This window comes from Convolutriloba macropyga, chromosome 3 (assembly GCF_964194025.1).
Source record: "Convolutriloba macropyga chromosome 3, txConMacr16.3, whole genome shotgun sequence".
Lineage (NCBI taxonomy): Eukaryota > Metazoa > Xenacoelomorpha > Acoela > Convolutidae > Convolutriloba > Convolutriloba macropyga.
In genome coordinates, this window is record NC_134470.1 from 35,009,803 (window position 1) to 35,080,989 (window position 71,187).

At 35.8% G+C, this 71,187-nt stretch overlaps 2 protein-coding genes across 2 annotated transcripts; both read right to left on the bottom strand.

Moving 5' to 3' along the window:
* Positions 1–704: 704 nt before the first annotated feature.
* Positions 705–30,716, bottom strand: LOC142336619 (tyrosine-protein phosphatase non-receptor type 3-like). The gene is made up of 8 exons (XM_075385528.1): positions 30,700–30,716; positions 29,888–30,005; positions 22,648–22,738; positions 22,094–22,344; positions 20,205–20,336; positions 14,902–15,156; positions 2,294–2,373; positions 705–882 (listed from the first exon to the last, which is right to left on the bottom strand). The coding sequence occupies exons 1-8, from the start codon at positions 30,714–30,716 to the stop codon at positions 801–803; spliced, it is 1,026 nt and encodes a 341-aa protein (XP_075241643.1). The 3' UTR covers positions 705–800.
* A 12,463-nt stretch (positions 30,717–43,179) lies between these two features.
* On the bottom strand, positions 43,180–53,382 carry LOC142337034 (uncharacterized). The gene is made up of 2 exons (XM_075386071.1): positions 53,130–53,382; positions 43,180–43,359 (listed from the first exon to the last, which is right to left on the bottom strand). The coding sequence occupies exons 1-2, from the start codon at positions 53,316–53,318 to the stop codon at positions 43,204–43,206; spliced, it is 345 nt and encodes a 114-aa protein (XP_075242186.1). The 5' UTR covers positions 53,319–53,382; the 3' UTR covers positions 43,180–43,203.
* Between the last annotated feature and the right edge of the window lie 17,805 nt (positions 53,383–71,187).

Sequence of the window (71,187 nt, forward strand, 5' to 3'; positions counted from 1 at the left end):
TTTGGGCGGAAATCACAACTAGCTTTGAAGATGGATTAGTACCGCTTTACAAAAATGAACACCAAACAGTAATTTTAATTAACCAAAACATGTTCACATTCATAATTGTGGAATATGGAGACAAATTTTGTCACAATTTTCTACAGTCTTCAATTTGGGTTCTAGCAAAGAACAAAATGTTGAAAATAGGGACTTGAGTTGCTGAATTTTTTTTCATCTGACAACTGTTGTAGTTTTTAGTTGTTATCCGAGTTTTTTGAGGAGAAACATATTGTTTCTGGCACACAATTTTGTCCTTGCCATATTTCATCCAAGCCTCTCGAAAGCTGGCGCATTTGCTTCGCAAAACTGTTCACAATTTGCTTCTATATAGTGTATGGACGTCGTTATCACCAACAATAACAAATACATGAGTTGAAATTGTTAGCCTTCTTGAAGAGGTCCATCAAGTGACGGGAACGCGTACCACCTTGTTTATCATATTATAGGCTATAAAAATGAGGAAAAACAACAAACGAGCTATAGGATTTTGAAAAGTTATGTCATTTACCTAAATTGAGTTACGCAAGTTGAGTCTTTTACTATTAACCATTATTTTAGTTTTAAATAATTATTAATCATTATTTAAAAGTTTCAGAACTCGATGATTTCAAAAATAAAGATAATAATTTAAAACTGATTTGAAGAACTTTTAGATCTGAATTTTTCAATCGTTAACAATAAATTGCTAGAAGTTAATGTAAACTAATGAAGTTTCGCCTGTGTTTTTGGATATCCTTCAGATGCTCTTCCCTTTTTTGCTAGTCAGTGTTGTTTCCCTGTTCAATTTTTGAGTGATTGCAGAAGCTCGAGTGCACAGACAGCCACAAACTCATAATGTGTCTAAAATAATTTTCCTTTTCACTGATCCGATTTTTCAAAAATGCCAGTTTTAATTTAAACTTTGAAATCGGTACGGCTAACCAGCATACTTAATTATCAAAAATTCCGGCCGTTCCATTATAGCCCCCAGCTTAGTGGCCATATAAACCTATAGCCTCACCCATTAACCTAAATATACCACCGGGGGCTATAATGGGAAAGATCTGAGTTTCCGGAATTTTTAATATACGAATTTAGTTTGTTCTTGTCAGGCTTCGACCAAGTTTGATTTTGAAATTATCAGACTAAAGTGAACTCTTTTTTCAAGGACAAAAGCAAGACTGCACCGGATTCGCAATCGAGAACTGAGATCTCTAGGTTTAAAGATATATGGGTTATTTGTATGTTGGCATAGAAACGTTTGAGCCAGAATTATATGTTTGAAGATAGCGATCGAGTTTTAGGCACAAAATTGAAGAAAAATATAACGCAAAAAAAATTGTAATCGCAACTGTAGAGTATGATTTACACATGGAGTTCGGTATGTGCAAAAAAGTGCTATCCTTTTAGTTATTCCCTTAGGTGCCTTCGTATTCTATTTCTAGAACCTCCAACCCTAGTGTAACTCGACCGGCTACCTGAGAACCCGTAATGATACTCCAGATTTATTAACCTTGCACAAAAATCTCCAAAGCAAAAACCACTCAGTGCATGACCACAAAAATTTCATAGCTGCAGAGAACAATCGTCCGTCAAAAGACAATTAGTTTCAGAGAACTGGTACTCTGCAGCTGATTTGCGCATACTAACTACAGGGCAGACATTTGATTAAAGTCAAGTAGTACACTGATCTCAACTTCATTTACTTTATCAGATCAACTATCTTGGCAATGACAAAAGGTACCCTGCAATTTTTGTTTTTCGCGGAATCTTCACTGGAATCGTTTTTTGTTTACTTAAATCGATCTCCAATATTTTAGGGAAAGATTTCAATTGTCTTCATTTTTTGCCCAGAAAAAGCTACGCCGTCAACGTTAAAAATCACCTGAACATTTTCCGAAGTTATTGTGTTCCATTTCTGTTCTGCTTTGGATCTTGGTTTTGGGAACATAACTCAAAATCCCGGCAATATTTTTTACCAAAAAGTTTTGCAATAATCTTGTACTTCTTAAAAATCGGCAAGTTTTTATGTACTTATGTATTGTATTGTATCAACTATGGCTGTATGCAGGATCGGTTGCAAAAAATGTACCGAGACCGCGGAAGGCGTAATGATTATTATGTGTATTAAATTATTATTATTATTAACTTAATAAGCACAGAAATTGTCATTAGACAAGTGATTAGATCAATCACTAGCATTATTTTTGTCAGCGTCAGAATAGTTGAAACTAATTCCTACGATTAGTAAATTTATCCCACTAAAACTTACCCTAGAGCCGGACATACCTGTTCATGCAGCATATTGGGTCTCCATTCTCTCATCTGCCGAACAATTCTTTCCAGCTGGAACTAAAATGGTTTCAAGTTTGGACTTTATAAAATTCAAAAACTGCTTTGATCGGCGCGAAAATGGCATTCAAGAAAAAGTTCAGAAGATTTTGCGACAATTTGGGTAACATTGTTTTTAATGAACTTTGATTATTGCAGTGATAAGCTAAGCCAATTCATTACTACTTGAAATTAAAACTTGACAAATTTGGCCTCTGGTGAGCAAATGTATTTTGTTAGAGCACAAATATTTTGGTGGCAAATAAAATGGTAGTGCGCTTCTAAATTAACAACACGAAATTACCTTTATTATGGCTCTTTTTTTGTTCATGATTGGGTCTATAGTTTTATCGCCTAATTTTTGTCCTTTTATTAAATAACGTTCAGACAAAAGGGATGTTCTAGGAGAACCAGGCATATAATTTTGCATAAGCGTGCTAGCATGTCGGTGTTTTCTTCCCATTTAGTTCCGTTTCATGTGATTTTTTCGACAAGCCTTTCAATACGACATCTGACTTTGGATATCTATTGTGTAATTTTGATGCATTGGCTTATTGTTCCAATCATTCGGTGGTCAGAAACTTTTCTCTACCGTGGTTTCTTTTGTTAAGTCAAATTTGTCTGAAAAAAATTTGGGAAGAGATACAAAAAGGTAACATTGAAAAGCCCGTAAAAAATTGAATTGTTTTACTACAATTAATCTCAATTTTTCCATTATGTCGAGAATAAAATGAGGCTAAACATTTTCTAATGTTTTATTTAGCTTGAGTTTCTTTATCCGAACGCTTAATTTTACTCCAACTTTTTCCAGCTTTTTTAGAATGCAAAGAATTTTTTTGCATTGAGACACTGGCTTTTTCTTACAATTTAGTCAAATTGGATTGATAAACATCAATGAAATTTAAGTGGTGATTCTAATTGAGCCAAGTTGTAAAAAAGCAGAAAAAAATATTTAAAATTGAGGCTTGAAGTCTCACTTGAAACTAATTGTGTCTAAACTAATTGCATTTTTCCGTTAAATATTCTGATTTCTGTTTTGGACTGTCACTTTGTCTGTATGTTCTCTCTTTTTTAAAAAAAAACAACTTACAGAATTTTTGATTTTTATCGTTTCGTTTGGTTATTTTATTGTCGAATTAAGTGGTCTCATGAACAAAAGTTTTGTCTATCTCAGTGATAAGGCGGAAAATGATTTTTTTTTCAAAACAGCCAGGTGATTGCTCGCTGTTATAATGGCTTTTTGTCCATGCGGTTTTTATAAAAGCTCATTCAATATTCAAACCTTGACTATATTTTTTGATCTTCTTGCAGTCTTGTGGTGTTAGTAGTTAAATAGATTTAAGCGAGAGATTATTAGCCAATCAGAATTGAGTATTTAAATGCATATAAAACGTTCTAAAATGCATAGAAAGTTCGGAAAAAGTTCGTATAACCTAATTTTAAGTAAATATAACCACGATATGTACGGATTATGGTGGTTTTCGGCTTAATATTTTTAGGTTCTTCAGACGATTGTTGATCGATTATGAACTGATTCTGACGTCAATGACATCAGACAAAAAACCTGTAAAAAGAGCATCGAAAAAACCTTGCCGCCTAAACGCTCACTGGTTGCTATGTACGTTACAATCTTAATACGTTGCTATCATCGATGAGTTATAGACTGACTATAATACGTTGTCTTATATGTTGCTTTAAAAATTGAATGTCGCAATTGAAGCTATACGAAAGAGTGGTTTTATCACCTTTATTTTGGTGCCGCAACCCGGGTATACGAACACCCATTTCCATAGTCTAATTTTAGCCTAATTGTTGTGATGAAATTATAAAATAGAGACTGAGATGTCGACGCTCGAGGAGCGTAGCCGGTGGGACGAAGTGTTCACACAGTACGATGTGCACAGACAGAACTTTATCACAATTGACACGTTTAAACGACTGTTGCACGAAGGAGGTCTCAGGGAAGAACTCACTCAGGAGAGACTGAAACACCTGCTAGAATTTGCAGACAGGATGGATACCTCACTAGGCAGGAGTTCCTTGATTTCTGTCATTAATGCTGTCAAGTCAGACCAAAGATGAGGTGAACAATGCGGCTATGGAAAGACTGCTTGAGCATGGATTGACTCCTACAGAAATTTGCAAGATATCAGAGCCTGATCTGGGAAATTGATCATTCCTGTTGGTTTTTGGCGTACAAAGGCGAAGCACATCAATGGCGAAGGCGGCCAAAAAAAAACTGTAAGAACAGAACAATTATTTTGTGGCAGTAAATTAAAGTAAATATTGGTTTAGACGGCAAGATACCAACCCGTTTTTTTTCGATAATTCAGGGGTAATAATATCAAGCAATTACTGTGAAAAATATTCGTAACCGGTAACCATTAACCTCACTAATATAATTTTTGAGACGCAAAAACATCGATTTTGAAAATTTTTGGTCGAATTTTTGAAAACTTGTAAAAAAGATCAAGTCGGTTCGTATATCAAAAAATTACCTCTGATATAGAGAAAACCGAGAAAACATTATGCTAAATTGTTCAATTTTGAAAAATTTTGGTCAATTTTGATACAATTCTGAAAACTTTAGAAAATCAATACCGAATATTGATAAAGCGTATATCCAAGCTTAAAACCGTCCATTTTACTGGATTACCGTTCCGTAATCAAGAATTTGCAAAAAAAATTGACCAAAATTTGAAAAAATTGGACAAATGCATGAAATTTTGACAAATTTGTCAAAAAAAAATTCCAGCAAGAAGGTTCGTTAATTGAGTGAAACTTATTACACAGAAAAAGTTGTGAAAATTTTCACAACCTCCGGCCTACAAAAACTATCGAATTCCCATAATTTTTCTCTTCGCTCGTTTATATACCGTTTTTCGACCGCGTTCTTTTCGTTCTTTATCTTTCCAATTCTCCGTGTTCCGTTTTTTTCTCAATAACGTCGCTCTCCCAAAACTTTGCTTTTTGTTTTATTCGCTACTTTTCCGATTTTCGATGTAGTATGTCATATGTGATGAAGTATGTTGTTGTTTTTGCTGTAGTATGTCGAGTATGCTAGTATGCTGGTTTGTTGTTTAGGTCTTATAGCTTTCTAGGGTGTGACTTAAGTTTATTCTCGAGTTACGGCTGGATTGTCCTTTGACTTTTCAACTTTACTAATTTACTAGCCTTCCTGCTGTAGTATATTAATTTTTGCTGCTCTATGTTTGAGTGTAACTATATGATTGTTAGTTGGTTTGGTTTTTGCCTTCTGGGGTGTGACTTAAGTTTATTCTGGAGTTACGGCTAGATTGTTTCTTAACTTTTTCCAGCTTTCATAGACTACAGAAGCACTGCGTATTACTTAACTTTTGCTGTAGTTCGTTTAATATTGCTGGTATGTTGATCGGTTGTTTAGTTTTGAATATTGCTATGGTGTGACTTAAGTTTATTCTAGAGTTACGGCTAGTAAATTTTTTGCTCTTTTCTTCCATTTAGTATACTACTTCTTTGCCGTAAATTAGTTCGTTATTTGTATATATTAAGCCCCATAATGACTTGTGCTAGTTTGTCTCTTGCAGTAGCATCTCTCCTCCTTCCTAGGGTGTGACTTAATTTTGTTCTGGAGTTACGGCTAGTTTGTTTGGTTGAGTTTGTTGCTGCGGTCTGCTAGCATAGTGGTTCCCGACCTCCCCGCTCGCTGCGTAATCGTTTCCCACCCGTTCCGATCCGCCTTTCTGTTTCGTTGCGCGCTACACGCTCAACGCCTCGTTCCGTCAGTCTCGTCTCGTTTCTTCGTGCGTCGTTCGTTCAGCGTTTCCGTCCCGTCCGTTGCGTCGCCCGTTTACTACCCGCGTTTTTGCCAGTTCCGTTCCGTTCCCTGTTGCGTTGCGCGCCGTTCGCCCGTCCTTCCCGCCCCGTCCGCTTCGTTTCCCGTTTCGTCGTGCTTCGCCCACCCAGTCCTCTTTCCCCGTTTGCCTGTGTTCCTGTTTAGTCTCACGTTGCTTTCAAGCACGTTAGACGCACTCTATAATTTCTTACTCACTTCCGCCGAGTAATTCATTACTCAGTAACTTCTATTCTGCTCTTCGACGTCTTCATTATCAAGTCGTCGTCATTTGGGTTCGGTATAACCCGCATTCCACGTGTTTGGTTGAAAGTTACGCTACATTTATAAACTAGCCATTTCAATATCATGGCCGAACAGCAGGATAAATTGAAAAAGCTCTTTAATGCAAGATCTAATTTGGAATCTGAAATACGTAACATCCATAAGGACATCACAGATGCCATAGATCGTCAAGACAGGAGGGTTAAGGTTGAACGCTTGGTTTCTAAGTTGAAGGATGTTTTCAGTAAACTGGTGGAGAAGAATGAAGAACTATTTGACCTGGCCAGCAAAGCGGAAAACCCAGATTCAATTTACCCTGTCCTTGAGCAATGGTTGGATGATAAAACCAAGAACAATGATAAATTCTTGCTTGCGGCTAGAAGCTATATTGACTCAGTTGCTGACCGAGACACCGTATGTGAGGGCGTTAATCCTCAAGGCCAATCTAAGAGAAGTTCACGCCGAACAACATCATCAATGTCTAGCCAGCGTAAACATGAATTTCTCATGGCAAAACTAAAACGCGAAGAGGCCGAGAAACAAGAACAAGCTGCCATGCGCCTCGCTAAACAAAAACACGAAAATGCCATGAGAAAAAAGGAGCTTGAAGTACAAATGGAACAGATGGCACTTCAAGAATTGGAGGAAGACCACCGCCAGCGTGTTGCAGCAGCTAAATTAGATGAGGCTGATTTAATGGATAATCATTCATTGTTTAGTCACCACTCAAGTGAACTGAATTTGTTTAAAGATAGGGGATCAGATAGAAGTCAGGGACTTGTTCAGGATTGGGTAAATTTGTTTCCAGCAGGTAATTCAAGTGAGTTAAACTTTTCTCGTCCTGGTTCAGCAACCGCCGACCCTCCTGTTAAAGATACTTCCCCTAGTAATCCTCCAGAAAACCCAAGTAATGTTGCCGATAACTTACATCATCTTGAAATGCTTTCTCAGTACACACGGCCAGGAGTTGCAATTTCTGTTGCCCAGCAGGAAGCTTTGTATCGGGAATATCTCCAGGCTCAACTGCAGCAATCACTCATTGATCAAAGGGCACATAGTCCCTCAGGCAGTGGTGAAGGTAACCAAGTACCAGTCGACGTACAAAATGTCGCACTCCCACCACCTCAACCACCTATGCAACCTCCCCGGCCACCGACACCCGTTATGGCACCAACGAACTCCATTTTTATACCTGATTTTTCAACAAACCCACAAGTAAATCAGTTCTTGGGTCCGAAAAGCTCCAGTGTGCCTTGCCAATTACATATGTCAATGCCTCATGTTCAACAACAACAGAATCTAACTCGAAGTAACATTCCACACCGAACACAAGTCCCTATTGCCCATTCCCCGCATAAGGTCCCTCCACTTCTAAACCCACTCGTGAACCCACCTCCTGTATTCCCGCCTCAACCATTATATAATCCTCAGTCTCCCATGGTTCCGTCGCCCATTCCAGCGAGCGCAACAGCATACTTACCCGTCCCCAACATTCCACAACAAAACAATGTCCATTCACCTCAAACCCGCCTGGTACCATGCCCTACCGCACCCAAACTTCCCCTGAACCGTAACCCCGATTTAAATTTGTGGCGTTTTCCTCAGAATACTCCCCCAAATTTGAACGAGGCTTAAAATAATGCAACCGTCTTCAACAACGTTCAACCGAACCTACCCCCAAGAACTGCTGACCCCACCGTCATCCATCCCATCTTGCAATTGAATGCACAACAAAATCCTAATGGCAACCACGCAGCAACCTGTAGCATCCCTGTTAACCCCTTTAGTACAACTACTAACATAGCGCCACCTTTTGTCACGCCGGTTATACAGCCCACATATGGGCATACTGCCCCGATACCATTGTGTTGGGGTGGTCCACCGCATCCCACGCCTCCAGCGCCAGCATCTGAAAATGCAAGCTTGATTAAGGCATTCACTGACGCCTTATCTAGCAAGAGGAATGACCCACTACACGAATGGAAGTTGTCACAATACAGTGGGGATCCTCTACAGTGGCACGAATGGTATGGTCAGTTTAAAAGCGCAATTGACTCTCAGTCCTTAACTGATGATGTAAAATTGACATACCTTAAGACCCTCGTTACAGGTAAAGCTAAAACAGCTATAGCTGAGTTCGCCTACTGCGGCGCAATGTACAAAGACGCACTGAGGACCTTAGAACGTAAATTTGGCCAGCCACAGGCGGTCGTAAGTGCACATTTGTGCACATTTGGACAAACTCAACAGCTTTCCACCATTGAAGATGCACAATAGCGATAACATCATTAACTACTCGGGGTGCATTTCAAGTCTTGTCGGAGTATTTAAATCGCTGTCATACGATTCGGATTTAAAGAGTGCTGCGCTTCTCAACACTGCCGTACAGAAGCTACCACCCAACATGAAGGAGTCATGGTCACTCTTCACGGTCAAAAAGTATTGGGTGAAACCTACTCTTCTTGATTTCAACGATTGGTTAAAAGAGAAGGCCGAAGCGCACGATTTAATGAAGAATACCGCATTTAAAGCAAGGACTGAGGATACCATCAACTCAGTAACAAGATCAAAAGTTGCTTCGAAAGCATTCGCTGCAAATACACAACACAAGAGTAACCTTAAGCCGCCACAGAGATCTCCGTTAACATCAATCTCTATTTGCATTGTTTGCAAAGGCAGCCACCGGTTGTGGGAATGCCGTGTCTTTAAGGAAAAGACCCCCACGCAGAGAGCCAAGGTCGTGGCTGAGGCAAAGCTCTGTTTCTCTTGTTTGCGTGATAAACACATGTTTAGGCAATGCCCAAGTCCCCGTAAGTGTAGGAAAGATGGTTGCAACAGCTCTTATAACACCTTACTTCATGGAGCTGAAAGGGTTTTTCCAGCTAAACCATCAACAAACAACAACATCGATACTTCGAAGTCGAACGCAGGTACAAGTAGGCCATCTACTGGTCAACAGCAACCAAGCAAAACAATCACTTTGTCTTCCGTGACGGATGTCAAAGGCCTCCTACAGGTCACGGAACTGAAACTTACTAACTCTTCTGGTACCAATACTACGGCGTTGGTTTTATGCGATACCGCTTGCAGTAACTCTTGGGTGTCCGATAGTCTCGCAGCTAGACTCGGTTTGCAGGGTACCGCATTAAAACTGACCGTCAAGGGTATAAACACGGAAGAACTCATAGAGACAAAGGTGGTTCAATTGACTGTGACACCTCATAAAGACCAAGACTTCGAAGCATTTACTGTGCGTCCCTACGTGAGGGAAACATTAAACGTAGGTTCTGACATCATTGACATCAAGTCCATGCAAGAAACTTACCCACATTTGGCAGTTCTAGATCCAGTAAAATATAGCTATGGAGAAATTGAGATGATACTTGGACAGGATGTCTACCATGCCATCCGCCCGTTGGAGTATTTTTCAGCCGACGAAAAGTGCTCACCGTTCGCTGTCCGCTTGCCCATAGGTTGGGTTTTAAGTGGCCCACTCCCGTCAATTTCAAGTTTAGTCTCGGTGTGTTTCAAATCCAATATTGAACAGGATTTTGAATTAGCTTGTCAGGTTAAATCTTGGTATGATATGGAATCGTACGGCGCGTTCAAGCAAGTTGACCCACGATCCGCAGCGGATGCTCGCGCGCAGGAAATACTTGAAACAACAACTTTCCATAACGGCCAAAGATACGATGTTGGTATGTTATGGGCTGATGACAACATCCAACTCCCGAATAACTACTTTTCGTCACTGGTACAGCTCAAGTCTCTCGAAAAGTGGCTCTCGAGAAATACATCTTTGAAAGAAACTTATGCTGATACCATCCGTGAAGACTTGGAAAAAGGTTACTTGATTACAGTCCCTGATGCTCACAAGGTAGAGCAGCGGTCGGATAGAGAGTGGTACCTACCACATCATCCCGTAAGCAATCCGAACAAACCGGGAAAAGTGCGTAGGGTATTAAATGGTGCAGCAAAATTCCACGGTACTTCTTTGAATAAATCTTTGCTCACTGGCCCCGACCTGCTCCAAAACCTAATCCATGTACTACTTAGGTTCCGTTAACATCAATTTGCCGTGTCCGCAGATATCGAGGGTATGTTCCTCCAAGTGGGTGTCCCTGATTGGGACCAGCCATCACTGCGTTTTTTCTGGCGGGAGGACCCCACAACAAATGTTGTAGTGTATCAATACACGCGCCATATATTCGGGGCTAAAGACTCGCCCACATGCGCTAACTATGCATTGCAGCGCACGGCCCGAGACAATGTTAATCAGTACCCGGAAGCAACCAAAGCCGTCCTAGAAAACTTCTACATGGACGATTACTTGGATTCGGTGGAGTCACCTGAGAGGGCTCTCAAAAGATCGAAGGAGTTGGTACACCTTCTCCATCTAGGTGGGTTCAAGCTTACTAAGTTTGTAAGCAATGTACCAAATCTGGCTGATCGAATTGATGGGTCAACTCAGTCTACCGAACCAAAAGTAATTGCCTCATCTAAGGAGGATTCTTCGCACGTGCTTGGGTTGAAATGGGATCACAACAATGATACTCTAGTTGTGAGTCGGGGTACCTCAAGTACAGTAACTGAGTCTTTAACACAACGCTTGGTGTTGAGCCTAGTGTCTAAGGTATTTGATCCCATCGGCCTAGTGGCACCATTTACTGTTGGTGCCCGATTGTTACTAAAGGACATCTGGCGTGTCAGCGGGCAGCATTGGGATGAAGAATTACCAAAGGACACTGTTGAAAGGTTCCTCGAATGGAGTGTGGAACTACCCAAGCTTGCCGAAATCACTATACCGAGAAGCTACTTTTCGGGAAACTTTAAACACCTGGAACTACACATGTTTGGCGATAGTTCCCAAGAGGTCTTCAGCGCTGTCGCATTTTTCCGAGCTCAAGTGAACACTTCTAGTGGGCCAAAAACAGAGCTTGCATTTGTCCTGGGTAAAGCACGCGTAGCACCTATGAAGGTGATGACACTTCCAAAGTTAGAGCTGCAAGCTGTTTTACTGGCCGCTCGGTTGAAACAAGACATCTGTCGAGCCTTTACCGTGCATGTCAACAAAGTTTATATGTGGACCGACAGCACTACTGTCTTGCAATGGCTCAACTCCAAAAGCAAGCAGCCAATATTTGTTGCAAACCGCGTATGCGAGATTTTAGAACACACTAGCGTTGACGAATGGAACTACGTTGCCTCCAGCGATAATCCAGCAGATGCCGGTACTCGTGGTATGTCCGCTGAGGTTTTGCAATCAAGTAGCTGGGTGAGGGGTCCGGGTTTCTTAAGAACCAAGGAATTCCCGTTCGAACCAAGCATCGAAGTAGTTAAAAACATCAAACTTGGTATAGTAACTAAGGAAACTGACGAAACCAATGCATCATTGGCCGCATCCGTAACCAAGTCAACTAAGGAACCGCCCCCGCAACTAATTCCCTTCGATAAGTACAGTTCTTATCAGAAGTTGCTTCGAGTAACAGCATACATACTCCGGCTGTTACCCTCACATGAATGCTACCGCAATATCGATGGTAGAATAATAGATCCCACTGAGCTTGACGAAGCCGAGCGTCATCTTCAGTATCTTGTTCAAGGAGAATCTTTTACTTCCGAACGAAAAGATCTCTTCGAAAACAAATTCGTTAAACGGAGTAGCCGTATTGCACCGTTTTCACCCTTCATCGGACCAAATGGTCTAATTCGTTCGGCTGGCCGCATCAAACGGTTGGTCGAAGTCGATTTTGATGTAAAACATCCTATCGTTCTCGACGCGCGCCATTCCTTCGTAAATTTGTTCCTTAGGCACTACCACGTTAAACATCATCATCAAGGTATTGATTACCTGCGAGCAAAAGTACAAGAACGTTATACCATCCTCAAATTACGTTCCTCACTACGTTCCATTAAATCTAACTGCCTGACGTGCAGGATGTTCCGCGCTGCCACTATTCAACCCATCATGGCTGATCTGCCAGTAGAAAGACTCGCATACAAGTCTCCTCCCTTTACGAATGCCGGGGTCGACTACTTCGGCCCGTTTTACGTTACTGTACGTAGGACTACCGAGAAGAGGTCGGGTTTCCTCTTCACATGCTTAACTACTCGTGCCGTTCATGTTGAAATTGTTCCGTCCATGGACGCCAGTTCGTGTGTAATGGGAGTGGAGCGTTTTGTCTCCCGTCGAGGTACACCTGCCATTATTTGGTCCGACAATGGCACTAACTTTGTTGGCGCGGAGAAAGAACTACGCGAGAGCATCGAAAAGTGGAATACTTTCAATATTGCACTGGAACTTGCCCATAAAGGCATTATGTGGAGGTTCAACCCGCCCAGTGCGCCACACCAAGGTGGCATCTGGGAGAGGCTGGTACGTAGTTTTAAGAGATTACTTTACACAATCCTTGGAACACGTCGCCTCACAGATGAGGTTTTAAGTACCACTTTTTGTCTGGTCGAACATGCACTTAATTCGCGTCCCTTAACGCCCGTAAGCGCCGACCCGGCCGACCTAGGCGCATTAACACCTAATCACTTTCTCCTCGGTAACCAAGCACGTAGTCTCCCTTCCATCATTGGCGTAGATGAGTTTGATCACCGTAAACGTTACGCCCGCGCGCAGTCCTACGCTAAAGCTATTTGGTCTCGTTGGATCAAAGAATACGTACCGGCGCTGAACCGACGTTCCAAGTGGCAGACGCCTGCCGACCATCACCTTAAGACCGGTGATTTGGTTTAGGTAGTTGAAGAAACCAACCCGATGGGTTACTACCCCACTGCTCGGATCACTGAACTCCGTTACGGTTCAGACAGCGTCGCACGCTCCGCCGTATTGCGCACGTCCTCTGGATTGCTCGTTCGCCCGCTTGTAAAATTAGTACCCATTCTCCCAGCATCTTCTTCTGGGCCGGAGGATTTTAGTAACTAAATAGATTTAAGCGAGAGATTATTAGCCAATCAGAATTGAGTATTTAAATGCATATAAAACGTTCTAAAATGCATAGAAAGTTCGGAAAAAGTTCGTATAAACTAATTTTAAGTAAATATAACCACGATATGTACGGATTATGGTGGTTTTCGGCTTAATATTTTTAGGTTCTTCAGACGATTGTTGATCGATTATGAACTGATTCTGACGTCAATGACATCAGACAAAAAACCTGTAAAAAGAGCATCGAAAAAACCTTGTCGCCTAAACGCTCACTGGTTGCTATGTACGTTACAATCTTAATACGTTGCTATCATCGATGAGTTATAGACTGACTATAATACGTTGTCTTATATGTTGCTTTAAAAATTGAATGTCGCAATTGAAGCTATACGAAAGAGTGGTTTTATCACCTTTATGTGGTTTCTTCTCAGTAATGATAGGGTTGGTTTTCTATGGATTAGGAAGGGAACTAGATTACTTAAAGATTTCAACTTTTTTATTGTCATTTTATTTTCATTTGATTTATTCTCGCAAATAGTGCTCATGAGTTTTGCTGATTTTTTAAGTTGTCTTGCCACTTAGTCTCTTAAATGTTAGTTAGCATCAACCGTCTGATAAACATCAACAAAATTGATTCTTGGCATTACCTTCCAGCCATGTATTCTCTAAGTTTAACTGTATAAGCTTCAACAAAAACATCATTTGATTTCTGAGTTTCTTCCGTATGTTTCTTTGTTGTGCTGTATCTTAATCTGACAGGTCTAAGGGGGCCATTTAGCGAGGCATATAATCAGTTTTGGTAGTTTCAGCTCATAGCTAATGCCTTTTTATAATTCGAAAACATCTTTTTTTGAACAATTGTAGTGCATTTTGAATCATGCCTTCTTTTGTTTTTACTTTTTGTCATTTATCCTATTTCCTTTTCAGTAATGGATGGGATATATTTCCTACCCTTGATTGATTTGATTTATTTCGATCTTTTTTAAATTACTTTTGAGTTTAATTGTCTTTGACGCTGCTTTTTTTGAAAAAAAAAACCACGGTGATAAGAAAGAAGAGCCGGATGACAAAACAAAAACAAAAGCAAGAGAACTAAACATAGCTATGCTCAGGGTACAGCTTTGCGTTTGTAAAAAAAGAATTACACACTTCAATAGTAACGTTCTGAAGTTATTTTTAAAGTTTTCATTTTTGCGGTTCAATTTTTTATTTTTTTTGCGATACTTACAATTCGAAGTTATTTATCCATCTTTTTTGTAATGTTGTTTTCTTTAAAAACCAAGGAAAGCAAAGCATTTAAGACCGTACTAGTGAATTTACTATAATGTTTTTTTTTCTGTTCCCACTTGAAATTATAACTCATTGTCCATTCTTCTTCTTCCATCATATGAAAAAAGGCTATTTAATAGGTTGGAACACTTCAAGTGCAAAGCACAGCCGATTTTCTGCTTTATGCCAATTGGACATGATTGAGTTGTATATACATTCAAATTATTTGCAATCAATAATTTCTCACCTCTTTTCCTTTTTCTATGCTTTTGACAACTTGAACAAGGGCAATGAAGACACCTGTTCGCCCTATCGCATCTTCGCACGTCACCAAAAAAGGACTTGTGTCCTGGTTGTTAATCAATACGTAATTACAAAAACGAATAAACTCGTGGGTTGATGAACTCGTAGGCTCTAAGTCAACCGAATCACGTGAGGCGATAGCTGAGTCGAATTTCCAGTCGGAGTAAAAAAGAAGTGTTAGGTTACGAGAAGATCCAATCTAAAACATAGCTGCCGATCAGTCCAGAATGGTCCACTGAAAAGCTTTAAAATGGAATCCTGACTTTCCCAACTTCCAAATGATAAGTTTTTCTGTTGACTGCTTGAGTGAAAAGTGAGGATGACGTTTTCTATTTATTTTTAAAAAGGAAATTGTTGCAAAAATCTAGCACTGAGAGTCATTGTTTAATGCTTTGCAATAATGTCGAAATAGAGAACACATATTTCGATAATCGTCAATCTATGAGCATTTTTTAGTCAAATTTATTCGCAAGTTAGATTTTTAGTCAATTCCAAAAAACATTTGAAAATTAAATATATAACAGACACTTATTATTTAATTTTGTTTTTGAGTCTCAAAAACTATTATGCGCGTCAGCTTGCGTGCTATTTTCTAAAATTTTCATAGGATTCAATAGAAACAAATTGAAACTTTTAGATCTGTCGCTTCTAAATGTGGCCCATTCAGTTGCTTTTTTGATTTAAGTTTCTGCAAAACATGGCCCAGGCCACAAAGCTTAACCAACCCATGAGATCGATATCTTACACAACTGCCAGAAAACGAAGAAAATGGATGCCTAATAAATTGAAACTTTTTTCCGACCCACTTGTTGTTCAGTCAATTTTGGCCGATCGATATTTTCATCGTAGAAGAGTTAAGACCGCTATCATTAGAAAGCCCATCATCCGTAGAACGTGGAATTAGAACATTTTTTCATTATCGTTTTACTTGGAGTTTTAAATTTTGTGAATAGTAGACGAAATTCCGTTGGAAAAAGTTGTTAGGTTTGTTAAAAAAAACGTGATAATTTTCACCTTTAAGGATAGAGAAGGCTTGCCGATTGGTTCTATCCGAGTCGTTTGGTTGATATTTTTTCTAGTTTTTTTTTTCAATTTGGACTTTTTAATCAAAAATGGCGCCAATCACGCATTTTTCTATCACAATTAGTGTAACAAAGCCAGAAATATACAGCTAACATCTGCTGTCACAATCTTTGAAAACTCAAAATCAGCTAGTTGTACTTTTGCTTCCTATAGTATTCCTCTGGAATTAAAATTTTGCAAAAATTTTTGGAAAGTTAACTCAAAAAATATTTAAAATGGTCAAATATTTCCGGTTTATTGAAATATTTCTTCCTCTAATTAATTTTTTTGCAAACATGTGCAGTATTTTATTCTTTTGTTAGACAGTAAACTCAGGGCTAGGTTAAGACACATCATATAGATTCTTACAATCAATAAATATTCGCATTATATTTGGGCGCGGCCTTTTCTTAAAATTTTTCGCATTTTTGTTTTTTACGTTAATTTCTGACTATAATGAATTTAAATCAAGTTTCAGTTAATGACACAACCTCTTAACAACAAAGGAGGCCAAATAATTGTACATTTTGTTTTCAGAGAAAACATAATTTTTTTAATGGCTTTGACAATCTGTTTTTGCAGGTTAAATTTTTTTTTGTTTTGCCTTCAATTGCATTCTGCATTCTTTTTGCAGCCTCATGACTTCGTTATAGAGTTCGTTATGAGCTAAAGAAGAATCTAAACTTTGCTCTCAGTTTTAATCCAATGTCTATAATATATATATTTTAGAGAAACCATCAGTGAAATCTTGAAGTTTGACAACTTTTTATGATATTCAAGTCCACTTGTTGATAGGTCCCAATATAGGCAGGGCAAAAGCTATTAGAAGTGGAGTAAATGAAAATGTTCATATTGAGTTTTACTCTTTATAGTGGTTTTATGTTTAACTAATAGTTTTTCTCTTTCAAACTACAAAAGCTTTGGGATTTTCGCAATTTTGCCCATATCTGAGGTTGTTATTTCCTCCGTGTTTGAAATATCCTATTGACGAAACATTAATTGGCAATGAAAGAATGCGCAGAGAACATTTTTAAAGACTTCAGTGAACAGGCTATACTTTCAACGGCTGCGAAACCGTTCTATCGACTTGTTTCAGATTTTTTTGCCTCTAATTGTCGTTTTTTGTTATCGTACGGCATGTAGTTGACAATCGAAAATCTGAACTGCTTCTACGGAAATTTAAGATTCTTTTTAGTGATCTCATTTTGGTGCTAGTTTTTATATGTTTTTTATAGAAAATATTTCTGTGCTCGCCGTTTTTTTTTTCGTCAATAAGTCACCTAGTCTCGTTAACGACAGACCTGACCAACTTTCTGTTGCTCCAAAAACTTTTTATGCTGCTATTTATGTTCCGACAAATGTCTCCCGAGATTAAGAAAGCGTTTTTGTAACAATTTTGAGAGTTGTTGTTACTTGTCAATATTTGAGGCTTGTCAATCAATTGTTGTCTTTCTCGCAAAGAATCGTTATTGAAGGCGCACTAAGCAGAAACTAAAACCTGTGTTTTTCAATTTATAGATTTCATTGGTTATCAATGTGTTTTGATGCGATCTCACTAAAAGAAGAACAACTGGCCTTTTGAGCAGCTGCAAGTTAATCATTTTTTCTGCTAAGTTAAAAAACTCATAGTTTGTTTGAATTTTTGAGAAATTCATTTCAATATTCAGTTGATTTCTGTGCCTCATAATTTTTGTACTTTAAATGTTAATTTGTTAAATCTCTGTAACAACAGGTGAGGTGACATCCTCATTCTAGTGAACAAGGTATATTTATTTTATTGGTTTTATAATCAACTAAAGGTTTCTAGGCTTTGGACTGTGCGCGTTTTCGTAAGAGAATTGCAATTTTCGGATTTATTCCCAATGCTGTCTTTTTCCCTTGCCAGTTTTAAAAAATATTGCATTGGTCCAACTGACGTTGCGAAACGCGATATAGGATATATTCAACGTTTTCCTTGAATAGCTTATGGTTTTAACGGTTGCAACACTGCTTTCTTGTTAAATTTATTTATTTTTTTTCGTTTTTGCCTTTCTTTTGTTAGTCGCCTGACAAATTATGGATAATGACAGGTCTCAATTGCTTCCTAAAGGTATAAATTAACTTTTTTATTGAGCTCAGTTGAAAGCCATTGGATTTAACTAATTTGTATTTGGTTGTTTTCAATATTAGAAGTGTATATTTGAACTTTGTCCTTTTTGCTCGTTCACGAGTCTCATATTATATCTAATGAAATAATAATTATTTTGTTTAGTTCAGGATCTTTCTGCTTCCATTTTTATATTGTTTTTTTGTTTCTTTTCTAAACAATGGACATCGAGTTTTGATCGTAACTTTCAGTTGCATTTATTTGATTTTTTATTTTTGTCTTGTCCAGTCATCTCAATAATGACAAGTCTCATCGGCCCCTAACCCAACATTGTTTTTTCACTTAGTTGTTTGCTTAATGATGTGTGAATTTTTGAAAATTTTCGATCTCTTCATCTCGCAGACAATTAAATCAAAACGTGAATGAGCGGCGTCCGAACATTATGTGCGAACGCACATTAACCAGCCTCCTTTTGTTATTAGAAATAAAATTCGAGCAATTCAATTTTGTAGTTAAAAAGCTAATCTACCTGCAACTTTAGCTGATTATTATCAATTTGGTATTTGTAATTTTGCTAACGTGGTCCACTTTTGACTGTTCTTTTTCTTTTTGTTGACCTCTATAAATTTTTTTTTACAACATTTTGTTTAATCAAACTTTTATTATCCACTGCAGTCGCTTGCTTTATTTCAATTGCACGAATATTGCAGTTTTTGGACAAAACTAGAGGGAGTTTAAATTAAAAAATTTCTTTTATAGGCAATTTCTCAGATCAGGTGTGCAGATTCTCCGGTTCTGACAAACAAAATAGAGTTGCTTTTACCAGTCATCGTTTTTTTAATCGCATTTGTTTTCTCAGATCTCATAATTCATAAAATCGAACATGATAAAGCATAATCTCGAAGAATTTTAACAGGAACTTGAAACACATATTTCTTGGATCACTCGTGTTAATATCTTGGCAAAATGTTATCACAGGAAAAACCAGAACAATTTCCTGTCAGAATTTGAAAATTTATGTTAGAGGACAAGGTGGGTAAGTAGCTTTTTGTGGCCTCATTCCGCTGTATTTCCGTTAATTATTATATGGAATGCAAAAAATGCTGCCATCGGGCACCAGGGGCGCGCAAGTTAAACTTTATGTGTGTTTGCTATTGGTATCATTTGGTTTCAAATCGATTTCATCTTTTCTTTTTAAAGAATGTGATAATAACCGGCCCGCATATATTTATTCTTTTTTATTTTTCACTTTTTTCTGCGTTGACTACATGTTGTGTACTGTGTTTTTCTTTGTTGACTATATTTATTACAAAAGTTTAATCAGAATTGAAAATTGGAAAGAGGTTCTTTCAATTAAAAAATACAATTGTTTTTTTTTCTTGTTTGTAGCGTGACGGTATGAAACATTAGTTTTTTCATCAATTTTTTTTTGATCTTTACGTATTCGATGCGACTTCGATGTTCAAAAATTTAGCGTTTAAATCTTTTTCGTGCGACCTCAGTGCGGTTTTTTCTCAGTGTCAGTCCTCTATAAGGTGGTTTCTATGTACATTGCGAGCTTGCATTCACTTACATGTTTTATTGTACTGCATCAATTGCCAGTTAATAAACCAACACCAGCTGAACTGTCTAACTTAAATCTTTCAAAATTGTGCTAAAACTTATTTTATGGTTCTGTTTAAATTATGAATTTTCTCTATCTTACCCTATCATGTTTCATCTTTCTTGATTATCTTTTCAATATCTTGTTGGCTGATATTTCAAATTCGTACATATCTTGAGGTTTTATCCACTAAGCCATATGAAGATCTTGTTAAGAGTTGTTGCATTTTAGTGTTCCTTACGAAGATGAGTGAAAATTTGGACTCTTGTAAGATCTTCTTCCAAGATAGGTTCCAGATTTCGACTAGGTCTTGCAAGAGTAAAATTTACGTGAAAACTCTTCAACCCTCATGAACACTCAAACCCTTATAAAGACAATTGGGACTCATAAATACTTTTCCAACAGACCTGTACACTCACATTTTGAGTCAGTTTTTCCCCTAGTTGATGGATAATAGGAGCCATGTTTAATTAAGTTTTAAACTTGAAATAGTTACCAGAAAAGAGTGAAGTTGTAGCTTGAAGACATGAAAGCTTTTCAATTGATGAGAGCAGGTCGTCTGCACTTTGTGTTCTCCATATTTCACACATTCGCCAGTTTCATTAGGCCAAAACAGCACTTGGGTTTTCTAAAGTAAACAGGTTTGTGGGTCAACCAGGCTAAGCCTACCGCTGTAATAACCGCTCAAAAATATAAGAATTGAGTCGAATATCATAAGTTTTTAGAGGAAATGCGATGAATTGAGGTGAAATTTATGACAATTTTAACCACCACGCTAGTCACCACAAACAAGAAAAAAAGACGAGTTCTTTTAAAAGGTATAGTGGAATTGTTCTCGAGCATAGTCATCGTGGTTGGTTGCTTCCACTTTTTAAATCTCGTGTGTGGAAAAGTCAATAGAAAAAAGCATAGATTTACGGAATGAACGCTGAAGAAAAACTACCTATTGAACAAGAAGAGTACAACAGCAAAATGAGTAGAAATTAGAAAAATATTATCCAACATTTTTCTTGCAGACATCCTGTTTGCATTCACCAAAAGTTGCAATTGCATTGAAATAACGAATTAGTAGCGGGCAAATCCGATTTAGATTAAGCAGCAGAGCAGGCTTCGTTTTGTTGCTAACTAATATAAGAAGATAAACATCTAGCTATCAACAGACAATATTAGGCCCCTAATCTGCCTTCACAAAAGACTATGCCAACAACGCGAATTGTTTAGGTTTAAATACTGGTTCAATAAATCAGTAAATCGTTTCAGTAGTCTCAAATGTAATAAAAGTTGAAAATAATTCAAAGTGAATACCTTCTGAATCTGTTTAATGGAAACCATATGCAGTGTTCCCTTTACATTAGAATCCATCATTTTTCTAGATGTTTCAATTTTAAAATTTTTTTCAAAATTTTTTTTGGTTGTTTTTACACTTTTCCATACCTCGGAAGAAAATCTTGGAAAATCCTCTCAAAACTTTAAATATCAATGTGATTTGAAAGTGGTTTGAGACCCGCGCATGAATCCAGTAGTAATCGGACAAAATTCATCAAATAATTGTTACCAAACTTGAGAGGGTGGCGTACTTGTGGACTAAATGTCTACTGGCAGTAGGCACAACAAATTTTGACGCCAATTATTAGCGTTCTCATGTTTTCGTCACTCAATGGGTGAGGGCATCAAACTAAAAACCAATTGACTATGGTGCTTGCGCGAGCAACTTAAAAGGGGCTCAATTTGAAAAGATCATCGACCGAAAAACAACAAAACAACAGTATGTATCCAGAAGAAAGCCCTGTAGCTTCGGTAATTCCTCCAATCAAAGGGTTTTTTGTTCTGAGCTGACCTAAGTGGGGAGAACAAAAGCAAACTGTAATAGAAGCCACATCGTGTTGTAAAGAAAGGAAACGGAATGCTGATATTAGATTAATTAAACTGCTAAATTGTTTTGTTGATGACTGAAATCATGAAAACCAAGTTAATTTTCAATTCAGTTAATTATTTGTTCGATTATACTATTTAGAACTTTTCCGTAAAACTTCCGATCATACTATTTAAAGTTTTTCTTTCGACAAATTTTTTGCCTGCAAATTTTTTGCAGGAACGTGCAATTTTTAATCATAATGAACGATTCATGTATGATTTGAATTTATTGAGAAAGAGGACCAAAGTAGACTCTTATTATATAGTTGTTTAAATAGTATCTCGCTGCGAGATTCAGTTCTGTTGAGATAATCTTGCAATATGACCATACCAGCTCGAATGCGTTCGGAATGTGATGCAAGTGTAAAACTATCGAACTATCAAAGTCATATAATCACTTCTATTTATCATTAGTTATGTTGAATCAGTGAAACTCAACAACTGCTCGAGCAATCGAAAAAAAAATCTTACGTTTTCACTTTCACTTGGGTTAGACATAACAACAATGGTTTTCACCCGTTGTTGCCAAGCCATAGTCCAGAAGTTAGCCGTAGTGTCTTCAAGGGGATTTTGTGCAGCTATGAACCAGGATTTATTATCAATTGTGCTCTGGTTATCTTGTATAGCGTCTTCTAGATTCTGATTGGTCAATGCTAGTCTGATGTGACTGGCATTTATGTAATCGTTCATTTCGTTTTGAAGAACAACGCGTGTTGAATCATCTAAAGAAGAGAATTGCGATAATTAACTTTTCCAGTAATATTTTGTTCTATCCCTTCATTTTTAGTATGCCCCTCGCCCGTCTCTCTAAATCCCCCTCGTCCCTCTATATCCCCCATCCTTTAGGGACGGCCCAAAAATCGATTTCCCCTCCCTTTGTTAGGGTCAAAAAGAGCGTTCAGTTTTAGTTAAACGCATGATTGTTAAAGCGTCCACAACCGTTACTCGCTCTAGCATATAAGTGTCAGATAATGTGGGGAAGACCTTTTTAAAAATTTTCAAGTAATAATATTTTGTAAGCTTACAGGGAAGTATATCCGAATATCTGTTGCGTGATGAATTGTTCCCTAGAGCTCCAATGCTCTGGGTTTCTACATTGTTGCACTGAGGGATGTCCTGAAAAAAAACGTTAACAGTTTTCAGACCTTCTATGTAAGGATGACGTAAAAATTTTGTTCTAATTGAAGATGACGAAATTGCTATCCGACCACACTTATGGTGTTCAGTTACAGCATTAACTATTAATTCAGAGGAAAAAGCGGTAACATTGCAAAGCGGGAAATGATCTCTGGTGTGGTTCCTGATATATCAAATGATGAAACATTCTTGCAATCAAGTCATCAAATCACATTCTTTCTCAATCAAAGATAATGAGAAATTGTGCACTTCTTTGCAGATGCATCAATTTTTTAGAAAAAAACAAGTATTCGTATTGATTGGTGATAAATGGGAACAGAGAAGAGCCACCTGTAAAACTTTTTTTGCATAATAAAGGTTGAAATTTTACCTTAATTGTTGGAGACTTCTAGATCTCAACAAGGAAATTTCTTTATGAAATTTAATATTCAAGACCCTACGAGTGTCATCTGATAAGGCGCACTCATCACAAGTGTCATGTTTTCAATTGTAGATTTTGGAAACTATATACATGTTATATAAAATACTACAAATCTTTCAATGTCATTGGGTTTTCCAAAATTCGTCTGAGTTACTTTAGAGCTCCAATGAGCATTTGAGTTTCATAAGTGCAGACACCAAAGAAGAATTGAAAGAATAAAAGAAAACAATGATTATGCAATTAACTTAAGGACATGGAAAGATATAGACGTAATTAGGAGCGCATACCGGTGCCAAAATTTGGGTTAAATTTACTCCCATTTGTAACCAGATCTCACTCACTTTTCTTATCCTAATACATTTTACGTGTGAAAAGTACTTACAAACTTTGTGGATGAAAAGGCTCTGCCCTATATATAAATTCAGGTCAATGAAAGTTTTAAGTGGAATGCACTTTCCGCCGCAAACTACTTTTTTGCGGAAGCGCATTCCGCAATATTGCGTAATTAAATTTCAACTAATTGAAATATAATCCCTGATTTTAGTAATAAATGATGATAAAAGTGCTTTAATTGTATCTTCCTGTGCGCTGCGCGCACACCGCTTCACTTCGATATTGATTCATCTCAAAAAAGAATAAAATTTTGCGAAGCACCCTTGCCGCCTAACGTAACAACTAATCATATATATGGAAGTTTCTTCCATATTAGGTCAATTAATTGCCTTGTGAATATATTCCAAACCAATTTGCTCAATATATGTTGATGTTCTCCGAAACCAAATTTTAAAACACGATTTTCATACGAGTTTCACGCGATCTCTATACGATTTCCACACAATTTTTATAATACAATTCTTTGTAGTGTTAGCTTTTGTTCAGAGAAAATAGATTATCACTCAAGTCACTTCTTTTCAAATAAACAACCTTTATTATAAAAGTTGTTGCCAGCCGTTAAATTGAGGTGGCTATTTGTTTGTTACTAGCATTTAATTGACAGTGAAATATTTAAATTGATTTCTGGCAACCAAAGCAAAAAAATGTATTACAAATAGTCCACCATGGTTATGTTGCCTTCTATGAAAAAACATATTTCTTTGGTCGATTCTGCACGGCGATTGAATAAAAAATGAGAGGCGCAGATTCTAAGCCTTGATTGCCTGTAGAAGTTTTTGGTAGAGCTCTTCAAAAATTCACTGAGCTTTGAAAAACTAACTGTGATAGGTGTAGCAATACCTTGTTTTTTCGAAGTATCTTGGGCTAAGAAACTGAATTTTGAACTATTCAAAGTTTTAGTTTTAAAACTTACAACTAATTGACAAGGTGGAAATTTATTTTCACGGCAGAATTCGGAATTCTACTAAAAAACTTGGGAGTGCTTTTTGTAACCAAGGGGTGGCAAAAGTTTTTAATCACTGCCAAAAGTATTATGGAGCGAACTGGTTCCAAGAAACAAGTTACAATTTTGCTTGTACTTTCCACAGAGAGCAAAAAAAGCTTCTTGTCTGGCCTTTTTAAGGATTTAATTAGAAACACATTTATTAGTCAATGCCAATCAGAAACAAATTATCCGATGATTTAGGAGGTTTTCCTGAACTATCATACCGAAAGACTTGCACATTATAAATTGAGACTTATAAATCTACAGTTCTCAATTTTAATCACAGTTTCGGTCACTCAATTTTGGCCGGTCAACGAAGAGAGTTGTGAGTGGTATCATTAGAAAACCCTTCCAGCGTAGTAAATACTACTGAAAAGGTTCTTTCGAATTTCGCTTTTTGTGTTCAAATTTTCCGTATTTTTGTTCAAATTTTCCATATTTTTCAAATTTGTCTGCCAAGTTTGCACGATAGCATTGTTGGTATTTTCTCCTTGCAAAAAAAGTGTGTTGTTGAACTGTGTGACCCAATTTCTTGACTAAAATTTCTGCTAAAAATTTCAAAATACAACCTTTCTTTATCAAAATTGGCACTAAATAAGGTTCTCTTACACTTTGTTTACATTTGCCGGATTAAAGAGACCAAAAATGCAAACACAATCTTCGTTAACTCCAGTGAGGGCTAATTGTAATTGCGCCTTCTTTGAGAGTGTTCCTGAATTAGTTTTTTTCGGTGTTTTTGATAAATTGACTCGATAGCTATCCAAAATGCATTAATCAGTTGTGATATAATGACATATTGGACAAATTATACATACTCAAACATTTGGCACAAATACCTGTTCCTAAGGAACGAGCAATATCAAGACTAATTGGTCTAATTGTTGTTTTTTCCAGTCCGAAAACACTATTCGGATTGTCATCAGCTGCGTCGCTGTCTTTTTAAGAAATTTTTTGCAAATTTCACTTTTTTATGAAATTAACAGAACAAAAAATTTCATATCAAAATCTATTAATAACAAGATTATTTGGCGTCCTATGATCGTTTTGACTTTTAATAGTACTTGCTTTCAAAACAAAAATTAAGTTATTGAGCGTTGCCACATATTTCTCCTTTTGGTCAGCTTGTATCTAAAAGTCATCAGAGTCAGGTGGCAGCGTCTTTATAACGGATTAAGAGTTAATATTTTTGCGGTTTTTTGTTTAACTAACAGTTTTTCGGCTCTGATACTACAAGTTGTCACAAAAAACATTTGATTTGTGGACGGACAATTTTCCATCAATTAGGTTTTTCTTGTCTTCTTTAATTTTTGACAAACCAAATATCATTTTATTTGCGTTTAATAAGGTGAAACAATTGAATGATGCATTTTTCAGTTTTCTCAGCAATTTGATTAATCTTTCAGCGGCTTCAATTCAGTCTTCTTGAAAAATTTAGTTTTTTGTCTTTATTTGTCGTTCTTTTTGTAGTGTAATGAAAGATTTTGGAGACTTACAAGTGTATTGGACTTCTCAAATATTCGTTGAAAGCTAAAGTTTTTCAAGGCCCCGAAAATCAAACGTTTTGAAAAATATATGAACGTATTTTTTGACATTGCGCTTTGCTTTTCTTTGCTTGTAATACCTAGTCTCAAGCTAGCTCGTCGATGTCACTATTATTGTTGAATGAGTGCACAATTGAACAAGTCTAAGGATTTTAGTGAATTGTTTATTGTTTTAACGGCTTCATCACTGGTTTTTCTCAAAAAAATATATTTTTGTCTCTGTTTGTTTTTTTTTTGTTGTAGATGTATGACATACTCTTATTATTGACAGATCTCATTTTTTTTTCATTTTGAAAAAAAAGGAATTTGTTTAAAAGAAAAGATTTCTTTTAATAGCTAAAAATTGAAGTAGGTAATAATAACTTAGTTTGAAGTTAATTTTTCTCAAAAAAAACAAACATTTTTTGAACTTTGCCGTTTTTGTTCTCTTTTGTCTCTTTGATACATAGTTTTATTAATCATGGATCTCATGTCATATTTTTGATTTCACAAAATACGCAGTTCATGGTATTTTTTTATAAGGCAATAGAATATTGTTTTGATTAAATCATCTAAGTTTCACAAGTGCAGACACCACAGAAAAACTGAAAGAATAAACGAAAACAAAGATTACGATTATGCAAATAACTTCAGGAGACGTGAAAAAATACAGACTAAATTACGAGCTCCTACCGTTGCCAAATTTTTTATTAAATTTACTCTCATTTGTAACAGGATCGCACTTTTCTTATCATAATACATTCTCCGCGTGAAAACTTTTTACAAGCTTTGTGAATGAAAAGGCTGTGCCCTATATGGAAGTTCCATTCACTGTAAGTTTTAAGTGAAATAGACTTTCCGCTGTTAAATACATTTTCAGAAGCGCATTCCGCAATAATGCTTCCTTAAATTTCAACTAATTGAAGTATAATCCCTCATTTTAGTAATAAATGATGATTAAAGTGCCTTATTTTTATCTTCCAAGGCCCTTCGCGCAAACCACTTCACCAGATAATGCTCCATCTCAAAAAGTTTTTGAGATGGAGCATTATCGTTTTTGTGAAGCACCCTTGCCGCCTAACGTTTTTGTGTAGCGCACTTGCCGCCTAGCGTAACAACTAATAATATATATGGAAGTTTCTTCCAAATTAGGTCAATTACATAATTTATATAATACAATTCTTTGCATTGTTCGCTTTTCTTTCAGAGAAAATAGATAATCACTCGTGTCACGTCTTTTCAGATAAACAATCTTAATTATAAAAGTTGTTGCAAGCTGTTAAAATGAGGTGGCTATTTGTTTGTTACTACCATTCATTTGTCAAGGAAATTTTTAGAATGATTTCTGGCAACCAAAGCAAAAAATAATGTACTACAATTAGTCTACCATGGTTATTTTGCCTTCTAAGCAAAAACATCTTTCTTTGATCGATTCTGCCCGGCGATTGGATAAAAAATGAGAGGTGTAGATTCTAAGCTCTGATTGCCTTTAGAAAGTTTTGGTAGAGCTCTTCAAAAATTCACTGAGTTTTTAAAAACTAACTGTAATAGGTGTAGCGATACCTTGTTTTCTTGAAATATCTTGGGCGAAGAAACTGGACTTTGAACTATTTCCAAATTGTCAAAACTAATTGACAATTTGGAAATTTATTTTCACGACAGAATCCGGAATTTCACTAAAGAACTTCGCATTTCTTTTTGTAACCAAGGGGAGGTAAAAGTCTTTGACAAATCCCATAGGTATTTTGGAGCGAACTGGTTCTAAGTAACAAGTTACAATTTTGCCTGTACTTTCCACAGAAAAATTTTGTTTCTTTTTGTTCAATTTTTCCGTATTTTTGTTTAAATTTTCAGTATTTTTCCTTTTTTTGCCAAGTTTGCACGATAGTATTGCTGGTTCTTTCTTCTTGCAAAAAAAGTGTGTTGTTGAAATGTGTGACTCAATTTCTTGACTAAAAATTCCGCTAAAATTTTCAAAATATAGCCTTTCAATATCAAAAACGGCAATAAATAAAGTTCTCTTACACTTTGTTTACATTTGCCGGATTAATGAAACCAAAAATGCAAACACAGTCTTTGTTAACTCCACTAAGGGCTAATTTTAATTGCGCCTTGTTTGAGAGTGTTCCTGAATTATCTTTTTTTGTTGTTTTTGATAAATTGACTCGATAACTATCCAAAATGCATTAATCAGTTATGATAAAATGATAAATTGAACAAATTATCCAAACTCATAACATGCGGAACAAATACCTGGTCCTAAGAGACGATCAATATCAAGGTTAGTTTTGATCTAATAGTTGTTTTTTCCAGTCCTTAATTAATTCTTATTGTGATCAGCTGCGTCGTTGTTTTTTTTAAGAAACTTATGCAAATTTTATTTTTTATATTATTAGAAGAACAAAAAAACTCTCATCAAAACCTACTAATAACAGGAATATTTGGCGTCCTATGATCGTTTTCAATTTTAATAGTACTTGCTTTCAGAACAAAAATTAGATTATTGGGCATTGCCACTTATTTTTCGTTTTGGTCAGCTTGTTGCAAAAGGTCATCAGAGTCAGGTGGCAGCATCTTTATAACGGATTAAGAGTTAATATTTTTGCGATTTTTTGTTCAACTAACAGTTTTTCGGCTCTGATACTACAAGTTGGCACAAAAAACTTTTGATTTGCGGACGGACAATTTTCCATCAATTAGGTTGTCCACAATTGAACAAGTCTAAGGATTTTAGTGAATTGTTTATTGTTTTAACGGCTTCAACACCGGTTTTTCTCAAAAATATTTTTTTTCTGTATTTGTATTTTTTTTTGTAGTTGTATGACATATTCTGATTAATGACTGATCTCAGTTTTTTTCATTTTGAAAAAAGGGGTTTTTAAGTTTTTCATGTAATAGCTAGAAATTGAAGTAAGTGAAAATAGCTTTCTTTGAAGTTAATTGTTCTCAAAAATACAAATATGTTTTTTAACTTTGCGTTTTTGTTCTCTTTTGTCTCTTTGACACCTAGTTTTATTAATCATGGATTTCATGTCATGTTTATCGAGTTCACAAAATGTGCAGTTGATGGTATTTTTTAAAAGGCCGTAGAATATGGTTCTAACGGTTTTGACTTCCCTCTCTCCCAAAGTTTAACTGAATTTTTTGTTTTGTCATTGTATTTGTTGTTTGTTTTTGTAGACGTACGTCGTATCCCGGATAAATACAAATCTCAATGTCCTCTTATAGAATTATGAATGACCATAAAACTATATAAAGGTTTCGGTCGGTACATATCAGTTTGATTATTTGAAGTTATCTATTTGCAGAAAACGTGAAGGCTTTTCTTTTGATTATGCCATTTTGTGTCGTCTTGTTTCCGAGTCTCATTAAGTACTGCTGCCATGTTCATTCTAGCTAAATACTAATTGATTTGTTTAATATAGGTTTTGATTTGACGCTATTTGACTTTTTATTTCGACATTGAGTGTTGCATATAAATAATATTTGTTTGCCTCGTCTCGTATCGCTTATATTTGCAGGCCGCATGAGCCCTCTAATGTGAAATTTTTTACTTAATTAAGTGATTTGAGTTGAAAGCACTTTTTTTAATTCATACACCAATTTTTTTGAACAATATTTGAATTTTTGAATGTTTTCTGTCTCATCCTCAATAGGTAGACATTCGAGCCAAAAATGTTTATGAGCAGGGTCGGACAATAATGAGCGACTGCAGAGCCTCCTTGATGGTTTGTCAAAAATAAGTTTTTGATCAGTGTTGTGAGTTGAAGGTGAGGTTGCATTAAAAGTGTAGCTATGGTTTATCTCACCTTAAACGCTTCAAGTAAATTTCCAGATGCGATGCTGTTTTTGAGTTGTGAGATCTTCTCAAAAAGTGATTCTCCAGAGTACAGACTACTGTCACCACCTGGGCTCACGAGAGGCAAACTAAAAATGAGGCGAATGCAGAATTTAAACGGTTCCAGGTTGGGCGCCCCGATCGAAGAGACCTCTGGTCAGAAGATCCCAGACCAAAGTGACCTCTGGCCGGACTTGAATCGGTCCAAATTTGCGTGCGGTCGAACTGCCCTCGAAGCAACTACTGACCAGATCGTTTTAGACCATAATGACCTCTGATTAGACTGGTTCAAGAATAATAGCAATATGAAGTTCCCAGATCACACCCCTATGTTGTGTTATAAAAAAAAAAAAGAACATTGTTAATTTCCTCTGGTACACATAAGTATAAAAAGCAAATGGTAAAAGAGGCAATGTAAAGTTAAGAATATAACATTATGTAAAATTATAAAATCATTAAATTACTTAACTAAAAATTTGACCTTACATTATTAAAAAATGGCCTAAAATGCGAACATAAAATGTTCTCACAATTTTATATGTACATCGTGAAGATTAAAAATTAAAATTAAAATCTAATGCTCTCAATATCATCTTTAATATCAGTTACTTTTGGGTCCTTCAAAAATTCTTTCCAAAAATATTCTTTCAGTTGTTTTTTTAAGTAAGCTTTCGATGTTGTTTTCAGTCTAATATTAGAAGGCAGACTATTATAAATTGGAATGGCTTGTGCAATAAAAGAATCAGTTAAAAACTTATTGTTCTTTCTTATATCGAAAGTTACTTTTTTCGACCTGTCATGTTGTTTTATTCTCATGGTAGAGAGAGGTTCAATTTTATACGCTGGAAGATCGTTGCTGAGTAAGCGAATAAAATATTTTGAGCAACGATATTTCAAGAGAAAAGAAACTGGTAGTATTTTGTTGCGAAGTTTGAGATCTGTAGACCGATCGTATTTTCTCCTATTAAAAATGGATTTTATTCCCCAATTCAATTGTTTTTCTAAAGTTGTGAGTAATGACTTTTGCAACCCTATCAGAATTAGAGCGGAATAATGTAGATGACTTATAACTATTGCATTAAGTAATAAGACTTTCGTTTTCTGTGGTAAACTTTTACTTAGTGTATTCAAAACTTTTATTCCACAAGCCATTCTCTGAAGAACCTTTTTCACTTCTCCATCAAATTTTAGTTTGCTGTCTATAATTACGCCAAGATACTTCACACTATTTGATTCTGCTATTCTTTCATTGTCAACATTCAGAACAGTATTTGTTAACCTCTTCCTGGTGCTGAACACAATATATTCTGTTTTTTGTTTGTTCACTACTAACTGGGACTTTGCAAAAAAATCAATAATTTTTGAGATGTTATGTTCAAGTTTTGCTTTTGCCGATATTTCATCAGTGTCGGATGTAAAAAAAAAGTGTCGTCTGCGTACTGTACAACCGTGCAATCCTCTTCAACAATCTTTGCTAAATCGTTGACGTAAATGTTAAATAATAGAGGTCCTAAAATAGTACCTTGTGGAACTCCTCTCTTCAAATTTATCCAGTCCGATTCAATTCCATTCAGAACAACTCTTTGCGTTCTTTTACTCAAATAATTCTCTACTAAATTGGTAGCATGTTCGTCGAAACCTATATTTTCTAGTCTCCGTAACAGTATTTTGTGGTTTATAGAATCAAAAGCCTTTGAAAGATCTAAAAACGCCCCTGTAACATTTTTTTTCTTGTTGAGTTCTAATCTTATTTGTTCTGTCGATTTCAGGATAGCATCAATTGTTGAAATTTGTTTTCTATAACCAAATTGACTAGCCGACAATAATTGCTCCCTTTCGAGGAAACTTGTGATTTGTGAACTGAACGCCTTTTCAAAAATTTTTGACAAAGCAGAAGTGACAGAAATAGGTCTATAATTGAGTGGGTCTTCGGGATTCCCTTTTTTGAAGAGTGGAGTTACACAAGCTTTTTTAAGATCTTCTGGAAATTTTCCTTCTGTAATGAATTGATTAATGAGATAACATAGTGGTTCCGCTAGCGCTGCTTTAGCATCTTTTATTGCCCAAGCTGGTATTTTTGAAGGACCGACTGGTTTACTTGTATTCAAAGAATCTATGAGCACATTTGTTTCCTTGGTTGTTATATATCGGAAATTGAAACACTTTCTCGGAGCAGTTTTAGGAGGAATGTTGTTTGTTTGTTGCAAGCCAATAAACTCTCCTAGAGTCGAAAATCTGTAATTTAGAAGATTTGCGATTTCCATGGGCTTTGTTATCTTATCACCAAAACTGTTTAATAAAGATTGAATTCTTGCTTGAGTCTTTTCTTTATTACGAAGATCTTGAATGAATTTCCATCTGGCTTTTTCACTGTTTAACTCCATAAAACTTGAAAGAAGTTGTTTTTCTTTTTGACGGATTAAATCATTTTTAGTTTCATCATCGCTAATTCTTGAAAACTGTCTTTTTGTTTCCTCAGATAACCATTTTTCTTGAAGCAAGAATTTTGGTTTATCTGTTCTAATATAACAGGTTTTAATTGGAGCATGTAGTGCTAATGCTCTTTCAATAATTCTTTGAAATTCTAATAACATCATATCTCCTGTCACTGCACCGTAAAAGTGTCTCCAGTCCGAATTTTTAATAAAATTTTGGAATGCTATGGCTGAATATTTTTTTTTGTCAAAAAACTTTTTCTTTGTTGTTTTTGATTTTAGCATCACAGATTTAAGAACTGTGATTGTTGCAAAATGATCAGTTTTCAAAATAGTATCCGCTACTATGCCAGTTTCGAAATCGTCTGTTATGATATAATAACATCCTCACACAAACATTCTGAAGAGGGGCTGTTCGTGTATTCCTGGTTGGTAAGGGTTTGTTTGTGTTAGTTGAGGGGCGGGGGTATTTATATTTAGGTAGAGGGGGATTCACTTGTTATATGCATATGTATATGAATATGTATATGTAGATGTATGTGTGTATGCATATTTGTATGTGTATTGATGTGCATGTATATGTATAGTCTATATTGGTATTATACATATAATACAATATAGAGGTGTGGGCTGAGTGCTCCATATTACTATCACCTTCCAGACCATTGTCCAGATTTTGATGCTACCCTGATGCAAACCGTTGCTTTGTCCAGAGTATAGACAAAGGATACCCCTTTGGGAAAATCAATAACAGTTTGACGTCTTTTCCTGCTCTAACTAATCCATGCTTTGTGGTGGAGATCGCACGAGATACTGCCCGTCTCTTCCTTCCCAGGTTGAGGTTCAGACCCAAATTGAGCTATGATTAGACTATCCAGACTTAAAAGACCTCTGATCAGATCTTTCAGACCGAACTGACCTCTGATCAGACCTAAATCAGACCATGGCCCAGACTAATTTGCACTCAAACTGCTGTCCAGACCCTGTAATTTCGGTCTGGGAACACACGAGTGTGTGTTCGGGTGGGTCTGATCATAGCTCAATTTGTGTCTGGACCTCAACCTGGGTTGCACGTACACATGCATAGAGTGGTCCGAACTGCTCTCGAACCTCCGTGATCTCGAAGTAGAAGTCTCAAACCAAACATCCTCACACAAACATTCTGAAGAGGGGCTGTTCGTGTATTCCTGGTTGGTAAGGGTTTGTTTGTGTTAGTTGAGGGGCGGGGGTATTTATATTTAGGTAGAGGGGGATTCACTTGTTTGTTGAGGTCGGGTTGGGGGGGGGGGATTGTAGAGGGGTGGTGTTAATTGTGGAGTTTTATCGAGGCGCGCAGCTTATGAGTGGGGTAGCATAAATACATAGATTTTATTGGAGTCGATTAAATCTTAGCTCAGGCTGACTGGGGTTGAGAGTGGTGCGCGTAAATTGAGATCTTTCAAATAATTCGGGTTATGAAACTCTGCATAAATACTTTTCGCTGAAAATACCAGACATTACATTGAATGGCTTTTTCCGATTGTTTGGTTTGCTCACTGAGAGTTAAATTCAAATGATTTCACAAAAGCAACAAAAAATTAGCTCAAGTAGTTTTTGATCCGATTAATCAAGCCAAAGAAATCAAGGTTAGATCAAACGGTTGCATTAATTTTCAGCATTATACAATCTTAACAAACCATATGTGCTGCTTGATAAAGAAAACGGTCTCTTTTAAGACTTTGATATACTAATTTGCTGATAGGAAAGTACTAATTTTATTCAATTAAGTTTTGGAGCACACGTGCCATATTTTTACATAATGATATACTATGTAATTGCACGGGGGGGGGGGGGGGGGCATAACGTACCGGGGGCACAAAACGAAAAGATCTAAATTCTAAATTAGGATACCTGCTTCTATAGTGAGGACCCTGAATAACTAAATTGGGCCGGAAGTTGGGCTTCAAACGCATAGGAAGCTGCACTAAAATAGTTTTTCAAGCGCTATTACATTCTAATCTATCTGCTCTCACTCCCAAAGCAAAAAAATGTAATACAAATAGTCTATCATGGTTATGTTGCCTTCTATGAAAAAATGTCTTTCTTTGGTCGATTCTGCAAGGCGATTGGTAAAAAATGAGAGGCACAGATTCTATGATTTGAAATCCTTTAGAAATTTTTGGTAGAATTTTTTAAAAATTCACTGAGTTTTGAAAAACTAACTGTAATAGGTGCAGGGATACCTTGTTTTTTCGAAGTATCTTTTGCGAAGAAACAGAATTTTGAACTAATTTAGTCTTAAAATTGCAGCTAATTGACAAAGTAGAAATTTATTTTCAGGACAGAATCCGGAATTCTACAAAAAAAACTTGGGAGTACTTTTTTGTATTCAAGGGGAGGCAGAAGTTTTTGACTACTGCCAAAAGTATTATGGAGCGAACTGGTTGTAAGAAACAAGTTACAATTTTTCTTCCACTGTCAACAAAGAGCATAAAAATTTTACTGTCTGGCCTCTTTTGATAATCTAATTAGTAACACAATTATTAATCAATGCCAATTATAAACAAATTATCCGATGATTTATGTTTTCATGAATTATATGACCAAGAAACTTGCACATTATAAATTGAAACCCATAAATCTACAGTTCTCAATTTTGTTCAAACAGTTTTGTTCACTCGAGATACTGCCCCGTCTTGTCTTTGTACGTACACATAGAGAGTTCAAAATTGCTGCGGCGTTGTTTACGTTTTTTGAGGGGCGTGGGTATTCAAGTTAAAGTATGGGGGTGTATTTGTTTGATGAGATGAGGTTGGTGGTTTAATTATAGAGGTGGGAGGTGAATTGTTAAGTGGGGGAACATAAGTACTTAGATTTCAAGGAATCAATTAAATCTCAGGCTTGGGCTGATTGGGGTTGAGAGTGGTGTGCGGAAAAAGAGATCTTTCAAATATTTTAGGTTGTGAAATTCTGCACATATACATGCCGCTGCAAGAAACAGACATGGCATTGAATGGTTTTTTCCAATTGTTTGGTTTTGTGTTCACTGAGAGTTGAATTCAAATAATTTTACAAAAGAAATAAAAAATAGTTCAAGTAGTCTCTGATTCGGTAAATCAAGAAAAAGACATCAAGATTGGATCAAATGGTTGCATTAAATTTCAGCATTATACAATTTCTATCAAACCATATGTGCTGCTTGATAAAGAAAACGATCTATTTTAAGACTTTGTTATACTACTTTCCTGATAAGAATGTACTGATTTTAATCAACGAAGTTTTGGTGCACACCTCAAAAAATATAAGGCAGTTTTTAATATTTTAAGATCTAATTAGACGTCAAATACAATTTAACCTTGTATAATTTAACCATTTTCACATAATTCTACATTTCCTTCTTATCAATTTATATGCGAGCAATTCATTTTACTATTTAACTGTTCAAAATTTTCACAAGATTTAAATAGGACTGATATTCAAACGCGGATTTACAAACTCATTTGTCATAATTCTCTGCTAAATTTGCTGCAATTTTCGTGGCTTGCTTAGGACATATTAGCGCAGATAGTTGGTCGAATCAAAAATCCAGATCTCGATTTTCATTACTAGGAAGTCATAGCAGGCCCAGTCTTAGATAATATCCCACCCGAACTCGAAACAGTTTCACTGACATAATCAATAATTTTACTGACAGTATATTCACTCTAGCTTGTTAAAATAACCAACAAATTAACCCGCCTGAAGAAAACTATATAAAAAAAGAATATTAGGGACCAATTCCACCGAACTATGCAAAAGTTTCCCTTTTTGTCTTGAAATTGACAGTGTCGCAATGTTGTTTGTTTGCTGCCTAATTTGAAGTTCTACTTAGATACTTAGAGGTCATGCAGAGGTCAAACAAGAAGTCATATGGTCAAGTAATTTCAGAGATTAGATGGAATTCAATTTAATCAAAATGGAATCGGAAAAAAAGTAGTGATTTCTGTGTAGCCAAGCGTTACTCTCGGAAATTGTCTCGGTTGTTCCTATATGAGTTGATTTCCTCCTCTACTTCCAATTCAATTCAAAAAATACCAAACTTGTAAAGGGAAAAGGGTATCTAAAAATTTTTGGATTTTTTTTCGTTTCTGCCCCAGCTTAATGGGCGCGTATTATTTGCACCCCCCGACGCACGTGCCGTATTTTTCCTAATTGATATACTGTGATATTGAAAGTTCTCTCTAACGGGGGGAGTCATAACGTACTGGGGGCACAAACGGAAAAGGTCCAAATTCTAAATTAAATTACCTGCTTCTATAATGAGGACCCTGAATAACTAAATTGCCCCTGAATAGGGAGTTTTCAAACACATAGGAAGCTGCACTAAATTAGTTTTTCAAACGCTATTACTTTCTAATCTGTTGATTACCAGAATTTTGGATTCAATTTTTAAATTCGATCGACTCCTTGAATTTGTTTCTTTCGCGGGACCTATTATCTTTTTGTTTATACTGTTACGGTAACAGATGGTTTAAGGGGATAAACCGGTAAGTATAGGTTCGGGGTTTGGATACAGTAGGTCTGGGTTCGAGTTTACTAGGAAGAGATTATGGAATGGTTGGTACATGTTGGGGTTTTAGCATCACAGGTCCTGTCATGGCTGGCACCGCTACAAATTCAGGTAATGCATCAGATTCAGTAGTTACATGGGTATTTTCGTCAGTTAGTTTTGGTACAAATAAAGGAGAAAATTTGATATATGATCAGAACAACTATTGGGAACACTTTACCGAACCTCAAACGGATACGTATAAGGAGTCTTGCTCAAATCACCTAACTTTTTTGGTTTCATCGAGGAATTGCGCCCCCTGAAATAGAATCCTAGTTTGTTGTTGCCGCGAAAAAAAATGATGAAAAAATATGTTATTTAAGTTCTTTAGCTAATCGTGAAATCTGCAATCAATATTCCAATGAGCATTGACAAATATCTTGATCTATGAAAAACAAACAGTTTTTTGGACTTCTCTAGAAGTCAAAACATGAATTGCTTGAAAAAAGGAATAACTTCATTGAACGTTAGAAACCTTCCTCATGACTATTATGACTTCATTGTAAGCTTTCTGAAATCAATTTGACCCTCTTTGAAGTTGCCAAAAAACATAGATTGATGTATGCAATGGCTATTACTTGGAAGAAATGGACAACTAATTGAACGGTTTGCAAAAGTAGCTGGTAGATTTTTAAAGTTTCTCAAAATTTATAATAGCTATATCTTTAAACAATATCGTCGCACAATCAGCCAAATGGTGCCAACGAGACAAATCATCAGCTGTCGATACTCAAAAAAACATTGAATTGTGCAGCAAAAAAGACAAATAGATTCATTGAAAAACTCCCAGACCCATCAGCACAGAAAATCGTTTTTAAGTTGCAGTTAAATTAGCTGACACATCAGTACAATTTCTGGAGGACTTTATTTTTTGACGTCTACTCTAATGTCAAATTTTGTAATTAAAAGGTTGGGTTGCTCCTACCATGACATTGTTTAGAACAGAAAACGGCAAATCCATCAAAATATATAAAAATGATATCGTCTACTTATAATGTTTTTCACGAAGAGCGTGTCCCTTCTATTATATCCCGCAGTTGTAAATGACAAAAAAAATTAGCATGGACCTCCTAAACGAGTTCAAAATAAGATTCAATGACTCAATTGTGATAATTAGACACTAATCAACAACCTATTAGTCTTTTTTAAGATTCAAATGTTTACTGTAGTTGACAACACGCATTTCTCGATACCAGTCATTAAAACATACTTTTCATCCATTAAGAACCAAAAATTCCTATCAATCATGGGAATGTTTGATGTTGGTTTTACAGATGTGAAGTTTGATGTCGCCGCCACACTCACAAAAACTCACGAAACCCCAACAGCTTAGTCTGGAACAACCAAAAATTGCCAGCACTACTTCCGAAAAAAGCAAAGGCTTTCAGTCACATGGACGGAAAAGAGCTCAAAATTCTAACCTTTGATTCGGAATAAAGCTGTTGGCGATTGTAGATCAAGCCGTTGCTTTTGATCCTTGAACCAAATAAACATTAGTTAGAGGGACCAAATGCCCATCTTTCTATGTTTAAACCTCATGGTGAAATGGTCTTTAGAAAACTTTATCTAGTCAAGGCATATCATTATTTCTTAATTCAGCCAGATGATAATTAAAATGCAGCGTGAAAAACAAATTTGATTAATTCAATTTTAATAGAGTACCGTTTAGATCAAAAGTGCAGAACAAAAACAAAGCGGTTGATCCATTAGGTAATCGAGGTATTTGAGTTCTGTTTGTGAACTCGGGGGTGGGGGACGAAATATGGAAATATTTTATAACAAAGATCGCAATTAACCCGCTGTAGCCCGTTCATAAAATTGACCGATTGTAGCTAGAGAGTTATTTCGAGGACCTACAAATGGTCTCCAAAATTGCAGTCTCTTGAGAAGGAATCATTCCACTGAATGCCAACGCTGTTTGGATGCAAGCTTCAGAAGAGTCAATAAACTAAAAATAACTCCGAAAAGATATGGGAATGTTTCATTTTTTCAAATTAAATATTCAAAAAATATTGATTTCTTACAGTAACTACTGAATGCAAGTCATCAATTAGATTAAAGAGAATGGAAACAAAGTTACATGCAAGCTGAGCTCCCTCAGCAAAAAATGTTTTTGGCTGACCTTCAATATATTAATAAAATCAAAAAATGTCATCACCATATAGGATCAGACACCACATTATCACCCCGACCGATGGCTCTGAGGTAGCAATTGGAGCAACTCAGGAGGTATCTGGCCGTGGAGAATTATGACCGCTTTCATTTTTGTCTGTGTGAATAACCGAAGCTGAGGACAACTACAACGCAATCCATTGAGGGTTGCAAAACTAGTCTTCATCGACCACACACCAATAGCAAGCAGATTCCATTGGCACCTCCAATAGCCACAGTCCTCAACAATCAAGACAATTTTCCTAATAGCTGAAAACATTGACATCATACTTTGGGCGCAGATAAAATTCTCACCCAACTTTTACTTCGTTCATGTCATAAACGAGAAGAATACTTGAAGACATTAGATATACTTGGAGTAATATATTCAGTATATCAACGTTGATATATTCGAATCATCAGAACTGGAAAAACGCAAACAGATGATTTGCGGTATCAAATACACAAAATAAAAATGATTGGTGTCAACTGATAACTGTAATAAAAAACTTTGTCAGAAATCGGTTGTTCAACAACCTATGCTGCTTTCTGATTTTTGGTGTCGTATTTGCAAAAACGAAACAAATGGCATTTTCAAGGTTGACACAGCCAGTATCAGTCCAAAATCTTAATTTCTGGCGCAGTCTATGCTTTTACTATCATCAAAACAAAAAACCAGATATAATATATATTAATCATATCCAATTAATGACGGTATTAATAGATTCAATCATATAGATCTAGATTTAGCCGTATCACTGTCAACTGCTTCCTTCCTTATGAATTTTGTAGTTTATATGGACAGAATCTCGTAAGTTTCCAAGCGTTGCCTATATCATGCATGACAGCTGATATTGTAGTTGATAACTTTACCAATTCTTGGTTCTCGGATAAGATAAGTTTTACATAACAAAAGATAGGAGCGCTAAACGTTAAAGTGATCAATTTGATTGCTTTGAGAAGAGTTTTGGTTTTATTTGCAGATTCGGAGCATACCATCCCCAATCAAGTAGCCAGACACAACGATTGGAAAATCACTGAGAATAAATCTGAAATCTGCTAAAATAGTTGGCTTAGAACGTGGCCTTTTGTGCTCTTTGAATAGAAAATGATGAAAACAGATGAAAACAGTTTCGTTTTTTTTATAACAATAAGTTTTGATACCTTTTTACCAAGTGTGGATATAGAGCAACCAATGCAAAATTGACAGAGAACTATAACTGCTTACTGTAAACTTCACGTTAAGAAAAACAAAAATGCATTTCAAAGAAAAGGACGTTAATCCAAACCAACTTTGTAAACGTTCACATTTGTTTGCTACATCTTAATTGTATACAACAGTCATTAAAAGCTAATTGAACAGTTCCTCGTGAACCTTCTTTTTATGTTGAATCAGGTACAGCAATTGTGATAGCGAACGGTTTGCGCTAAAGAGTTAGAATACAGAAGTTAAAATCTTGCAAGTTGTCTTTAGTTGTTGATAAGAGTAATCCACTTAAAGTATTTGACAAAAAATAGCAAAATTAGCAATTGTCATGTCGATTGTTCTAAACAGAACCATTTTTGACTTGCTTAATAATGTAACTCTTCTCTCCCTGTGTCTGCTATCTGTTAAATTTTTAATCGCCTATTATCTACTTTGAAAACACAATTGCAGATGAGCTTAATAATAAGAAAAGTATACTTAATTTGTCAAAACTTATGTAACACTGCTCATAATTACTCAATCGCCACTTTAGCTAAGTTTTTGTCCCCTTAATTATTGAAAACTCTTGGTTGAACTGTTGTTAGACTGCCTCAACGCAGTATGTGTTTTGTTATTTGACATATGAGCTGGTTAACTGTTAAGACTGTTTTCTGTTCGTTTTTGTGTTTTGCCTTTTAAACGATTAATTTGCTTGTTTTGTGTTATTTTAGCTTAATTGGTGGATTTGATTTACATTGCTACTGGGCGGTAAGGACGTGTTATTGGGCAACACGGACAACCCACTGAACGGTTTGAGAGATATTTGGGTGCATGTTCAACTATTTTTTTTTATTTTTCAGATTTTATTGGCTATTATACGGAATTTTTGGTTATGTTGTAATTTTTATATTTATCCTGATTTGGGCTATATTTTGAGTCTCCAACGCTCAGTGGTAAAGACATCTAATAGCCAAGGTAAGAGATGTATTATAGTCAAATATATTTAAAGATATAGAAGTTAAATTGTTCAAAATCAAATTTTTGCGAAACCACGTTTACAGTCTGATAACGCTTTTTGGTCGTCTCTATATCACCCAGGTCTAGGTTCACAGACATATCAAAAGACAATGCTCGACCCAAATGTACTATGGAAAGACCATACTTGAATCATTTGAGCTATGAAAACATTATAGCTGGTCTTTAACACATTCTGGACTTTAGCTCGACTCAGATTTTTCGCAAAAGACTTTAGCTGGACCCAAAATATTACAAAAGACTTTAGTTCGACCCAATATTTGGGCTGGATTTAAGCTCGACAAAATGTTTAGAAACAAAGTCGAGTTCAAGTCTTTTCATGGGACCATCATTAGTCTTTTCTTAAGTCTGTTTTTTTGCCATTAACATTTTACGTGCAATATTGCATACAATGTAGTCAGCATGTATGCTCCTTCAACTTTTGCGATTCAAAAGAATCACAAATCCCTCAAAATCTGCATTATTTTCTAAAAAAAACGGCTCATAATTTTGGAATGGAAAACAAACTGAATAACGCCGAAATTTTGTCATGGCTAATGGGACTAGCACCAATACACATAAGCTAGCTGGCTTCATTGAATCAATTAATGTGGTAATATACTCAAGCTGCAATAACTCTTCATCTTAAGATTTGGCAAAACTCTTAAGGCTTTTGGCAGTTTTCTAACTGATTCTTAAGTTTGTTTGCTCTGGTTCAAAGCTATGTAGTCTTGCTCCAGTTTTGCTTCTCTATGTACAGAAGCAGGAAAAAAACAGAAAACTTGGAATTTTGAAATAAAAACAGATTTATGAAATGACTAATGGTGGACACATGAAAAGAACTTAACTCGACTTTGTTGGTTATGAAACGACTAATGATGAGAAGACCTTAGCTGGACTTTATTTGTTATGAAAAGACTTTAGCTCGACCCATGAAAAGATATTAGCTCGAATTTAACTAGGAAGCTCGACCGTGCAATTATAGTCAATATTGCCCCCCCCCCCCTACGAGACTTTTAAAGTCTTTTCATAAGTCGAGGCCTAGGCCTGGGTAGTTGATTTCCTCTTATGCTTCCACTTGGGATCAAATTTTATGCCAATCTGTTAAGGGGAGAAGCATATCTAAATAATCTAAGTTTGGATTCCCACTCACTCATACACAAGCTTTCATAAGAAAACGACTTATGTATTTGCCTTCGCATGGTGATATCATGACTCATGGAATTGAATTAGTGAATCGTGTACCGTATATGTTCATACCAAATGCTTTGTTTCTAAACCTTAAAACCCAAACAACAATTTCTTGTTTGTTAAAATAGTGTTGCGAACAAGCTGAAAACAAAGCTTTGATAAAATTGCATACTCTTTAAATATAAAATTCTCTGAATTAAAAACCAATCATTGTGTGGAGAAACCTTCCATTTCCTAAGTCTCAATTCGAACACACCAACGTATTAATTATCAAACATTTCCTACGCATAATTATTCCAAAGCTTTCTTACGTTTGAACCCAAACATACCAAATTTCCTATCAATTTTTGTCGTTTTTATTTGGTCTTCTGGTCTGGGGAGCTCATTCTGAGAAATTAACTGAGCTAACTTTCTGCAAGTTGATGTGAAAAAATTTCTTGGTTTGAAAAAATTGCTTCATGATTCGAATTGGCAGATTTGTCACTCGGTGCAGCAGGAGTGTGCAGCATTAGTCAGACCATGAACAGCAAATTGAGGGGGGCATATGATTCAAATTAGAGCAACAAAGAACTGCGTCCCAGGTGGCGTATTTGATGTCTCAAAGTTTCCCAAGGCCCCGGGAGGTAAATTTCGCGTTATGTTTCTTCCACCTCACCCCGAGATATCTTTTTTTTTCAAAAAATCAGTTATTACTGCTTCTCATGCAAAAACCCGTTGTGTCAAGGCGAGGTGAACAGTGCAGTTTACCTGTACAGTTCTTCTTGGGTGATGAATTGTGAGAAGATGTCACGACCACTGCTGTATGTATACATCTCTTCGTCTACAACGGACGATTGATCGTTGTGACTTTGTATGACCATCTCAGGAAACTCCTTCCTGTTTTGAAGTGAAGGATGAGACTAAAAATTACCGATTGCCGCGTGGTTCAAAAATTCGACAAAAAATTGAGGATAGACATTCGACGGAACTGATGGAATAAATATCAATTTATTTTTTTCAATTTAAACCAATTTTGTTGTTTTAAATAAAAAAAACAGTCAATTTTGATTTTTTTGTCCAAATCGTTCACTTCGTTTGTTTTTCGACGTTTTGGAAGCCTGAATACAGTTTTTGATTCAATTATTTTTAGTTTTCAATTTTTTGCTCTCAATTCTTTTCCTCTGAGTTAAATTATACATCTTTTAAAGAGACTCTATCTCGTGAGCTATAAACATTTGGGAAGGGTGAGTGGATAAAATGACGTTTTAATTGTCATTTTCTTTGAAGATTTGGTAGTTTTTTGCAATTGTTACACGAAAGATCAAAACGAAAGAACCTAGTTTTTACATTTGTTAAACTGTTTAAGTGTTTGCTATACAGAAAAAGGAGGCTCGATAATGTGCGTACGCACATAATGTTCCGACCCCGCTCATCCTCATTCTTGACTTAATTGGTTACCAAATGATGAAGAGATGGAAAATTTTCAAAAACAAATCGTTCAATAAACAACCAATGAAATACAATAAAGCCACGCTAGAGGGCCGATAAACATTTTTTACGATGAAAGTTGTTGATAACAGGACTACTAGAAAGGACAAAAAACGAAACAACAACCATCATTAAAAAATTATTTTCGAAAACAAAGAGTATACTTGAAATACAATGAGCAAATTAAAAAACGTCATCACCATTCATGACAAGATACAACTTTATCACCCCGGATTGATGGCTCCAAAATGGTAAATGGAGCAACTCTTCAGGAGGTATCTGGTCATGACAAATTTTAACCACTCGAATTTTTCTCGAGACGCCTAACTGAAGCTGAACACAACTACAGCGCAAGTCATTGAAGGTCGCAAAGCTAGTCTTTATTGACCAGAAAGCAGTACCGAGCACATTCCAACAACCACAGTCCTCAAAAACCAAGACAATTTTCTGAATAGCTGAAAACATTGAAATCATACTTCCGGCGCAGAGAAACTTCTCGCCAAAATTTTACTTCGTTCATATTATGAATAAGAAGAATAGTTGGAACAATAAATGTACTTGTTTTTTGTCAATTTAATGGAATTGCAAAACGGCAAACAGACGATTTTCGTTGCAAAATGCAAACAACGAAATTGAATGGTGTTCAGGAAATTGATATTTCTAATCAATAAATTCTTTGTCGGAAATCGGTTGTTCAACAACCTATGCTGCTTCCTGATTTTAGGTTTTGTATTTGCAAATCAAGAAACGAACGTACCTTCACGATCACATAGCCAGTAGACGTCCAAAGAGTTAAATCCTGACGCAAACTATGATTTCACTCTCATTAAAACACAAAATTTTCTGATAAACAATAAAAAAGAATAATCATATCAAATTAAGATTTTTAATAATAGATTCAGTTGTATAGATCTAGAGGTAGTTGTACCGCTGTTAACTGCTGAGGATTCTTCCAATATGAATTTGGTAGTTTGTAGACAAAATATCGTAACGGTTTCAAGCTTAACCAATATCACGCATGACAGCTGATATTAAAGTTGATGTGTTTATCAGTTCATGTTTCTCCAGACACGAGCTCTACATAACGACAGATGGTTGATCTAAGCTTGAAAGTGAACTATTTCATTACTGCGCGAAGAAACGGAACACACAGTCCCCAATCAAATAGCCAGACAAAATGATTTGACAAATCACTGAGAATTATTCTGAGATCTGCTAAAATAGTTGGCTTAGAATATAACCGTTTGTGCTCTTCGGAAAAGGAATAAGTAAGATGAAAATGGAGTTTCGGATTTTTTCAGAACAACAAGTTTTTACGTCCTATTACCAAGTATGGTTATAGAGACCTATGCAAAATTGACAGAGACAGATAGCTGCTTACTGTTCACTTCCCGTTATAGAAAACAAAAATTCGTTTCAAAGATTAATAAGACGTTAATCCAACTGAACTATGTAAAAGCTTGCAATTTTTGCTACATCTTGATAACAACTGTCAATAAAAGCTACTTTAACAGTTCCTCCTTGAAATCAGGTACAGCAACTGTGATAGTGACCGGTTTCCAACAAACAGTTTGAATACAGAAGTTAAAGCCTTGCAAGCTGCACTGAGTTGTTGATAAGCGTAATCAAGTTTTTTTAATTTAAACCAATTTTGTTGTTTTAAATAACTAAAAAACATTCGGTTTAAATTTTTTGAACTAAATCGTTCACATTGTTTGTTTTTCGACGTTTTGGAAGAATAGTCGAATCCAGTTTTTGATTCAATTATTTTTAGTTATCAATTTTTTGCTGTCATTTTGTTTCCTCTTAGTTAATTTTTTCATTTTTTAAAGAGACTCTTCCTTGTGAAATATAAAGATTTGGGAATGGTGAGTGGATAAACTGATGGTTTTAATTGTCAATTTCTTTGAAAATTTGATATTTTTTGCATTGGTTAGACAAAAGATCAAAACAAAAGGACCTAGTTTTTACATTTGTTAAACTGATAATGTGTCTGCTATATGGAACAAGGAGGCTCGATAATGTGAGTACGCACAAAATGTCCCCGCTAATCCACATTCTTGACTTATTAGGTTACCAAAAAGCCATACAACAAATATTATTTACGAGCAAAAAAACTGTTTGCGAACAAAAGCAAGTGGGTGCGAAGTCGAAAAATATTTTTCCATTCATGAAAACAATTAATTTCACAGTTATTATTGTCATTAGATATCAACTGATACGACTAAAATGTTCAATTATATCTACATAGGAAGCAATTGAGACAAGTCATTATCCAATGTCGATTGCGCAAAATTTCAAATTAAAGTGAATCAACGATTTTTGCTATAATTTGAAAAGGAAACAAAAATCCGTTGAAATTTATATATATATATATATATATATATATATATATATCTAACATTTTATGAAATCTGGTAGTAACAATAAGGAAAAAGCCGGAAAACAAATGTTTGAAGCTAAAACCGTTATAAAGATTAAATTATAGCTCACTGGAAAGTGTTTGTCTTTAAAGGGACTGAGCTGCAAATTGATCGAAAAACTATTTAAAAAGGAAGAAGCCCAAAAACTCAAACTTAGTTTGAAAAAAATCTTTTTGAAAGTCGAAACAGGCTTAGTATTACAGCAAAAAGTGATTGGTTAGGTTTCAACACCTGAGGGAGCCAATTGAGCCTGTTAATAAGGAGACTACGTCACGAGCCCAAAAAAACCAAGTACAAAAAGAAGTTGAAACTTCAAACAATTTGACGAAAAGACACTGTTCAAAGCTTTATAATTATATGATCTTATATGCAACAACTCTAAATCATTATTTCACCTTCATGGTAACATCAACGAGTCTTCCTTATAAAAAGACTACTTAGGCATGACAACAAAAGGAAACCCAAAAATTGAACTGTACAGAAATCTCAAAAACATATTATGAGAGTAAATGATCGAAGCAATCGGTCACAACGTATAACCAAGGACGAAAAACGTGTTTAAATCAACAAAAGAATGAGACTTCTAGTGAGTGAGATAAAGTTACAAAAGCAAAAAAAAACAAAAGCAAAAAGGAGACAGATGAAAAAAAATTAATCTGTAAACTGAAATCTTTAACCAGGATGAGTTATAGGTCTTGTTGAAACAATTAAGACCTATTGCTATCGGATATATGACGAACAACAACAAAAAGAAAGACAAACATAGGCAAAATACAAAAACTCACAAAAATTTGCGAGATACTTGTGTCTCAGCCCAAAAAACATAAAAAATATAAAAAAATAAAAGGAAAACTGAAAACGCGTAGTAACAAAATAAAGAAACCATTAGTTGAATAAAAAACCGTTGTCGACATTAATTAAAAACTCACAGGAAGTCGGTTTCCACCTGTTTTACTGAGACTACGCTCAAAGTTGAGAGAAATAAGATAAATTAGTAGCAAAGTTCAGAAATTCACCGGTTTTCTCTCAAAACAAATATATTCAAAGTCGTAACAAATATTAGATAAAAGCAGAAAAAAAAATGTCTAGAATCTTTTATACTTTCTAAAAAATAATTGGATCTCTGATTGGGGACACTAAGTCATTGGGCTACAAAACATATCAGAGATGAAAGCAAACCGATAGAAGTCCACAAAATTTTTACAAAAATTGATTTTCAGAGTCATAAAAACCAGAGCCTAACTCTGAAACCATAACATACTCGCGTTAGGACTCGTTTTTTTGTAAAAAGTTTATCGTTTATCATTTATCTGTCAATAACTTTGTCCTGATTTGAAATTCTTGTTCGTAATTTATATAAAAATATTTACATAGTGGAATTTTTTTGAAAAAAAAGGTCGCACCCCATTGAAATCTAAAAAAAATTTTTTGACATAAGGATCCATTATCTGGTTTGAAGTTGCAAAAAATTGGCAGGATTATAGTTCCAGAAGACTCTTAGAGCCAGCTGGAGTAAAACTGGCTCTTTTTTTATCCTAAGAAAAATCTGGCCGCAGTTTAAATGTGTCTACTTCCAGCAAAATTAAAGCAAGTGGGCTAAGAAAAGCAAATCTGGTCCAATTTTTGACAAAAAAGTATGAATTTTGAAACATAATTATAAAACATATTAGCAAAATTGGCGAAACTTTGGTCAAAATTGACTAAAATTTGATCAAAATGTGAATAAAAACAGCTGAATTACTTCTAATATTCACAAAACTTTAAACCTCGATAACTCCTTATAAAAAGCGAAAATTGAAAAAATCTTTTTATTTCCATATTCTACGCTGGGCAAGCTTTCCAATGATGCCACTCACAACTCTACGATTATTATATTGATCGTCCAAAAAATCGTCTGAACAAAAAAAACCCATTTGAGTATATAGTTCCCCCCCCCCCCCCCCTTAAGAGGGGTTGGAACAAAAAAATATTCTTTAAAGCACGAAAAACACGAAAAAAAAGTTTTTAAGAACTATGAAATTGAAATGAAAACGGATTGAGATAGGTTTAATCAATTCGATTTTTCGCCAAATGTTTATTTAAATTGATCACTAATGAAGCTATTAATCTTCACTACGTAGTAAAATCTCTTGCCTTGAAAGAAGATTGAAGTAATTCTCAAAACAAATAGAAACCAGTCAATAAAACGTTGGAGACAAATAAGCGAAAAACACAGAGAGCATTGTGTCTTGTAATCATATCACCACGTATACTAAACAATAGCGTAGATGTGAAATTGACTGGTAAAATAAAAACATGATCTTTGATAGAGTATCTTCTATTCTTTCGAGTCGTGTCCCTTTTTAAAAATTTTATTCTCTATATAAAAAACACATAAAATTTTAACATTTCAGGTGACCATCGTTTCAGTTGCAAAAGCTATGACTCGAAGTTGCATCATTTTGAGAGAGCGAGATCTCAATTGGCAGTGGTGTGCAAGGTGCAAACAACTCAAAACAATTTTTTGCATAAGTTTGCGTATCAACCCTGAAAAATATAGTTTTTAGATAAGGTAACTGAATAAATCTGATATACTGAATTGATCCAACATGTGCGCTACGTTCAATGTTCTCTTTTCCTTTAATTTAGAGTTGGAGATCACAATAGAGAGCGTTAATCAGAGAGGGTTATAATTTGCAGAAACCCTAACGAAAAGATTTGAACAATTGGAAGTACTAAAAAGATTTAGGGTCCACGTAAGTAGACTATGATCAGACGACCTCTGAATGACCTCTGATTATTTCGTTTTAGAGTAAAACTGCATGCAGTTATTATTCTGAACTGGGCTAGTTTTTGTGCTGATATGTGTTCAAAATAGACTGTTTTGCGTAACCATTATTACACCCTGAAAAATTCTTCTTCAATTCGTGGGAATAAGTGATTATTATATCGTAGAAAAGCATGCATTCTGTCACTAGTTTTCTAGTTTTCACAGAACGGTGAGCACGTAATAAGCCTAAAAATTATGGCCTGAACTTTTTCTATTTACTTAAGATCCAATTCACAGAAATAATTGTTCTCGTGAACATTGGTATGGGTAATTACAAAATTGCTAATTGTGTTCTCAATTCACATCGAGAGCCGAGATAGACAGTTAAATTAATCACTAATTAGGTTTTTTTCATTTTGGTCAAATTGTTCCGACCCCTCTTGATGGGGAAGGAACTATATACTCAAATGGGTTTTTTTGTTCAGTCAATTTTGGCCAATCGATATCATCGCAGAGAGTTGACACTGGTATCATTAGAAAGCTTGTCCAGCATAGAATATGGAATTAAAAGGATTTTTCTAATTTTCAATTCTTAAAGCGAGTTATCGAGGTTTAAATTCTGAGAAAATAGAGTGAATTCCGGTGAGATTTTATTCACATTTCCGGAATTTTTGATAAAAACTTCAAAAATTTTGCTAAAATTTGTTAATGTTTTTAGAAAGTGTTGTTGATTTTTATTTGCAAAGACAAAAATTTTTCTGTGGGCTATTTTTATTAATTTTTTTGGTCAAAAATTCTGGCAAAAAATTTCAAAATTAAGATTTTCATCAAAAACAGCACGAACTAAGTCCCTTTAGTCCAGTTTGATTAAATTTACAGGAAGTACAGACCCAAACATCACTAACACAATCTTTTTAGACTGAAAATGGGGCTTTTTCTACTTCAAATTCCGTTGAGAGTGCACTGTAGTTAAAACTTGCTGAATTATTTCGTCAGTTTTCAAAAACGCAGCATCTATTTTTGAGTTTTTAACTAACAAAATACCAATATCTAGAACATTTGAATAATTAAATGTTCCTAGACAAACAAACTTAGCAGAGCTAGTTTTGGACCAATCTTGGACTGGTATAATTCAAAAAATAATTAAATAATTTGGGCTGTAATCAGTCGGTCTTTTTTTATAAAAAAATCAATCTTTTCTACATTAATAAGATAACAAAACATTTCAAACCAAAGCTTACTAATGATAGGTCCAATTTATTCCTAAATAGCTCCATATTGTTTTATCTAGTTGATTACTTGAAATCTTAAGTTTTTTTTGAGTTTCAAAAGTATTTGATTTTTAAATAAATAATGACTTATCAAATTTTGCCTCTATTTTTCTCTTAATTTGGTCGACTTGTAGCTTATTGTCAGAATAAAAGAACGCTTCTTCTTTCTATTGAAATCGAATTTAATTTTTTTTCCGGTTTTACGCCTTAAGTTATGTTTTTCAGGCTTTGATTTTACTAGATTTCTCATTTTCTAAAATTTTTTTTGACCACTTATCACGTTTTCTGTTTTTGTCACTTTATCACGTTATTGGCAATTGGTATAAAACATTCCTGGCTTTTAAAATAAGGCACAATTGATAATAATTAAATTTTTGAAGATATAGATTATGATTTTAACGGCTTAGACACTAGTTTCTCGAAGAAATCATTTGAGTTTTTTAAATTTTCTCTTCAACTGTCCTTTTTACTTTGTCTTTTTAGTCGTATGAAAATTGCAGTACAATAACCCCGTTTCAGTGGCTTTTCGTGGAAGAATAGATGATCCGATATTCTGATGATAGTAGATAGCTGATGGCTTTCATGACTCTGAAAACAATTGTTTTATGAATTAAAAAGAGACACTTTGTAACTTCGCAATTTTGCTCCTTTTACTTTCTGTTTGTTATCTGGTCTCGTTAATTGCAAGCCATTTTTGTTGTCAAAGGAAGGTCTCAAGAGGGATTGGTGTCACACAATCTAATGTTTTAAAAGAATTCGTTGATTTTACTGGTTTCGACACGGAAAAAAATAAATTAGTTTTTAATTTTTGTCATGTTTGACGTTCTTTTTGTAGATGTAAGACATTTTCTGGATCATTTCAATTCTCATAGGCTTACTTCTGAAGAATAAATGAACCTATTTAATTATTTCATTCCGTAATTAACGGCGTTCATGTCATTGAAAATATTTTTCTTTGAAAAAAAATTAAAGTATTATTTCTTTTTGCATTTTCATTTTTATCTACTTGTTACCTAGCTTCATTAATGAGAGGTTACATTATACGTTATTGCTGCTTGCAGAAATTGCAATCGAACATATTTTGATGGCCATAGTTTGGCTTTACGGTTTCGAAAGCGTTTTCTACCAATTTTTAATTGATTTTTTGTTTGTTGTCTATTTGTTGTTCTTTTTGTAACCGCAGAAAAAAAAATTGAATGCCAGCAGTTCTTATTTCCTTTCATTAAAAGATCGGTAATCTTACGCCTATGGGACATTTAAGTTGATTTCCAATGGTTTTCATTACTTTAAATTGTTATAAAAAAATGAGCGAAATTTACAACTTTATTGTTTTTGTTCTTTATTGTCTAATTTTTACCAAATTTTTTTTTTGAGTAATCCCATATTTTTTCTCGTGCATTAAATGTTATTTTGTTTAAGATCAGTTTTAACTGACGATATTTTGACTTTGTTATTAAGTTTTGTTTTTTAAAACGGACGTGAAGTTTTTAATGTAATTAATTTTTGTTGTTGTTGTTGTTTGATTTTGCTGTTCGTCTTGACTCGCTTTCTTAAAATTTGCACACCTCATCAATTTAATGCACCATTGTTCACTCCACAATTCAGTTATTTGCTTTTGAGGCTATCATTTCGTTCATACACCAATTTTTTAAAAAAAATACTTGAATTTTTGGGTTTTTCTATGTTCCTCATTTGGTAGACAATCATGCCAAAATTGTGGATGAGCGGGGTCGGAACCTTATGTGCAATTGTACATTACTGAGTCGCCTTGTTGACACTATCTTCTTATACTGTCATTAAATACTGCAACCGTAGACAAAGGTAACAGGTGGAGATTAGTTTCTTATAGCGTAGAATCGAGTGAAAAAATATTTTCCGTATTCTTCACGCTAGCCCGAAAAGCAAGAATCGTGAAAAATTGTTACAGATGTAACAAAACTTGAAGAAAGATTAAACTAAAATCGCTTACTGTCACCAATTTCCACAAATGTTCATAACTCTAATTTTCAACACATGGCCGTGAAAAAGTGGCAAAATCAAGTTGAATTACAAGAAAAATTCGACATTGGTCACATATTTCTGTTTTACGATCAAACTGCGTTCTGCTCGAATTCATCTGTGATCAAAATCAAGTGGGAACAGACAATTTTAGTGTGATCACTTTCCGCTCTAAGTTTTTATGAGACCCATTTGTGTTCAAGTTCGCTTTTCATAAGGTTATTCTCCGTTTTGTGCGTCATCAAGCCTTTCAATTAGATCTAGATGTGTGCTGGACTGGATATGATCGAATATAAGATCTGTCACGATAATCAGTGTGGGCAAATAGCTAATTATGGCTGTAATTTATTAGGTTTTGCTTTTCTCTGGAAAATTTTGTTGTTATAATCAATCAGCAAAACGGAAAATAGGAAGCACCTGACTATATGATCGTACTAAGTAACATGGTTTTGCAGAGTTTTTTGCAAAAAGTCAAAAACCAAAAAAAAAAACAAAACTGTTTATGAGACCGACAGCTCGAGGTTTAAAGAACGGAGGAGAATTAACCTTCAATAATTTGCACAACTGCTAAAGGTCTGGTCTGCATCTCATCAATCCTTCTGATCAAAGCAGTCATAGCTTGCTCGCCTCACATTTAACGCTGTTCATTTTACATGATAATTAAGATCACTGCAACGTTCCCCCGAACCAATCGTGCTAAAAAGTCAACCCTACCAGTATCGAAACCCGACATAGCACTGGGAGCTTTGTTTTCAACTTACCAAATTTTGCCTGTCAAATTTCCTATTGAACGATTCATCGCCACCATTAGTTGAGATTTCATCAAGAGGTGAATCCGGTAAAACTCTACGTTTTAGTCGTCCGTTCCTTGAATGCCCGACTTTTCCGTTAGATCTGCGATCGAACAATTGGTTGAATCTGTGGAGCCTATTGCTAGATTGAGATGCCATCAAGTTAGTTTCAGATGAAATGAAGTGCTCTCTTCAGTTTCAGCCAGAATATGTCTGTGTCTATTTCATCCATAATTTGGTAACATATTGTAAATTTGTCACTCAGAAAATAGTCACTGCCGATCTAAATTTAATTTAAACTCTTTTGTATAAAATAGTACTCTATGCGTTGAATTAAAAAAAACAATGTCTAATTAAACATTATGCACGTTTTTTCATCTGTTAATGTTTTATTCCAAAAGGCAAAAAAATGCGGCGTTATTGAGATCAAAGAAAATGTCAATATGCATTTTTTATACGTTTTTTGCTTTTTCCCCAATATGCTGCCATGAAAATTAGCTTCAAAAATTGAACAAATATTGGACGCAATTATTTAAAAATTGAATATGTTTCAAAACTATGAGAAAGATTTCCGTGCCTTCAATTATTATCTAAAACAAAAGATCGCGATAACAATCAAAATCTCAGTTCTCATTCTAAGAAATCAGTAAAACAAGGCATGTCGAGTATTATACCGTACCGAGCTTCAAGCATGTATCAGTACTGGACTAGTCTAAATGCAGGCATATTTTTTCCAATACTGGGCACTTCTAAATACAAGTCTGCAAATTTTGTCAGACTTGGGCAATATTTTCAAGCTGATCCCCAGTTCATAGGACTTTATCTAGCAGGCTTCATGGTCAGGCCAATTCCGATGTGATTTTGTAAAATTCCCGGGTTGACCCCATAATTGAAAAAGTTATAAAATTACAACTTCATATTATGGCGTCTATGAAAAGTTGTAGTCATAGAACTTTCATAAAAGGGAGTTCTATGGAATTAAATTTTTATGCAAAATTTTTTTATATCATGAAAAGGAAGGAAAAAGTATGTTTCAAAAAACTAACTTGAAAAAAAAATTGAAAAATTGAGTCTTAAGCGAACAGAGAATTATGGAAAAGTTGTAGCCATAGAACTTCATAGAAAAAGAAAAAAATTTGGAGAAAAGTGAAAAACATTATTGCAAGTTAAAAAACTCCTTGCCAGCCCTGAATTATTCAATGAAAAGCCATTGCATCAAAAGAGACTGCAAATAGCAATCAACAATGAAAAAGTTGTAGTCATAGAACTTCATAGAAAAGTTTTGGTTCAATTTTTTCCGTAAAAGACTCAATTTCTTCCTTACGAAGAAATGTTATCTTGCCATTCTAATTTTTGGTGCAAAGCAAACCAGCGTATAGCAAAAAAGTATGGGACAATGAAAATTCGATAGAACATGGTTCCAGTGTTCTTCCAAAAAAATTTTGGGGTAAATCGGACACCCAAAAATTTGGTTAATGTAGCCAATTTTTTTTCAAAACACCAATTGCTGTTGCCAACGAGTTGTTTCGAGGAACCAAACTTTTTGAAGCACAGTTTGTGTTTTTCAGCTGATATCAAGCAAAGTTTTATCTCGTCGAGAATTGAACCACCCCATCTCAATAATTTTGCTTACAAAATTTATCCATATAAGATTATTTATTTTTTGTCAATATCAAAAATGCTTTAGTTGTGATCCTCCACTCACGTTCATCTCCACGAGTGTACAATTAGCTCATAGCTTAAAAAAATTATGGGACAATGAAAACTCGATATAATATAGAATAAGTTACCTCCCAATAAGAATTTTTGATGTATATCGGACACCCAAAATTTTGGTTAATGTAGCTAATTCCTTTTTGAAATGACCAATTGATATTGCCAATGAGTTGTTTCGAGGAACTTTAAATCTTCGATGCACATTTTTGGTTTGCAGCTATTATCAAGCAAAAGTGTACCTCATCGAGAATTGAACCACCCCATCTCAATAATTTTGCTTACAAAATTCATCCATATAAGATTATTTATTTTTTGTCAATATCAAAAATGCTTTAGTTGTGATCCTCCACTCACGTTCATCTCCACAAGTGTACAATTAGCTCATAGCCTAAAAAAATTATGGGACAATGAAAACTCGATATAATATAGTATAAGTTACCTCCCAATAAGAAACTTCGGTGTATATCGGACACCCAAAATTTTGGTTAATGTAGCTAATTCCTTTTTGAAATGACCAATTGATATTGTCAATGAGTTGTTTCGAGGAACTTTAAATCTTCGATGCACATTTTTGTTTTGCAGCTGTTATCAAGCAAAATTGTACCTCATCGAGAATTGAACCACCCCATCTCAATAATTTTGCTTACAAAATTCATCCATATAAGATTATTTATTTTTTGTCAATATCAAAAATGCTTTAGTTGTGATCCTCCACTCGGGTTCATCTTCAGGAGTGTACAACTAGCCCATAACACAAAAAAATTATGGGAAAATGAAAACTCGAGAGAATATAGGATAAGTTTCCACCCAAAAAAATTTTTTGGGGTAAATCGGACACCCAAAATATTGGTTAATGTAGCTACTTCTTTTTTGAAATGACCAAATGATATTGCCAATGAGTTGTTTCGAGGAACTTTAATTCTTCGATGCTCATTTTTGTTTTGCAGCTGTTATCAAGCAAATTTGTACCTCATCGAAAATTGAACCACCCTATCTCAATAATTTTGCTTACAAAGTTCATCCAAATAAGATTATTTATTTTTTGTCACTATCAAAAACGCTTTACTTGCGATCCTCCACTCAAGTTCATCTTCACGAGTGTACAACTAGACCATAGCACAAAAAAATTATGGGAAAATGAAAACTCGATAGAATATAGAATAAGTTTCCATCCAAAAAATATTTTTGGGGTAAATCGGACACCCAAAATTTCAGTTAATGTAGCAAATTCTTAAAGGCCGATTGCTATAAAAGACCGATTGATATAACACTTGGTTTTCATCAAGATTTGAGACGTTTTTGAAGCACATTCTGGGTTTTCAGCTGATATCAATTTCGTTCGACTTCACAATTGCAAAAAAAAAATTCAAGCAAGTTTTGTTGAAGTTTTTGTTTTTAATCAACTCAGAGCGTCTCGCGCAAATAAACAACCATCAACGGGCTTGGTAGCCCAATCTACAATCTGGGTTTTAGTTCAAAAATGGGCTTTTTGATCAATTTTTACCACGAAGAGCTTTGGAACTTCTTATTTGTTTTTTTTTTTGCGTTGGACTTCCAGTGGTCTGACAGGTGTGTCGATGTAAGAAACGTACGCTCATTTAAATTAAAAACTTTGTTAACTGCCCCAACCAACTCAAATCACATCCAGTTAACATTCAGGAATACATCTGAAAAATTTTTCGGAATCTTTTTCAAATATTTTTGTACGAGAACGGTTCCCAAACAATTGAAAAAAGTAGATCTTTTTTTAATTCTGTAAAAATTTTTTCTCAATTACGGATTCAAAATGGTCGTCAAGATCTCAAGGTGAAACAACCTAAGTTCACTAGTTTAAAAAAAATAGGAAAAACGGAATTTTGTCTCTTAGGCTGAGGAAAAAACTTTATTCAACTTCAAAAAGCAAAAAAAAAATGTTTCGTCTATTTTTTGTAGATAATTTGATTTTTCTTTTTTTTTCTGCAAATTTTCGGAAAGTAAAACTGCTTCATGGAGTCAATCACAACGCTCGCTAAACATTCTATGTCTTTTTTCTATTTTTGTTTCCTTAGTTTGGATTTTCATCAATTATTCTCATTATGAAATTCAGAGATTTTGTAAATTTTTTTCCTTGCAAATAGTGTGACACTTCTGTCGATGTTAAAAGTGGTCATCCAATTCATTTTAAACGCTTGGGTGTGCACCTCACCTAACCATGCATCTAATTAACTGTCAAAAACACGTGTGAAGGTCTTTACGGAAAAGTTATTGTCCAAATTTGAAAAAAAAAATCAATTGTCAATTCGCGGTACGCTTCATGTGTTTTATGATTTCTTCGAAACTAGTGTACCAAATTCTACGGGAATTGTTGCGTTTTGCTGACCCTAAACATTCACTGCTTGCAGTGTTCATTGGTTTCTGAAGTCGTTCTAATCAAAAAGTTATTACTGTTTAACTTTGAAAAAATTGAAATAAAATTTAATAATTTGAGGGCACGCCTATTGTTTCTGACGATTTTTCCTGAACTACTATGCCAAATTGGCCAACCATAGTCGCATTCTGTTGACTGTAAGTTTGTTAAATGTCTGCAGTCTTGAATTTGTGGCTAAATTGGCCTGATTAGAACGTTATTAAGCTGTATTTCTTAAAAAATTTTAAAAAAATTATATTTTAAATACGAGTTCTTTTGTGTTTGACAATTTCTCTAAAACTACTGTACCAAATAGGACGGGCATTATCGCAATCTGGTTGGTCTCAAAACTTCTTGTTTTTGCAGTGTTTATAGGTTTCTCACGTCGGCTTAATCAAAAAGTTGGAGGAAAGAACTTGTTTTATCACATTGAGAAAGGAACTTAATGTTTTGTACTTTTTCGAATTTCTCATGGAATTTTTGACCAAAACGAGTGATTAATAGCTTAATCTGTTGCTATTGAGACTTTCTTCTCTGGAATGGCTAGTCATAGTCCTGAAGTTTTTTTTTAGAACAGTTATTCATTTTTGAATCCGGAAAAACAAAATATTTTCTCAAATTTTATGGCTGAGTGCTGTTTTGCGCAAATGAACAAGTTTTTCGGCGTGCGTTTTGTGTTTTCTAGACAATATTTAAGTTGTTGAAGCTAATTGTATCAATTAATGGGGTTAATTCAACAATTTTTCTTTTTTCACGATTTCATCAAATTTCTGTGGATGTTGTTTTATGTCGAAACACACAAAACATCATAGCCTTCATGGTGAGGTGGGAAATTCTTTCCCACCTCACCATGAAGGTTTGCCGTGACCTAGAACGTCAAAGTGGACCAGAATAACACGCACAAATTCGCCGGGAACTCTGTTTCACGTTGTCTTACGTCGGTTCCTGAGATTTTGGGCTTCGCTGATGGCCCGAAAAATGGGGTATAGAATAGTATTTTGTTAATAACTTCTAAAGTACTGAACCAAATTAAACGGGAGTGGTCGCATTTTGTTGACACTAAACCCCTCTTGCTTACAGTGTTTGGTTGGTTTCCCAAATTGGCCTAATCAAAAAGTTATTAATGATCAAAGTTGAAATAGGTCGAAATTTTGGGCTATTCGGGATGACCCAAATTTTGGTACAACAAAACAGCTGATTTGCGGAATAAATGTTAGTGTTTTAGAATTCTCAATTAGTGGGAAGTATCCCCATATATATTTTCCATAGCATTTTACGGAATTGAGACGGTCAAATTTGGCTCTGAAAGTCAGGTCACCATGCTTTTTGGTCATTTGGTACGGTACCTTATTTTTGCTATAACTCCTCGAAGAATGAACCGATTGGGTTCATTTTTTGATATGATGCGTATCTCAAGCAGTGCTACAACTGTTACCAAGGGCGTTTGTTTTTGTTCAGCCGTTTGCGAGAAATTGGCCAGGGAACTTGGCCCCGGTATGGCCTCCTGAAGCGGTTGACCCCATCCGGTTGACACCTTTGACACCTTCAATCTTTGAACTGACTTACAAAAATTAGTGTTTTGAACAGCCCGTGTAACGTAGATTCCGAATATGTATACTTTGTATAGCGTTTTCAGTGGTTTAGGTGTTCAATTTTAGCTCTGCAGTCAGGTCACCTCGCTTTTTGGTCATTTGGTACGGTACCTTATTTTTGCTATTACTCCTCGAAGAATGAACCGATTGTGCTCATTTTTTAATATGATGCGTATCTCAAGCAGTGCTACACACAGTATCAAGGGGGTTTGTTTTTGTTTAGCCGTTTTAGAGAAATTGGCCAGTAAACTTGCCCTCGTTTTAGCCCCAGAAGAGGTTGACACAGCGGTTGACACCGTTTTGTCACCTTGAAACTTTGAACTGTCTTTTGGAAAATTAGTGTTTTGAATAGCCCGTTTCACGCAGATTCCGAATATGTATACTTTATATATCATTTTCTGTGGTTTAGGTGTTCAATTTTAGCTCTGGAGGTGGTGTATCTCTCCTCCATGGTCATTTAATACGGTATCTTCTTTTTGCTATAACTCCTCGAAGAATGAACCGATTGGGTTCATTTTCTAATATGATGCGTATCTCAAGCAGTGCTACAAACAGTATTAAGGGCGTTTGTTTTTGTTCAGCCGTTTTCGAGAAATTGGCCAGGGAACTTGGCCCCGGTTCGACCTCCTGTGGAGCGAAACAACACTTTGAGTACGATATTAAACCTTGTTGTGGGCTCAATCCACGTTGAAATTTAGTGTGTTATATTCCCCCGTTAGTTAGGAGTCTCCCCATATATATTTTACAGGTGGTTATAATGAGTGGTTGTGTTATAGTACAGAAACAGGACTCGAAATAGGTCATTTTGGTCATTTGGTACGGTACCTTTATGTTAGAATATCTCCTACTAGAGTAAACCGATTTTTGATTTGTTGGTTGATTTGAACTCAGCGTGAGCCGAGCTTGAATCCCTGTAAATGGCGTTTTGTTTCTTTCAGCCGTTTTCGAGAAATTGACCTCGATATGTACGGTCATTTTGATGTTTTAGTGACTGGTACGTTTCGCGTTTCTACTTGTGAAATGGTGAAAATAATGACTTTGACTGCAGGAATAGGCCCGTTGAACTCCACTTGTAATGGGGAATCTCCCCATATATATTTTGTATAGGGTTTTCTGAGATCTAGGGGGTCAATTTTCACTCTGCAAGTGACCCCCCCCAACCCCCTGATTTTATGCTTAGAATCAGGTTATTCACTTGGGAAGATGTGAAAACTATCAGATTGGGTCACCCAAACTGGTCCCATAGACCAGGTATATTGTCCTGGTGCCCTGGTTATAGTTATAGCTTGTTATTATTTAGGTGGCCAGGTGCCCTGGTTAGGTGGCCAGGTCTGGTCACTTTTTGAACTCCGAATTTCACAAATGTTCAATTTATAATGTTATTTTTTTAGGTCTTAGCAAGGTCCCAGCCACACGGGTCGAGGTGGCATAGTAGGTAGGCTAAGCAAAATAGACGTGTTAATTTTTTCAATGTTTTTGAGATAGCAATGGCACATGTGCTACTTATTGGCGACTCTCACCTTAAAAGAATTGCAGATGTCTTCCGATTCCCATCGAACTTTACAATAGAAGCACGAGGAGGGGCGCATTTATGCTTCTGGCTTGAACTAAAAGACGCTATCAAAGAACACGAGGTCTGTATGGTCATGCTAGGTGGTAACAACTTAATCGCAAAGCCAAACGATCCGATACAATATAAAGAGGAGATGAAAATGGTGATCGGGCAACTTACACAGTTAAGAAACTTCTGCAACGGTAACAATGTAAAACTCATCATATGGCAAGTGATCAACCGTATTTCTTCTTGCAAGGAACCGTTCGATATAATTAGAGCACTCAACAATCGCTTGGCGGAAAATAAACTAAAACTGCACTTTCGAACCTTTTCTTATGAGGAAGATTATCTGCCTGATAATGTTCATATGAAGGACTGGTGGTATGTTAATGCTGGATTTGATTTGGTAAACATGTGCAGTAGTGCCCCTGAAGCCCGCCCAGATCTTCTTGATGTAACTTTGCCCAATTTTAATTGAAGTTGCTTTCAATGCGTTCAATTTAAAATTGAGATTTCACAATTTTTTCCGCCATAAGCAAGTTTTAGAGCTGTAAAATTGATAGTTTTGAAATTTCAAATTTCTACAGTGCCGCCCGATAGTTGGGGGACTCTTCCATTTTTCTAGTCTCACCCGATAGCTGGGGAGCACTATAAAACCAAGAGCTCTTTTGCTGTATCGAAGTCCACCCGATAGTTGGGGGACAAAAGGATTATAACAATTAAAGTTTCTATAGCTCCACCCGATAGTTGGGGGATTCTTCCATTTCTTTGGTCTCACCCGATAGCTGGGGAGCACCATAGAACCGAGAGTTTTTTTGCTGTATCAAAATCCACCCGATAGTTGGGGGAAAATTTAAGGATTATAATAATTAAAGTTTCTATAGCTCCACCCGATAGTTGGGGGATTCTTCTATTTCTTTAGTCTCACCCGATAGCTGGGGAGCACCGTAGAAGCGAGAATTCTTTGCTGTATCCAAATCCACCCGATAGTTGGGGAAAATTTAAGGATTATAATAATTAAAGTTTCTATAGCTCCACCCGATAGTTGGGGGATTCTTCCATTTCTTTAGTCTCACCCGATAGCTGGGGAGCACCATAGAAGCGAGAGTTCTTTTGCTGTATCGAAATCCACCCGATAGTTGGGGGAAAATTTGAAAGAATTTTTGAGGACTGTTTTTAGAATCTTGAAAGATTAGTGACAATTTCGAAACGGTCTAGTAGAATATTGGTTGATTGTCATACAATCTGTTTATCGTATTCTAAGAATGGCAGAACGAGTGTATAAATACCTGTATGCTGCTTGTTTCGAATTTGCGTAGTTTGAAGTAGCCGACTTCTTGAAGGTCAAGTAATGGCGAAATAATACCTACTGACTTTTATCTAGAAGACATTGATTAATTGTTGTTTATGTTTTTATAATTCGTCTGAGATTTGCAATTCTTTTTTGGTTTTTAGAAGAAATGTCTCTCTCTAAGTTAAGCGATAACCTTATTATCAACGGACCACGCTCAACCAAAGGCATTATGCCGAATAGAAACTACGTTGACTCACCAAGTGATACGAAAAAAGCGATGAATCTGCGTTGGATCTTTTACAAAAAATATGATCCCTATCCTTTTGTGCTCGCACACAACAGTTCCTACTGGCCATGGCAGGAAATATCAATTGCCGACAAGTTGTCAATGGTGAAAGGCCACAAGATGAACTTTAAATCAAGCGACTCCGGGACTTTCAGGGCTTCTTTAGTAAAGATAGTATCTCCACAAGAAGTGGACAATTTTCTGAAAGGTGTTACAGACAAGATTGCAGATGCGAACGGAAGCCTGTCGGACATTAGTTCTATTGCGTTAGTGAACCTGTTTAAATATTTAAATTGATGAAATGTATCACAGAACGCTTCCTTTTAGTAACATAGCATTTTTTTCAGTGAGACAAGTAATCGCCAAATTGAGACTGAAAACAGTTTCCAAGACAATGCGCAAATACCAGAGATTTCTACCGAGTAAGTGATAACTTTTCGTGTCAATGAAAAATCTTTTTGATAGATTGAGCAGTAATGATTCTAGCATAGCTGATAGAGAAAGAGAAGTTTTATAAAAGGTGACAACAGTTTTCAATGGGTTAGGAAAGGGTGATCTAGTTTAAATGTGGCTTTCTACTCAGGGACAAAGAAAACGAGAGAGAAACTGCAGGGAAAGCGAAGAAGCGGGTTTCCAGTCAAAAAACTGCCAACAGAAGAATCCATTTCTCGAGTGATGTGATGGTGGTGGAGAAGGACTATGAAAGTCCACAAGTTGATTTGGCCAAATCTCGATGCTCAACGCCCTGCAATGCACCAACTGTTAATGACATTACGGATAAAGACCGCCCGATAGCTGACCTCATGGATATCGTTACAAGCAAATTTAATGAGGTGCTCGACGCGCAAGAAAACCATATGCGCAAAGTCATGAAAGAAAACGCAGTGTTGAGAAAGCGATTGCTAGAAGTACTGGGTGATGGCGATAAGCCGGAGTCCTTGAAAAGTCTTAGAAAGAAAATCAAGGCCAACCGTGATGACAATGAGCCGCTCATGTTCAACGGCAAGGACTTAATGCGGTTCAAGCCGACTGATGAAGGACCGTCAGTGTTTGGAAGAACAATTGCAGCTGAAATATTTGGTAATGAAAACAAGTGTAAACTTATTCATGAGCGTATTGCCGTAAAAGTTACGAGAAAGAATACTCGAGGAGCCTGTGACAGCCAACTCGAAGACATATTTGTTCAATGTGTTTCGAAAAACTATACCAACTGTACTGAAGAGGCATTGAGTCGAGCAATTGCTGGAGCCAACCAGTTTGGCACTGAGTTGAAACAGAAATACTTTCCCTAGATCACTTTGGAGCTCAAATATATCCATTTTCTTCGCGTTCTTTGTTCTATCTACTCAGAAAGGTGCAGTTGAGCTGTTTCCTCTTTTCAGCTGTTGTTGTAATATAAGCTTACTACATAACGTCTCTCAATGCTTTTGTTTTCCATTCTAAACCAGCTTTCATTCCGATGAATCAAAACTAGTTTCCTTCTACTTTTTAAAATAAAAGCTCGAATTGGAGCAATTTGTTGTTATTTTTGTTTTGATATTTGTTAAGACCTTCCTCATGAGCGTTATTTGTTTATTTCTTTTGTTGAATTGAAACTTGAGCAAGCTCGACTTTTGCTTACTCTTAACCGCGTTCGAGTTTTCAGCTATTTATTTTTTTCTGAGCTTAATCCTATTAGAATAATTGTCTGCCTACTGAAGAATGCTTATGTCTGTTTCATGTCAGAAATGTCCTTTCTTGAAAATTCATCATCGGAAGATGAGCAACCTGTTGCTAAAAGGAAATCGGTAGAGAAGCGAGACAACGGGACTTTGGATAGTGACAGTGATTCTGATTTTGATTTGGAAATGAGCAGCGATGAAGCTGAAACCACGCTTGTACCTTCAAATCCAAACTTGCTTGATCGTTCGCAGCGCTCTGGAAATGCTGGCCAAATTGCTGCCTTCAAACAAAAGTTATCGGGAATGGTAAATGAGCATAAATCGTGCCTCAAGAGGTTGCGACAAGAAGATAGAGCCAACAATGAAGAGTTTTTTGCTCTAGTAACTTACCATAAAACGGGGGAGCTGCCAGCTGCTGATAATACAACCGCCTATGAGCCTGTTATTCATGAAGGAATTAATTTGATGCTAGTTCCGGCAGGGGCAAGCGCAGCCAAATTTGGGCGGCATCTTGCATGTGCGATGTATGGAAAGGGAGAGGAGTGCAAACTGCAGAATTACATCATTGGTGCACAGAGGCGTCGAAAAGATGTTCGGTTGCCCGTAGATGAAGAAGAACGAGCGAAGTTTGAACTGGTAGTTAGGAGAAAATATCCAAAGTTTCCTGAAGCTGCCTATAAGGATGCTCGTCATGCGGCTAATCAAATGGGTCTCGACATCAAGCTCAAGATTCTGCAAGGAAAATCCAATAATTGATAGTTCCTCAATCGTATTTTTATTATTGAGGCTGTAATAATGACCCAAAATCTATGCTTTGGAATTGTTTCAATGTTATCTCTTTTGATCAGTTCTTTGGTGCGTTTCATCCGTGAGCGTTTTCCAGAACAATGTTCTGTGATAATTCAATCTTGCGCTCAAATTTCTTTTTAACTAGCTGGTTCTGTTAGGCAAGTTTTTTGATTACTTTGTTGTGAAAATTGGCCCGTTTTTGTGTTTAGATCGGGGTCAAGCTTTTTTTTATTAATTCTTGATATAAAAATTTTTTGTCTTTGACAACTTGCCTCGTGACGGTACGCGTTTCTGTAGTGAGAAACAACATTTTGTGGTTGAGTCAGTTTCTTTGTTAGATAAAACCTAATTTGTTTTTAGAAATGTTGAGATGCTTAAGTCTTGCACAGGCTGATGCGAAAATTACAAAAGAACTCATTGAAAATGATGGCTGCATCGTTGAAGCTTTGGTTGAAATGCTTTCGCCCGCTGAATATATGGAAGCTTTGACTACTGACTCGGGGCTTCAGGAGTTCGATGCTCTATTAAGGGACTCATATAATGCTGCTCTAGAAAATAATTTCGTGTTCAAAGAAGACGCCTATGGTGGCTACGGTCTGTTTTATGTAGGTGAGAATCAATTAAGACCGCGAAAGTCTCACCCAGTACAGATGCTGCCTTCAGTTATTGGGTTTGTTGAAAAAATTCCACAAGATTCCCTGGCGAGTTTCAAAGACATCTCGATCTTCAGGAAAACTGACGCTTGTAGCTTCGATCGGGTCATGCTGGGCCCAACTCGTTTTGCGAACCATTCCTGTCAACCGAATTGCCGATATGCCCTAAAGGAAGTCCACTCCCGGCGTTGTATTCAGTTGGAAATTCTTGAGCCCATTAACAAAAATGACGAAATCACTGTAAGCTATGGGATTAATTTTTTCGGTGAAGGGAATCAAGATTGCCGGTGTGTGCACATTGACATGCATCAAGAGAAATTGAACTCGGAAGATTCAATCTCTGAATCCAGGCGGAGACTTGATTTATGTTCAGCGAGCTATCGACGACGACGTCAATCCATTCTTCGGATAAAGCGTAGGAAAAAGTATCCAAAGCAAAAAATTGAAATGCGTTGCTTTGATTCGAGTAGTAGCTCTGGCGATATTGACTCTGATGTCAGCGGTTCCTCGGAAGAAACATCTTTGTCAACAAATGATTTTTTGCAGCCTACAAATTTAGTTTCATCGCCTAACCATGAGAACAATCATTCGTTTCCAAGTTTTTCCGTCAGCACCATTGATTGTGCAAATGACTCTTCAGAGTCTTCAGACAATTCTGAATCACATGTTGATGCAATCTGCACATTTTCTCAACATAATTTTACAATATGTGTGAACGAAATTATTGCTCGTCATGGTACTTCCGATGCAGAGGCCACAGACTGGATAAAACTAATGAAAACTGCGTTTCCGGAAAACAAGATTCCGTCGTTTAAATCTTTAAAACGAGATGCAAGTAGGAACGTAGTCTCTATTTTAAAGACATCAACTTCATGTGGAGAAGGCGAGTGTATCTCTTTGGATTTTGTCCAGGACTTATTGGTTGTACTTAAAACTAATTTCCCCGCAATTTCCGAGTACTCCTCATCTCGTAGTCCTCTTAAAGATGTAAGTGTTCCCCAAACTTTTGGATCAAACAATATTATGACGATTTCGTTGACAATGAATTCTGACGGTGTAAGAATTGTAAATTCAAAAAAACGTTCGTTATGGCCACTGTGGCTCAGTGTGCTGAATTTGCCACCAATTTTGCGCTGCAAGTTCGTAAACATTGTGCTGGCTAAGTTGTGGCTCGGACAAGGCAAACCTGATTGGGAAATCTTTTTCAGCGAAATAAAAGACAGACTTAGTAAAGACGTGTCAATTGAGTACAATGGCATTTCCTGGAATGTAGTATTTGAAGTTAAACTACTGGTAGCTGATCTACCGGCAAAAGCGTCTATACTAAATATGCAGCAGTTCAATGCATATTTTGGCTGCACTCTATGTCTGATCGAATGTAAACCTATAGGAGACGGCAAAAGAGGTTTGTACTACCCGAATCAAAGAAATAAAATGCGGACAGCTGAGCAACATCAATCTTATTTGAAATTAATGCAAAAAGAGGGACTTCAGACCTTCAGAGGCATCAAAGGGACTTGTGTTATATCAGATATGATAAAAAATTTACCATTGACGGCCCCTATCGATTATATGCACCAAGTTCTCCTAGGTGTAACTCGTTCAATTCTGTTTCTAATCAGGGACAAGACAAGCAAATCAGTGCTCATCCAAATTCGCGAAGTAATTGATTCAGTTCAATTGACTTCTGATTTTAAAAGAGCGCTGCGAAATTTGGAAGATCTAGAGTATTTTAAGGCTAACGAGCTAAAAGTATGGCTTTTGTACGTTGGACCAGTAGTTTTTCATGGATTTATAGACAAGGACTTATATGAGAGATTCCTTCTACTGAGTTATACCATCCGGTTGCTCTTATTTTCCACGGAATATTGTTCTCTGGCTGATCAACTCATTGAACGTTTCCACCTGTTGACAGCTGAATCATATACAGACAAAGTGTTTTCTGCAAATTTACATTCCCTAAATCATTTAGCGTGGCAGGTCAAGTGCTTTGGTCCCCTATGGTGCACGTCGGCTATCATGTTTGAGTCGTCCAATTACCTGCTGCGATGCAAATTTACAGGAACAGTTAACCATCTCAAAGTGTTAGTTGAGCGATACATTAGGAATAAAGAATCGCATCGAGAAAGCCCTCGAAAAGACACACTTCTAGACCTCTGTCTACAATTTCGCGACAAAAAAAAGTTCAAGCGGCATGCGGTTCAAGATATCCCACCTGACCTTCAAAATCTGTCCGCGCAATTCTACTCGAGCCAAAAATTTGAAAATTTTTCTATCGACTCTGAATCTTCCTTTCCCTCCAAGAACTCTTTTGTCTCCTTCATCTCCAGTGGAAGTAAACAATTTGGTCAAGTTCGACTTTTTTTTTCACTCGACAAGCAAGATTTTGCTTCTTTGTACTTGTTCAATCTAGTAAAGGAATACAAACCAATTGAATCTAGCTCAAATGTTTGCAGTTTCTATGAAGTCAAAAAATCACTAAATGTTTTAACTATCAACCAAGACGCGATCTCCGAAAAACTTCTGCCCATCTTTATTAATGAAAAACTCTTTGTTGTACCATTAGTGAATATCTTTGAACACGACTAGTTGCCATTTTAACTTTCATTTCTTGCAAAACCACTTGTGAATCATTGAACTGGTGCACTCTGTGTAAATAAGTGTTAATAGTTTGTGTCAACAAGTTTCAATTTGTTTTCAGTTTTCTTTTGTGCCTGGTTTGTTGATAGCTTCAGTCAGTAAACAGTTGATTACGGAATCGGTAATTGGATATTGTAACCCATTACCGGTGATTGCAGGATTTTCCTTCATGAAGCTGGTTTTCCCCCTTGATTGAATATGTTCATGCAGCAAGCTTAAATTTAATTTTCCTGTTTTCGTTTCTGATTTTAACCTTCTCGCCTCCTTGAATGTTTTCTGATCTAACAAGTATCACATGTTCTATAGATATTTTGCGCTTTTCACATCAACTGAGCAAGCTTTTTGAATTTTTCAGTTTTTGTTGAAGAAAATTGTGCTTCGTAATGCAACCAAATGAAGAAAACTGCCCTCTCTGTCTTGAAAAAGTTCCAGAGGAATATGTTGTGCTGCACATGAACGATTTTTGGGCGCATGTTGCATGCAAACTATGTATGAAAGAGTGGGTTGAAAGCGTTTTGAGACAATTTGATGGTCGTGAGCCAACATGCCCCATATGCAGAGGAGATCTTGACAAAAATTTCTGCGACTTTCAGTTCGAACCCTGTGTCTGCTGTAGAAGTTATGTTCCAAAATTTTATATGGATGCTGAAACGTTACTTTGCGAGGACTGTAAGGGAGTCAGAGAAGTGTTATCGGACTAAAGTCTTAGACTTTTCTTGTTCTAGCAATAAAAAGCGTGTCAATATTTCTGAATAAAGTTTTGCTTATCACAATTTCTCTCGACTGAAGCATTTTAAAGAAAATTATTTTGGTTTCTTTTTTCATACATAAAAATACTAGTATTTTCTGTCTATAAGGTTTGTATAACACCAGAAATTTGTTTTGGGTCAATACTTCAAAAATTGTTAAATGAGAAAAGTAGTTCAGAAACGCAAAAATTTCTCTTTTATGTAGAAGTTGTTGTCGTTTCTTGAATATTGAGTCTAGGCAATTCAAAGTGGTAAAACAATCGTGCGTTAGGCTAACTTGGGCTATAATATGAAGATATTTACGTATAGTGATATAGTCATTTTTTGCAATTTTGTTGTTTCTCAAAAAGTCAATCGTAATTAAAAAAAATTAATAGTGCCGTCTGGCTCAAGGAGTTGTTCAATGTTACCCGTATTATTTTAGTAGCTCTTCCTACAATTTTGGCAGTTCTTCGTATCCATTAGGATCCTGAAACGCCCGGAGATTTTACTTCTCGGTCAATGCTTGAAAATCTGATACATAAAAAACGTGTAGGTCGGAAACGCAAATTTTTCGACAGTTTTTTATGTAAAAATTGCTCTCATTTCTTAACTACTGGGTCCAGGCCACTCAAAGTGATATAACAATCGCGTGTTATGCTAAATTTGGCTATGGAATAAGGAAATTTTTCATAATTTTTAAATAACTCTAAGCTTTGCATTTTCTTCAGTTGTTTTTCAAAAAGTCAATCGTATTTCAAAAAGGTATTAGTACCCTCTGGGTCAAGAAGTTATCCAATGTTACCCATATTATCTTGGTAGTTTTTCCTATCCATAAGGATGGTAAAATATCCATAGATTTTCCGTTTGGGTCAAAGCTTGAAAATTTGACACATAAAAAATGTGTAGGTCAGAAACGCAAATTTTTTGACTGTTTTTCGTGTAAAAATGGCTCTCATTTTTTTACTACTGGGTCCAGGTCAATCAAAATGATATGACAATCGTGCGTTATGCTAACGGTGGCTATTGAATAAGGAAATTTCTCATGTGTGATATATAATTTTAAGTTTTGCAATTTCGTCAAATGTTTCAAAAAAGTCTATTGTACTTAAAAAATATAATGGGACCCTCTTGGTGAAGGAGCTGTTCAATGTGAACCATACTCTTTTGGTAGTGCACCCTATCCATAAAGATGTTATAACAACCCGAGAGTAAATGCTTGAGTCAATGCTTAAAAAATTTTTATACAAAATAGGTGTTGGCCGGAAACGCTAATTTTTAGATCGTATTTTATGTAAAAATTTGTCTCATTTCTTTACTACTGAGTCTAGGCTGCTCAAAGTAGTATAACAAGCGTGCTTTAGGCTATTGTTGGCCATGAAGCAAGAAAATTTGCCAGAAGTGGTATAACACATCAAGTTTTGCGATTTCGTCAAATGTTTCTCAAAAAGTCAGTCTTATTTAAAAAATGTAATAGGACTTCCTGGGTGAAGGAGTTGTTCAATGTTTCCCATAGTTTTTTGGTAGTGTCTCCTATCCATAAAGATGTTATAACAACCCGAAATTTTTCCTTTGAGTCAATGCTTAAAAAATTTTTATACAAAATAGGTGTTGGCCGGGAACGCTAATTTTTAGATCGTATTTTATGTAAAAATTTGTCTCATTTCTTTACTACTGAGTCTAGGCTGCTCAAAGTAGTATAACAAGCGTGCTTTAGGCTATTGTTGGCCATGAAGCAAGAAAATTTGCCAGAAGTGGTATATAACATCAAGTTTTGCGATTTCGTCAAATGTTTCTCAAAAAGTCAGTCTTATTTAAAAAATGTAATAGGACTTCCTGGGTGAAGGAGTTGTTCAATGTTTCCCATAGTTTTTTGGTAGTGTCTCCTATCCATAAAGATTTTATAACAACCCAAAATTTTTCTTTTGAGTCAATGCTTAAGAAATTGTTATACAAAGTAGGTGTTGGCCGGAAACGCAAATTTTTAGATCGTTTTTTATGTGAAAATTTGTCTCATTTCTTTACTACTAAGTCTAGGCTGCTCAAAGTAGTATAACAACCGTGTGTTAGGCTTTTGTTGGCCATGAATCAAGAAAATTTGCCAGAAGTGGTATATAACATCAAGTTTTGCGATTTCGTCAAATGTTTCTCAAAAAGTCAATCTTATTTAAAAAATATAATGGGACCTTTTGGCCCAATGAGCTGTTCAATACTACCCATACTATTTTGGCGGTGCCTCCTATCCATAAGGATGGTAAAACACCCAGAGATTTTTCTTCTGGGTCAATGCTTAAAATTTGATAGATAAAAAAGTTTGTAGTTCGGAAACGCAGATTTTTCGACCGTTTTTTATGTAAAAATTGCTCTCATTTCTTTACCAATGGGCTTTGGTTGCTCAAATTGTCATGACAATCGTGTGTTAGGCTAACGTTGGCTATGGAATGAGAAATTTTCTCATAATTGATGTATAAGTTCAAGTTCTGCAATTTCGTCAAGGGTTTCTCAAAAAGTCAATCTTATTTAAAAAATATAATGGGACCTTTTGGCCCAATGAGATGTTCAATACTACCCATACTATTTTGGCGGTGCCTACTATCCATAAGGATGGTAAAACACCCAGAGATTTTTCTTCTGGGTCAATGCTTAAAATTTGATACATAAAAAAGTGTGTAGTTCGGAAACGCAGATTTTTCGACCGTTTTTTATGTAAAAATTGCTCTCATTTCTT

Coding starts and splice junctions, on each gene's coding strand:
- LOC142336619 (XM_075385528.1), bottom strand. Junction 22,345..22,647: donor ATATTCGGATATACTTCCCT/GTAAGCTTACAA, acceptor TCTCTTCTTTAG/ATGATTCAACACGCGTTGTT. Junction 883..2,293: donor CAGGTATGTCCGGCTCTAGG/GTAAGTTTTAGT, acceptor AAATTATTTTAG/ACACATTATGAGTTTGTGGC.
- LOC142337034 (XM_075386071.1), bottom strand. CDS start 53,318: ATGGCATCTCAATCTAGCAATAGGCTCCACAGATTCAACCAATTGTTC. Junction 43,360..53,129: donor AATTTGACAGGCAAAATTTG/GTAAGTTGAAAA, acceptor GGTAATTTTTAG/TCTCATCCTTCACTTCAAAA.